This window comes from Hylobates moloch, unplaced genomic scaffold, assembly GCF_009828535.3.
Source record: "Hylobates moloch isolate HMO894 unplaced genomic scaffold, HMol_V3 SCAFFOLD_18, whole genome shotgun sequence".
NCBI classification, from domain to species: Eukaryota; Metazoa; Chordata; class Mammalia; order Primates; family Hylobatidae; genus Hylobates; species Hylobates moloch.
The window spans coordinates 2,419,838-2,491,181 of NW_026652293.1; the positions used below are offsets into that span (position 1 = coordinate 2,419,838).

Genomic DNA, 71,344 nt, shown 5'->3' on the forward strand with positions numbered 1-71,344 from the left:
AAAACAACTGAATAAAATATGGTTGACTCTCCTTCTTCACAGTTTCCATATTTGCAAATTTGCCCACTCAGTGAAACTTACTTGAAACACCGAAATCAATACTCACAGACTTTCGGAGTCATTTGCAGAAGTGCAGAGAAGCAGTAATTTTGAGTTGCTCGAGACCTTCTTGTTTCTGCTGTTATATCATAAACAATCATCCTTTTCACGGTCTGTTTGATGCTGCAGTTTTTTTGCATTGTTGTGTTTTTATTTGGTGAGTTCGCTATTTAAAAAGGCCCCCAAGCTTAGTGCTGAAGTGCTGTCTCGTGTTTCTGAGTGCAAGGAAGCAGTGACAGGCCTGACAGAGAAAATACATATGTTAGATAAGCTTCGTTCAGGTGTGAGTTAGTGCTGTTGGCCGTGAGTTCACTACAAATGAATCAGCAGTATACACAGTTGACTCTTAAACAACACGAGTTTAAACAGCATAGGTCCATTTATATGCAAACTTTTTTCAATAAAAGTTACACCAAGTGTGCCTGCCTCTCCTGCCGCCCCTTCCACCACCTCCACCTCTTCCACCTCTGCCACCACTGAGGCAGCAAGACCAACAACCCCTCTTCTTCCTCCTCCTTCTCAGCTTACTCAAGGTGAAGACAAGGATGAAGACTTTTATGATGATCACTTCTACTTAATGAATAGTAAATATGTTTTCTCTTCCTTATGATTTTCTTAATATAATAACGTTTTCTTTCCTCTAGCTTACTTCACTGTAATAAGAATACAGTATATATAATACGTATATAAAACGAGTGTTAATCAACTGTTTATGTTATCAGTAAGGCTTCCAACTAACAGTGGGCTATTAGTAATTTAAGTTTTGGGGAGTCAAAAATTCTACATGGATTTTGACATGCACAGTGGGGGTTAGTACCCCTAACTCCCTCATTGTTCAAGGGTCAACTGTATTAACTAAGGTGTCTTTAAGCAGAAACACACATAAAACAAGGTTATATATTGCTTGATGGATGGAAATGTTGTAGCCAGTGGCTTGCAAAAACCTAACCTCCATTTCCCCAATAGTTCAGTACTCACTAGCTCAGTGTTCCTGGTGACGTTATAAAGCATAGCTACCCCAAATAATGAGGAAGGACAGTAATTTTATTTATAAGTGCAATAAAGAAGATCAAGTGGGGATAGATTCGAGTATGATTGGAAGGGGGCTGGTGATCCAGGAGGCTCTTTGGGGAGGTGACAATCGAGCTAGACCCGATGACAAGAAGCAGGCAGCCACGTGAGGACCTTTGCAGAGAATTCCAGGGGATGGGGACAGCAGGGCCACCAGCCCTGGGGTGGGAAAGCTATGGTGGGCATGGCTGGGGCAGATTGAGAGCCTGGCTGGACGGTGGAGCAACTGGAAGAGGAAAGCATCACACAAGAGGAGGCAGAGAGTCGGGCACAGTGGCTCACACCTGTAATCCCAGCACTTTGGGAGGCCAAGGCGGGCAGATCACCTGCGGCCAGGAGTTTGAGACCAGCCTGGCTAACACGGTGAAACCCCGTCTCTACTAAAACAAACAAACAAACAAAATATATATATATATATATATATATATATATATACACACACACAAAAATTAGCTGGGTGTGATGGTGCATGTCTGTAATCCCAGCTACTTGGGAGGCTGAGGCAGGAGGATCGCTTGAACCTGGGGGGCAGAGGTTGCAGTGAGCCGAGATGGCGCCACTACACTCCAGCATGGGCAACAGAGTGAGACTCCATCTCAAAAGAATTTAAAAAATAAAAATAAAAGAGGAGGCAGAGAGAAGGCCGCTGAGGGCCACATGAAGACTGTGGCTTTGATTCTTAGTTCCATGAAAGTCACTGGAAAGTTTTCAGTGGAACAACGAAACTGATCTGTGGTGTTCACAGATACCCGGCTGCTGTGTGGGGAATGAGCCAAAGTGACCAGGCTGGAAGTGGAGGTCCCGTTGTGGGGTGACTACACTATCCAGGCTTGAGATGGCATAGCCTCCATCAAGGCTGTGGCACTGGAGACAGATTCAGGTCTATTCTGGAGGAAGAGTTAAGCTTGATTTGCTGATGGAATTAAGATGACTCCTGGGTTTTGAGCTGAAACAGCTGGATGGATTGTGTTGCCATTTGCTGAGATGGGGATGACTAGGGCAGGACAATTATGACCATATTAGGTTTCACACACTTGCTAAATATCTAAGGACATGTATTCATGAATCCATGAATCAAGCTCAGGGGTGTGTCGGAATTGGAGGGAGAAATTGAGAAGCAATTAAACTGGATGAGGTCCCTGAAGGTTGGTGGGCAGTTGGAAACCTCTGCAGGATTCAGACAGAAGTGGGTTGTGGCAAGAGAGGCTGGGAGTGCAGACAGGGTCCAGAGAGGTGGGAGTACAGGCTGAGAGGCAGCTGATGCTCCTGGTTGTGAGAGTTGTAAAAGGGGATCTGAGAAATGTGGAATCTCAGGGCTTAGAAACTGAGGAGGCACCCCCTGCAGCCCTGCTCTGCAGATGCCGGCAGGAACCAGCCTCCCCGTGAGTACCAGGATCTACCACCCAGCCTGGGGCCCATGCAGAGCTCCTCCAGGCCCTCACTCCGTCCCACCTGACATGAAGCACCTGAGCTGGATTAGAGCTGGTTCGTATTTCTAACCAGCTCATTTCCCTATGTAAAAGATATTTTGCTACTGGGCTAGACATCCAGCGAGAGGAAGAAAGGCAGGGGTTGGCCTGAGCAGGACTTGGGTTAGAGAACGTGGGAGTTCAGAGCCTGTTCTCCCCTTAGGTAATGGGGAAAGAGACAGAGGGAGGAGGAAGGACCAGCTGGCAGCCCAGGGCTCTGGCAGTAGCTGTATTGTGCCCAATGAATCAGGAAGGGATGATTCCTCTGCCTTGAAGCAGCATGGCGAGGCGGTCAGTGCACAAGTTCTGAAGCCTGACCACTTGGATTCAAATCTTAGTTCAACCATGTACTAATTGTTGTGCCTTTTCCTCTGTCTGCAGAAGAGCACCAAGCACACAGTGTGCTCATGGGGTGCCTAGAACAATGGCTGGCACATAGCAAACACTCAGTAAACAGACCCTTGAGCTGGTAGTGAGCCCATTTCACATCTGCCTCTGATTGAACATTGACTTCCAAGCTGCAGGTCACTCCTGCACAAATGAAAGGTGGCTGCTGACTGGATTAAGGTGTGGCAACAATGTCATAGGCACAGATCTGTGCTCTGAATCAGGCACAGTAACCGTGAGTTTCACAGAACCTATGTAATCACTGTGCCTGCTATAATAACTTCCTTGATCCCATGACACTGTGCATTTCCCACACTTTTCATTCTATCTTATGTATTAATCTCTCTCCTAGGGCTGCTGTGATGAATTACCACAAACCTGGTGGCTTCAAACAACACTCTTTTTCTTTCACAGATCAGGAGACCTCAAGTCCAAAATCAAGGTGTCAGCAAGGTTGGACCCTTCTGAGGGCTGTCGAGGAGAAACCATCCAGGCCTCTCCTGGCTTCTGGTGCCTGCCAGCAATCCTTGGCTTTCCCCAGCTTGTTACATGTCACTCCAATCTCTGCCTCCATCTGCACATCAGCCCTTTCTCTGAGTCTTTCTGTGCTCTCTCCTTTTCTTCTAAGGACACCAGTCATTGGATTCAGGGCCCACCCTAAAACCAGGATGATTCCCTCTTAGGATCCGAAATTAATTTTATCTGCAAATAACCTATTTCCAAATAAGGTCACACTTTGAGGTGTAAACATGAATTTTAGGAGGACACTATTCAACCCACTCCATCTTTGCGGTGGCCCACTGGAGCAAGAAAGACAAGTACTATTATTGCCTTTGTATAAGTTGGAAAGCCAGGGTCTAGAGAAGAGAAGTTAACTGGCCTATGGTTATATAGTTAGTTGGTGGGAATAGATCCCAGATTTCAATTCCTCCTCCAGGACTGTTTCCCCACCCAAGTTTTTTGTTTGTTTTTTTTTTGTTGTTGTTGTTTGTTTGTTTTGTGAGATGGAGTCTCTCTCTGTCGCCCAGGCTGGAGTACAGTGGCACTGTCATAGCCTACTGCAGCCTCGACCTCCTGGGCTCCAGTGATCCTCCTGCGTTAGCCTCCCAAGTAGCTGGGACTATAGGTGTGAACCATGGTACCCGGCCCTCACCCAAGTTTTACACACACACATACACCTTGTATGTATGTTATGTGCAAGGAAGACAGAAAGACAAGGAGGGGGGGAAAGAGCCGCTATCTTGTCTGTCCAGCTCTCCTCTCTCTTCTTCTGGCGGATCAGCTTTGGCCTTTTCCAATCACGTGGCTCCATGGCAGCCACCATGCTCTAGTAGGGCCCTCTTCCTGGCACAGGGGCTCCCTGCGGCCCAACCCTTGACACCTTTGACTGCATTCAACTTGTCCAGAGATGGGTGTGTGATTCAAGTTGAGGAAAACAGAGCCAATTGGCAATTTAGACCTCAGGGCCTGACAGTGTGAGTCTCAGTTATAAAATTATCAGATCTCGTGAGAACTCACTCATTATCATGAGAACAGCATGGGGAAACTGCCCCCATGATCTAGTCCTTTCCCCAACAAGTGGAGATTACAATTTGGATTACAATTCAAGATGAGATTTGGGTGGGGACACAGAGCCAGACCATATTGTCCCCACACTGGAAACAACCCAAATGTCCATCAGCAGTTAAATGTGTAAACCAATTATGGTATATTAATACAAAGGAATACTACTCGGCTACTAAAGGAATGAACCGTTGATACGTGCAACAACGGATGGATATCAAAATAATTATGCTGAGTAAAAAAACCCGGACTGAAAAAAGTACATAATGCGCTGTTCCATATATATCAGATTCTATAAAAGAAAATCAGTCTATAATTTAAAAGCAGATCAATGGTTACTTGAGAGTGGGGGGAAAGGGCTGGGGTACTGACGGGGAGGAAAGGATTACAAGAGGCTGGAGGGAACATTCAGGGAAGATGTATATGCTCACTACCTGGTAGTGATGGTTTCATGGGTGTATGCATATGTCAAAACTTATCAAAGTGTATACTTTGAATATGTCCAGTTTATTGTATGTCAATTATAATCTCAGTAAAGCTATAAACCGAAAGATAAAAGCTGATGTTGGCAAGGTGCAGTGGCTTAGGCCTGTAATCCCAGCACTTTGGGAGGCCAATGGGGGGGGTGGATCATCTGAGGTCAGGAGTTCAAGACCAGCCTGACCAACATGATGAAACCCTGTCTCTACTAAAAATACAAAAATTAGCTGGGCATGGTGGTGCGTGCCTGTAATCCCAGCTACTCAGGAGGCTGAGGCAGAAGAATCACCTGAACCCGGGAGGCGGAGGTTGCAGTGAGCTGTGATCACACCACTGCACTCCAGCCTGGGCAACAGAGTGAGATTCCATCTCAAAAAAAGAAAAAAAAGAAAAGCCAATGTCTCCAGTGTTCCCAGCATGAGTGCTGTGGCCACCACATTAGGATGGAGGCAGAGGGAGGGGGTGAGGCACTGAGGGGCTTGGGAGGTCTCTCTCCCGGTGGCAGCGTGCCAGCCCACTCACTGGCACATATACATCTGCAGGGCGGGACTGCCGGCAGCGCCTCCCGCCCCTCACCCCTCTCAGCTCCAGGCTCTGTCAATCCCTTCACCTCAGGAGAATGTCCCAGGCTTGCCTGAGGGTTGGCTGGAGGAGGAAATTAGGGGGAAATGAGGTCATGATAGTCCTCAGAATAAGATCCCGAAAGAGTTACTGCCGATGTCAGAAAACATGTGGTTCAACAGATGCTGTAAAGCCCCTTGGAGTCATCTCCTTTCTTTGCTTCATTTACTTTTGCGGCCTGTCTACAGCTGGATCTTCCCTTAGAATGAGGACCCTGCTCAGTTGCCCCCTCCCAGTCATGTGGCGAGCACTGGGAGGAGGGGAGAGTCCAGGCCTCTGGCTGGTATGGTGAGATTCCACGGAATTGGGGTCTACATCTCCCAGATTTTAAAAGATGTGACATTTTTCCTTTTTGTTAGTTTTTGATTTTTTGTTGCTTTTTTTGAGACAGGGTCTTGCTCTGTCACCCAGGCTAGGAGTGCAATGGCACAATCACTGCTCACTACAGCCTCGAACTCCTGGGCTCAAGTGATCCTTTTACCTCAGCCTCCAGAGTAGCTGGGACTACAGGTGCACCACCACCATACCTGGCTATTTTATTCCTTTTAATAAAATTTTTTATTAAATGTAATTACATTTCATAGTTTCATGAGACTTTTTATGAGTATATATTTTTAAATGGTTTGCACAACGTGAATGCACTTAACACTACTGGACCGTACACTTAAAAATGGTTAAGATAGGCCAGGCGCGGTGGCTCACACCTGTATTCCCAGCACTTTGGGAGGCCAAGGCCGGTGGGTCGCCTCAGGTAGGGAGTTCGAGACCAGCCTGACCAACATGGAGAAACCCCGTCTGTACCAGAAATGCAAAATTAGCCGGGCGTGGTGGCACCTGCCTGTAATCTCAGCTACCCAGGAGGCTGAGGCAGGAGAATCGCTTGCACCTGGTAGGCAGAGGTTGCAGTGAGCCAAGATCATGCCATTGCACTCCAGCCTGGGCAACAAGAGTGAAACTCTGTCTCAAAAAAAAAAAAAAAAAAAAAGTTAAGATAGTAAATGTTATGTGTATTTTACCAAAATTAACCATTAAAATTTTTTTAAAGAATGAATTAAGAAAAAATATCTGTGAATATCTGCTTAACTAGAAGGTGAGATAATTTGCAACCATATTCCTAGAAACCCCTGCCGAAGGTCTGGGAGGCAGTTTATTCTGTTTAGAAATTTAGAAATCACCAAATCACCGGGCTCCAGTGCTCATGCCTATAATCCCAGCACTTTGGGAGGCCAAGGTGGGCAGATCACCTTAGGTCAGGAGTTAGAGACCAGCCTGGACAACATTGTGAAACCCCATCTCTACCAAAAATGCAAAAAAAAAAAAAAAATTAACTGGGTGTGGTGATGTGCACCTGTAGTCCCAGCTACCTGGGAGGCTGAGGTGGGAGGATTGCTTGAGCCCAGGAGGTGGAGGTTGCAGTGAGCCAATATTCCACCACTGTACTCCAGCCTGGGTGACAGAGTATGACTCTGTCTCAAAAAAAAAAGAAAAAAGAAAGAAATTTAGAAATCTTTTCTGCACTCAACCTAGTGTGTGTCTAGTACGTGCCAAAAATGAGGTCAGCCTCACTGTTGCCTGGTTAAAGACTCAGGAACATCTGCCTTCTCTTTATAAATGATCACAAATTCAAAATTATTAGAGTCTACATAATTAGGAAAACTCAGCAGTTCTCCTGGGATCCAGATGTTCAAATAAGCATTGATGAACTCCTGTCTCTTGCAGGGTTGATTCCCAAGGACTCGGAATGGACTTCCCTCTTACGACTCCACCTCTATCCCCTTCCTCAGAAAAGTTCATCGTCTAATACACCTGCTTCCTGCCCTTCTCAACATGAAACATAATCGCCAACACAAGGGCAATTAGATGGCCAGGCACCAGGGAAAATGATTCCCTGGGCCAATCCTCACCACAACCCTAGGAGGTAGATATTCTGATTATTCTCATTTTACAGATGACGAAATAGAGGCAAAAAGAAATGAGGTGGCCGGGCGCACTGGCTCATGCCTGTAATCCCAGCACTTTGGGAGGATGAGGTGGGTGGATCACTTGAGGCCAGGAGTTCACTAGCCTGGACAACATGGTGAAACCTCATCTCTGCTAAAAATACAAAAATTAGCCAGGTGTGGTGGTACACACCTGTAGTCCTAGCTACTCGGGAGGCTGAGGTAAGAGGATCGCTTGAGCCTGGGAGGCAGAGGTTGCAATGAGCCGTGACCACACCTCTGCACTCCAGCCTGGGTAACAGAACAAGACTCTGTCTAAAAAAAAAAAAAAAAAAAAATGAGATGAGGTAGAGAGTTTCAGGGTTTTAAAAATGTTTTAATTGTGGAAAAATGCACAGTTTAAAATTTACCACCTTACACTTTTTCTTTTTTGAGACGGAGTCTTGCTCTGTTGCCCAGGCTAGAGTGCAGTGACACGATCTTGGCTCACCGCAACCTCCACCTCCCAGGTTCAAGCAATTCTCCTGCCTCAGCCTCCTGAGTAGCTGGGATTACAGGCAAACACCACAATGCCTGGCTGATGTTTTTGTATTTTTAGTAGAGATGGGGTTTCACCATGTTGGCCAGGCTGACGTCAAGTGATCCACCATCCTCGGCCTCCCAAAGTGCTGGGATTACAGGCGTGAGCCACCTCGTCTGGCACCACCTTATCCATTTCTAAGTGTATAGTTCAGTAGAGTTAAGTACATTCACATTGTTGTGTAAACAACCTCCAGAACTCTGTATCTTCCAAAACTGAAACTCTGTGCCGGTTTAACAACTCCCCGCTCTCCTCTCTCCCAGGCCCTGGCGTCCATGCTACCTTCTGCCTCTGTGAACATGACTACTCTAGGTACCTCATGTAAGTGGAATCACACAATATTTGTCTTTTTATGACCGACTCACATGTCGTCAAGGTTCGTCCGTGTTGGAGACTGTGTCGGAATTTCCCAGAGTTAGAGTTTTGCAAGATGGAAGGAGTTCTGAAGATGGATGGCGGTAATTTGAACAACATTGTAAATGTACTTAATGCCACTGAATGGTGCACTTAAAAATGGCTAAAATGTTAAATTTTATGTTGTGTGTATTTTACCAAAATTTAAAAACAGTAGCAAGCAACAAAAAACAGTCAGGTGATTTGACCAAGGGCACACAGTTAAGTGGCAGATTGAAGCCCAGGTAGTGGGCTCCTGCCTCGAGGCTGTTGTGCTCGGTGCTGTAGGCTGCCTCCCGGGACAGAAGTCACACGGACCCGGAGCCTGGAGCTCCATCACACAGGTGTCTGCCTGACATAGAGTCAGGTTTAGGGGTTTCTTACCAACAGGGATTGGCAGCCCACACCGGGCTCTCAGTGGGACAGAGTGTCAGATCCAACAGGAGGCTGGGGCGCTTGAGTCAGACACAAGGGGCGAAGGCCTGGAGGCCTGAGGGCCACTGAGGGGCCTGAGGCTGCGGTGAGGTGCGGAGAGGAGGGTTTCAGAAGCACGTGTAAGGGTGGGTGCACCAGGAGCTTTGTTTCATGAGGGGCCTGGGTGGGGGCCATGAGAGGGGGTTCCCTCTTCCTTTACCTCTGTGAGAACTCTCAGAGGGGCAAAGCAATAGCAGGAGAGAACTGTCTCTTCCCAAGTGGCATCTGACCCTCCTTCTGTGGATGGGGAATAGGGGAAGAGGGTGGCAGGAACAGGGAGAAGGGAGAGGAATAAGGTAAAAGGATGTTTCTGGAAGCTGAGTGAGCACAGCGGTCAACACACCACAGGCTCCCCTCACCTTCTCATATGTCTTAGACGTGACTGTGCCCCATCAAACTAGGGGATAATTTTCTCCCCCACAATCACACTGTATCTGTTTTTGAGATAAGAGTAGACTTACTTTAAAAAGAAAAACAAGAGGGCCAGGTATGGTGGCTCATGCCTGGGCTGGGATTACCAGCACTTTGGGAGGCTGAGGAGGGTGGATCCCCTCAGGTCAGGAGTTCAAGACCAGCCTGGCCAAAATGGTGAAACCCCGTCTCTACTAAAAATACAAAAATTAGCCGGGCATGGTAGCAGGTGCCTGTAATTTCAGCTACTCGGGAGACTGACACAGGAGAACTTGAACCCGGGAGGCAGAGGTTGCAGTGAGCCAAGGTTGTGCCGTTGCACTCCAGCCTGGGGGACAAGAGTGAGCCTTTGTCTCTAAAAAGAAAAATAAAAAAAAGTCTGTGTTTTTTATAAATGAGTTTAGGTGGCTTTCAAGAATCCAAGTAACAAAAGAAACATAAATAATAAAACAGAAATCAGGATGACCAGAGAAAATTGATATCTGAATGTGAGGTCAAAGGGCATAGATAACTCTTTTTCCCTCTGGTTTGACCCTGGCCTGGCATATCTTTTGCTGGGGTATTAGCTCTTTCACCCCATTTTGTGAGCCCCAGTGGGGAAGCCAGGGGAGCACACTGGGAAATGTACTGGAGCCTTTGCTGGTTGTGTGCAGCGGTGGAGAGGAGGTGGGGTGGGGGAAGGGATCAGAGCCCCTGCAGAGGGAAACCTAAGTCAAGAGCAAGTTGTACACACAGGCCCAGGGCCCATCAGCCTCAAGTAAGGCCATTGCATCCCAAATGTCAAGGGCCTTGACCTCATCCCAGCAGTCAAGGGCCTTGCTGTGGTTTGCACGTGTCCCCTAGAAAATGAAAGCACATGTTGGAAAGTTAATCTCCAATGCAACAGTGTTGGGAGGTGGGGCCTAATGGCAGGTGTTTAGGTCATGAGGGCTCCACCCTCATGAATGGATTTATGCCGATTAAAAAAGAGCTTGAGGCTGTGAGTTTGATTTCCTGCTCTCTCTCCCACAAGTGAGCTCTTGCCCTTCCACTTTCCACCATGGGACGATGCAGCAAGGAGGCCCTCGCCAGACACAGGCCCCTTGACCTTGTATGAGGGGAAAGGGGTCCCAATCCAGACCCCAAGAGAGGGTTCTTGGATCTCGAGCAAGAAAGAATTCAGGGCGAGTCTGCAGTGCAAGGTGAAAGCAAGTCTGTTAAGAAAGGAAAGGAATAAAAGAATGGCCACTCCATAGACAGAGCAGCCCTGAGGGGTGCTGGTTGCCCATTTTTATGGTTATTTCTTGATGATATGCTAAACAAGGGGTGGATTATTCATGCTTCCCCTTTTTAGACCATATAGGGTAACTTGCTGATGTTGCCATGGCATTTGTAAACTGTCGTGGCGCTGGTGGGAGTGTAGCAGTGAGGTCAACCAGAGGTCACTCTTGTCACCATCTTGGTTTTGGTAGGTTTTGGCTGGCTCCTTTACTGCAACCTGTCTTATCAGCAAGGTCTTTATAACCTATACCTTATGCTGACCTCCTATCTCATGCTGTGACTTAGAATGCCTTCACTGTGTGGGAAGGCAGCCCAGAAGGTTTCAGCCTCATTTTACCCAGCTCTTATTTAAAATGGACTTGCTCTGGTTCACATGCCCCTGACATTGACCCCTTCCCTTTTATAAGAGATCCCTTAATCCTAAGGGTTGCAGAGGGACAAAGATCCACCTTTTGTCACTTCTTCAGGCTGAATAGGGGCGATGCATAGGTTAACTCTCCTAGTAAGCAATTTTAATTGTGTACCAGGTGTGGAGTCTAGCCTAGGACACACCAGGCAGAAGTGCAGCTAAGGGCTGTCTCTCCAAGCATAGCTAGGAGAGTTAACCTATTCAAGTTAACTCCACATGTCCCCAGGCCTTACCTTACTGAAGCAAGAAAGTTGTACAGTAAGAGTCATGGTGGCATTTTATGAAGCATTTAGGAGGCCAAACAACCTTTGAATTGTACAACATTTCTTATATAAATTCTCTTCCACAAATCCTTTCACATCTTACACAGACCATCTGAGACATTCTCAGACTTTCTGACTTGCCCTCCTTTTAAACAACCATTCATTTTACTTTAGGACCAGAATTTGCCATACAAGATCCTTTCTTATATAAAATCTCTTTCTTTATAATCTTCTTTGTATAGTTAGGGGCCATGGCTAATTCCACATGTCCCAGGCCTTATCTAGAATCTAATGGCTTTCAGGTAGGTAAACGGAACAATTTTTAAAAGTTAAAGAAGCAGTTTAGGCCGGGCTTGGTAGCTCACGCCTGTAATCCCAGCACTTTGGGAGGCCAAGGCGAGTGGATCACAAGGTTAAGAGATCGAGATCATCCTGGTGGTGCATGCCTATAGTCCCAGCTACTCAGGAGGCTGAGGCAGGAGAATCTCTTGAACCTAAGAGGCAGAGGTTGCAGTGAGCCAAGATCATGCTACTGCACTCCAGCCTAGCGACAGAGCAAGACTCTGTCTAAAAAAAAAAAAAAGAAAGAGTTTATCACCTTAAAGCACTTAGCAACTTAATATCTAACCTGCATAATTTAGACTAAATGTTTTTATCAATAATTTGTTGTTGTTGTTGTTGTTGTTGAGACGGAGTCTTGCTCCATCACCCAAGCTGGAGTGCAGTGGTGCATTCTTGGCTCACTGCAACCTCCGCCTCCTGGGCTCAAGCGATTCTCATGCCTCAGCCTCCTGAGTAGCTGGGATTACAGGTGTGTGCCACCACACCTGGCTAATTTTTGTATTTTTAGTAGAGACGGGGTTTTGCCATGTTGGCCAGGCTGGTCTCGAACTCCTGATCTCAAGTGATCTGCCCACCTTGGCCTCCCAAAGTGCTGGGATTACAGGCATGAGGCACCACGCCTCGCTTATCAATAATTTTTAGAGCTGTTTTTATTTCCCAAAGATTACTAAATTTTTATTTACAGTTTTTATTTTGCTTTCAAAATATTTGATTTAAGTGCTTATTTTTGTTTAAGCCAATTAATTAGAGCTCTTTTATGTAAGCATTACACGAAACACATATATAGCTACACAGAAAGGCAGAAGAAGATTACTACAGTAGTTGTAAGATTTTTCATTTGCCAGTTTTTGTTTCTTAATTGGATTACTGGCTTTATGGTGGAGCCCTCGGAAAAACTGGGCCAGGAAAGGCGTCTCTGATGCTTCCTGCTTTTCCCAAGGGGTCCAGGCTGTTAGAGCTTGAATATTCGCTTTTAATTAAACTGATTTTAACCATAGCACTCCTTAATAAAGTACTTTTAGAATTTCTTATGCCAAACGGCCGATATTTCTGGCTTTTGAATTTTATCAAAGGTAACCTCCCAGGTGCGTAGAGAAAGGAAAATTTAGGACAGTGTGTGGAGGAGAAGAGAATAGACAAGGTCATGAAGATATTAAACCAGAAGAAACTTACTTTCTAGGCTGGGAATTGAATCCAGATCGCCACTGGAATGGGCAAAACCTTCACTACTGAGCTACAGCACAGGGCCGTGTCCAGGCGCTTTCCCAGAAGGAGTCTAGAGTCGTTAATTTTGAGCTTGCAAAGGCTTTTAACTATCTCATACGATTTTTAGAGCTACCTATGATACGAACCCTAAAATTCCTGTTCCCTGGAAGGCAGAGACCAAGAGAAAGTATGGCCACATGGGTAAAATGTCAAGCTCCCAAGGACATAAAACAAGGTGGAGACTTCATCCAATTTTTTTGGTTGTTTCAGGGACCTGCAGCCAAGTTTGTTACTGACCAGCTGGCAGGTCATCTTGAAAAGTGGGCTTACGGGTGTTCTAAGCCCGTGTTTTATCCTGGAGTACCCTTCAACACAGAAAAACGAATTCATAGCGCAAAGTACACCAACTTAAGACTAGCCTTAGAATTCTTTTTCGCATTAATCAAAACTTTGCAGAGGAGATAAACGCCGATTTATTTCATTTTTTTTTTTAACCATTCATTCAATGGTTAAATTCAATCTAACTGGTAAGAAATTCTTACCCTTTTGTCAGCATGGCAGGCTTCTGGGTTCCCTTTCTCTGAGTGGCCCTAGTGATCGAGCTTGCGGCACCATCACCCTGGGGGCCAAGCTGCAAAATAAAGGAAAATTATTGTTTTTCATTCTGGCCATCGCAAAATACGTGTGGATAAAACATAGACATTATCCACTCTGGGTAGCAACCAATATCAAACTGGCAAGGCTAAAATTGGCCCCCAGATAGGCCCCGTCATCTTTAATCCAGCCTCTGGCTTGGAGTTTCAACACGTGGTCTCTGGGCAAGATGGTTGCACTGAGTAACAGGAAAGATAGGAAAGGAAAAGTAGAGAAGGAAAGTATTGGCTGTGGCAGGGTGGGGAAGGTGAAGAGCTTAGGAAGGCCAGAGAAAGACCCACTCATTGCAGCCGACAATGAAAAGCTCAGGTGGCCGCTTGTGGGTAGCAAAGGGATCTTTTCCAGCAGTCCCATCAGCTCTCAAGTTTCCCCGTTTAGGGAGGAAAAAGCTGCCAAAGTCCCACGATCCTGTACATGCCTACCCCTGTCACCCACAGCTATCAGCAAAGAGGGCAAGGCAGATTAATTAGCAGTGACCTGTTTTTAGCTGAGAGGAACTTTACTGAGAGGAGCCTCTAACCCCCTAAATCTTAAAAGGGACTCTAATCCTCCTAAGTTGGGCCTCTAACCCGAGGTCGGCCAAGTGTCCTTGCCTTTTATTAAGAGGGGCCTCTAACCCACTCTGTCTTAGGAGAGACTCTAACCCCTCTAAGTTGGGCCTCTAACCCAATTCCATTCTTTACCCGGGTACCCCACCACTTACCCTAAGTCCTCCAATCAGTGCAGCAGTCTATTTCCTTTGGGTCGGGGGTCCCCTCAGTATTGTCCCTTTTGTGGTCCAAGAGAAAGATGTTATTGGACCACACCACTTACCCCAAGTCAGCCTTTGGGTCGGGGGTTTCTGATGTATAGTTGCTTCTGTGGTCACCAGAAATATGTTACCAGAAGGGGGTATTGATCCAGACCCCAAGAGAGGGTTCTTGGATTTTGCACAAGAAAGAATTCAGGGCGAGTCCACAGTGCAAAGTGAAAGCAAGTTTATTAAGAAAGTAAAGGAATATCACACTCCGGGGACTGTTATGGGGTGGGGGGAGGGGGGAGGGATAGCATTAGGAGATCTACCTAACGCTAAATGTTGAGTTAAATGGTGCAGCACACCAACATGGCCCATGTATACATATGTAACAAACCTGCACATTGTGCACATGCACCCTAAAACTTAAAGTATAATAATAATAAAATAAAATAAAAATAAGTTACTGTAATGAAAGAAGTTTCACTAAAAATTTATTTGATTAAAAAAAAGTAAAGGAATAAAAGAATGGCTACTCCATAGACAGAGCAGCCCTGAGGGGTGCTGGTTGCCCATTTTTATGGTTATTTCTTGATGATATGCTAAACAAGGGGTGGATTATTCATGCCTCCCCTTTTTAGACCATATAGGGTAACTTTCTGACGTTGCCATGGCATTTGTAAACTGTCATGGTGCTGGTAGGAGTGTAGCAGTGAGGACGACCAGAGGTCACTCTCGTTGCCATTTTGGTTTTGGCAGGTTTTGGCTGGCTCTTTTACTGCAACCTGTTTTATCAGCAAGGTCTTTATAACCTGCATTTGTACTGACCTCCTATCTCATCCTGTGACTTAGAATACCTTAACCGTCTAAGAATGCAGCCCAGTTGGTTTCAGCCTCATTTTACCCATCTCCTATTCAAGATGGCGTTATTCTGGTTCACACGCCTCTGACTTCCCAGCCTGCAGAACTGTAAGATCTCTGTTCTTTATAAAGTACCCAGTCTCAGGTATTCTGTTATAGCAGCACAACACAGACTAAGACAGTCTCCAAACTGGTCTGTGTCTCCTCCTTTGGGACAAGATGAACCTGAGAACCTGATATGTTGTCCCAACAACTTGACAACCTTCCAGGGAATTCTTGGAAGGTGCTGAGGAAAACCCATTTCTGTGTCCTCTGACAAGGCTGTGCCTGGGGCCCCAAGTGGGGGAAGCAGGTGTGTCTGTGACTCAGTTGCACCATGCAACCAGCCCTGGAAGTCTTTTTTTTTTTTTTTTTTTTGAGACAGTCTCTATCACACAGGCTGGAGTGCAGTGGCGTGATCTCAGCTCACTACACCCTCCACCTCCCAGGTTCAAGCAATTCTCCTGCCTCAGCCTCCGGAGTAGCTGGAATCACATGTGCACCACCACGCCCAGCTAATTTTTGTATTTTTAGCAGAGACGGGGTTTCACCATGTTGCCCAGGCTGGTCTCAAACTTCTGTCCTCATGTGACCCGCCTGCCTCAGCCTCCCCAAGTGCTGGGATTACAGGCATAAGCCACTGAGCCCTGCAGGCCCTGGAAGTCTTAAAGACACGGAGGATTCCTCCAGTATCACTCAGTTAAAACTTCAGTACAGAGGAGTGGGGCGGACAGAATGTGCATGTTCTGGAAATTAGCTCAGTGCATTTGCAAGCCTCCCTTGGCCTTTCTGACCTGCCTGTGCAGCTGTCCTCTGCAGTGGCACAGCTGAGAGCTTTATTACAGCTTAGAGCAACCTCCTATTTGGGTAAACAAATAGGGATGCTTAAAGGGACAAACTAATCAAGAAGTCAAAGAGGCAAGACACACTCGGCTTTTCTGGCACATGAATCCCTGGAGTGCTGAGGCTCTTCCATGGAAAACTCTATGGCACTCTGCCCTTCACACATACCTATTTAGCACGTCACTCTCCCGTGCCCTCTTCTCCCCACAAAGCCAACACCCTTGTTTAGATCATGCATGAGGCACTGATTTTGAACTGTCTGGTGTTGTGATGACAGTTTGCAAATGTAGCCTGATCGTAGGTTGCAGTTCCTGGAGCAAGTTGAGGCCCAGATTCCTGACAACTCTTGTCCTATAAGCCCTTGGGCTAAGGAGGTGCTGAGCCAGGAAGCATCTCTGGCCTCACCAGTTCTGCCTGGTGGGCAGAGAGCACAGGGCCAGGCAGGCAGCCAGCTCAAGAAAGGGCTACGGTTATACTGAGGTTTGCTTGATAACCTCCTCATGCTCCAATGTTTAGGCTAAGTAGGCCTGTTCTCCATAAGCACACAGGAGAATTATCATTCTAATAAAATAATAACTAGCTAATGTTTATGGAACTTGTACTGGGTCCCAGGCACTTGACATGCATTACCTAATGTAATCTTTGCAATTTTAGGAGTCAGTACTAGAAGTTAGGTGCTATTTTTATCTCCTTATTAAAGATAAGAGAAATGGACCCTGAGCAGTGGCTCATGCATGTAATCCCAGCACTTTGGGAGGCCCAGGCGGGTGGATCATTTAAGGTCAAGAGTTCGAGACCAACTTGGCCAACATGGTGAAACTCTGTCTCTACTAAAAATACAAAAATCAGGTGGGTGTGGTAGCACGCCTGTGATCCCAGCTACTTGGGAGGCTGAAGCAGGAGAATTGCTTGAGTCCAGGAGGCAGAGGTTGCAGTGAGTTGAGATCATCCAACTGCACTCCAGCCTGGGTGACTGGGCAACACAGCAAGACTTTTCTGAGGGACAAAATACAACCCATAACAGAGGTATAGTTAGTAGTTGTGCTTCCAGGCACAATTTACAAACATAGGTCTTTTCCCTTAGTTTCTGGAGGCCTTCTGTTGAATGGCTTTTCGTCTGTTGGGAAGCTGTGTTGGAAGCAGTGGGAAGCTGTGACCTGTGAAGCCTGCTGAGAAGGTGCTCGGAGGCTCCTGTTCTCCATAGCTCTTTACCTTTAGGCTGTGTGAGCAAGGACTGTGTGTCCCAGGCAGCGCATTTACTGTGGGAATTTCTTTTTTATTTTTTTTGAGACGGGGTCTCGCTCTGTCACCCAGGCTGGAGTGCAGCGGCGCACACCCAGGAATTTTTATGCAGCTGTAGCTGTTCCCTGGAGAGGTAGATAAGGACTGAGGGCCTGAGGGGCCAGGTAAAGCCCCCCTGGCTCAGGTCCTGCAGGTCCTGGACACAGCTCTCCTCCGAGGAGGCTGCCTCAGAGAGCCTCGCTTGCTGCACTCGTGGCAAGAGCAAAAGTGGCCAGAGGAATGGCTCCTCCTCCAATTTTGGACTTCCCTTTCTGGACCTGTCTCATCGTGGGTACAAATTATAACATCCCCCCCCCCCCCCCCCCCCCCCCCACCCCCCCACTACCTCTTTCATTTGGCACAGAAAGAAAGGAAGGTCATTTCCGGGAAATGGACCCAGCTGGGCCAGATTGAGCTGCTGCTGTCTGCTGCCTATCTTTCCTCATGCCCTAGGGGCCCTATTTCAGTCCCTTTCACCACCCCCCATCTCTTCCTTCCAAGACAATCACAGTGGGCAGTGTTTATACTTGCACAGGATTGCAGGGAGAAGAGGACACCTCTAATTTGCTCCTCTATTCTAATTTTCTTTCTCATTCAATTAGGCTAAAAAAAACCCTCACTTTTAACACTCTTAACAACAGCTCCTAATGAAAGCAGCAGCCAATAATTACATAAATCATTTATTGGAGAGCTATTTTAGATTCCTCATTTAATGAATGCTGCAGAATTTAGCTGGTTTCAGATTCATCAGAATAGGAGCTTGGCAAAGTCATGAAGATAGAGACCCCCTCCCCGCACACTCTGTTTCGCTGGTGACTGTCCGCCTGTGACCCTCTGCTCACCTCACTCTACCCTGCAGGCTCCCCTCCACCTGCCCCTCCAGACATCTCCTCCTCACTCACCTCTCTGGCTTCCACTGTCATTACCTGTTGGTGACCCCAGATCTCTAATGTCTCCTTCCCAGATCATCTATCCATTGCCTACAGGAGTTTCCAGTTGGAAGGCTGCAGAAATGACAACCTCCTCCCCAGACCTGCTCCTCCCTCCTCCTTATCGCAAGTGACATTATTCACTCGCCTGGTTGCTTGTCCAGACAACTGAAGTTCAGAGAGGTTAAAACACTTGCCCAGAGGCACACAGCTAGTGAGTTATGGTAAAGCAGAGATTTGGACCCAAGTCTGACTGTTCGCAAAGCCCATGCTAGTACCAGCATGCTGTGCCACCTTACTGACGAGGTGAGCGTGTCAGCTCCTTTCCACACCTCATGCTGTTCCAAGCGCTGGCTCTATACAAGGTAATCGATCTGACAAACCAACACTACCCACTTGTGATGTGCCAAGCTGTGTTCCAGGTGTTGGGATCCCGAGTTGCCTAAGACACAGTCTTGCTCTCTAAGACTCAGAGAGAAAAAAAAAAAAATTGATCATGGCCATTTAGTGTCTTCTGTGCTTTGACAGAGGTAAGTACATGTGCTTGTGCTCAGGGAACATGTGTAAGAGCAGCACCACCTACCTCACACCTTGGGGATCAGGGAAGGATCCCCAGGAGGTGAGCTGTGAGTTGGGTTTTGAAGGTCAAGTAGGAGTTAGCCAGAAAACAAGGTCTTGGGTAGATGAGAAAAACACAGTTTCTTTACACCCACACAACATTTCTGACACCAGAGGTCTGGGTTATTTCCCCCAGTGACCAATTCTCCAACACCAACTGGGTGTCCTACAATTTAATTCTGACACTATCAAGCTGCAGTTCCCGTCAGATCCCACATGTTCGGGGCTCAGTCCCACCAGACTGCCCCCATTGCAGATGCCAATGGCAAGTCTGGGTCTCACGTATTTCTGACAAAACAGCTATAAGTTAGCGGTTCCCATGGCCCCCTCCCTTGGGCTCAATAATTTGCTAGAATAGCCCACAGATTCAAGGGCCCACAGATCTCAGAGAAACACTACATTTACCAGTTTATTATAAAGGACACAACTCAGGAACGGTCAGATGGGAGACGGATAGGGCAAGGTAGGGGTGGGGCAGGGGGTGGGGCTTCCTTGTCCTCTCTGGGCACCCACCCTCCAGCACCTCCACGTGTTCTGCAGTCTAGAAGCTCATCAGATCTCACTGTTCAAGAGTTTTCACAGACCTCAAAATCCAGCACCCAAATCCCATTCCCAGAGGCTGAAGGGTGGGTGGGGTAGGTGAGGGTGCGGTTTGAAATAATATATATTGATGATGCTCCAGCAGTTTTAAGCAAAATCTTGAGCCATTTATGTCCAGAATTTTTGATAAACAAAACCAGACAAAACAACCAATCCCACAAAACAAAACTAAACAAAAACCAACCAGCCAAACAACCAAACCAAACCAAACCAAACCAAACCAAACCAAACCAAACCAAGAAACCCTAGGCTTCATTGTTTTGGGATGCACTGTCACACTGAATCATGCCTGTACCTGATGTTCTAGAAGAGTTCTGTTTCCTCTCAGGGTAATCAGTTATGTGATAAAGAGGTGTTAGATACTTGGTGATGATTTAAAATCCAATCTCAATTTGGTCCCACCTTGAGATCTGTTCATTCTTTTTTTTTTTTTTTTTTTAGAGAGATGCTTCATTTTTCTCGCCGGCTGGGCCGTCCTGCGGTGGAATCTTGTTTCACTGCAGCCTGGACCTCCTAGGCTCAAGAGATCCTCCTTTCTCAGCTCTCCTGAGTAGCTGGGACCACAGGCATGTGCCACCCCGTCCAGCTAATTTTGAACTTTTTTTGTAGAGACAGGGTCTCACTATGTTGCCCAGATTGGTCTCAGACTCCTGGGGTCAAGCGATCCTCCTGCCTGGGCCTCTCAAAGTGCTGGGGAGATCTGTTCGTTCTTTTTTTCTTTTCTTTTCTTTTTTCTCCTTTCTTTCTTTTTTCTCCATTCTTTCTTTCTTCTCTTTCTTTCTTTCTTCCCCCTCCCTTCCTTCCTTCCTTCCTTCCTTCCTTCCTTCCTTCCTTCCTTCCTTCTTCCTTCCTTCCTTATTGAGACAGGGTCTTGCTCTGTTGCCCAGGCTGGAGTGCAGTGGTGCGATCTCAGCTCACTGCAATCTCTGCTTTCCAGGTTCAAGCGATTCTTCTGCCTCAACCTCCCCAGTAGCTGGGACTACTGGTCCACACCACCATGCCCGGCAAATTTTTGTATTTTTAGTAGAGACAGGGCTTCACCGTATTGGCCAGGCTGGTCTCGAACTCCTGACTTTGTGATCCGCCCACCTCTGCCTCCCAAAGTGCTGAGATTACAGTCATGAGCCACCACACCCGGTGATCTCTTATTCTTAATGGAAAAATGCTTGGTACTTTATAAGCCAAATGATGACACAATTGGCCCTATTTTAGTCCAACAGGGAAAAAGGCAAAAATTATACATTTCAGCAGACCTGGTACATTTGATAGCTTAAACTGACATAAAAATTGTCTTTTAAAACTAAGATAAAACAAAATGGGGATAGTGATACTTCCTCATGGAGTTGTGGGAAGGGTGGAGTGAGATTCATGTGCAAAGAGTTTGCACAGTGCTGGGCACATCAAGGACACTGATGGGTGAGAGTTCCCAGTGTTGGGACCATTGCTGGGGTGGGAGTGGCCTGTGCCTCCAGCAGGGAAGAAGGGCAGATGAGCCTTCCGGAACGTACTCCTCAGAACCTGGGTCCTAAGTCTGCACGCATGTGCCCTACGTGTGTTCTCTGCCGGGGCATTAGCGGACAGGGACTCTTGTCCACATGAAAGCACTCGGGGGAATCATGGCTTGCTAAAGCCAGAGCACAAGGCGGAGATCACCTGCACCTACCCACCCTACACGGAAAGGACAGCTGAGTCCCGAGAGGGCCGTAGGGTCACAACTTCCTAGGAAGCCGGGGCTGGAGCCAGGCCTCCTGTTGCCCTCTCTGTGGCTGTGCCCCGCTCTGTGCTGCCCAGGCAGCTCCTCAGCCGCAGCGCCTTCAGTCCCATCTGGCCTAGAGGGAAGGGAGTGCGGGTCGCCCGGCCCCTGGAAGCTCACCTCTAAGGCCCCGAGGGCACCAAGGGAGGCTGTGTCCACAAAGGCTCCTAGGAGGAGCTTTCATGACACTTTATGGGAAAAAGTCCCACAGTCCTGCACTGAGCCTTCACCTCACCTGAGCTCTTCTCGAAGTCGAGTCCGAGCGGGCGGGGGGCGGGGGGCAGAAACGGAAGTGCAGAGTGAAGGGCTCCGAGAAAGCACTCCCAGGCCGGCCCCGCGGCACCTTCGGGAACATCCCTGTCCATGAAAAGCTGCAGTCTGCTGTTACTCTTTCAGTAACGGGGTCACTATTTCTATATTCGGACACTGCGCAGTCTCCAGGTCTCCCGAGGGTTTGAGTTCTCCGGAGTCCAGACTCATAATCCACACCTCCCTCCCCCTGAAAAGAAAAGCGAGCGGGCCCAGGTAGGTGAGCGGCGGGGCTGTCCCTTCCGCGCCGGGAGGGAGAGGGCGCCCCCACCTGGTGACAGGCAGCATGGCAGCGAGAGGCCAGGGCTGAACCTCTCCTGGTGGCCTTGTCCCTGGGTGCCCCTCAGAACCACCCGGGGACATCCCCAAATTACAGAAACCTGGACCCTCACCACAGACCCTGAATCAGGAAGTACGAGGTGTGCCCCAGGCATTTTAAAACAACAACAACAACAAGCTCTATAGAGCTTCTGATCAACACCCAAGTTGAGAACTGCAGGGTATTAAGATCAGAGATGAGGTGTCAAAAATAACTTCTAGCTAACAATAGTTAAGGTGCCAACACTTGTGAATCATTTGTCATTATATGTAAATCAGAGGCCCGTGGCAGTGGCTCCCGCCTGAAATACCAGCACTCTGGGAGGCTGAGTCAGGAGGATCACTTGAGCTCTGGAGCCTGAGACCAGTCTGGGCAACGTGGTGAGACCTGTCTCTACTAAAAATAAAAGCGAATTAGCCGGGCCTAGCAACCAGTGCCTGTAGTCCCAGCTACTGGAGAGGCTGAGGTGGGAGGATTGCTTGAGCCTGGAGGTCAAGGCTGCAGTGAGCTGTGATTGCTCCACAGCACTCCAGCCTAGGCAACACTGAGACCTTGTCTCAAAAACAAAACAAAACAAAATATATATATATATGTATATATATATACACATATATATATAAAATATAATGTGTATATATATACATATATATAAAATATAATGTGTATATATATATAGATATAGAAGAGAGAGAGAGATACACACATGATTAGAGCGGATATGAGGCCATTCCTCTAACTCTCTCTTTCCCTTGCATTCTCAGAGAGAAAAGGCCAATGTGGGGGATCTGCCGGGTGCCCTACATGCCTGCAGCCCTCCTGAGCCTTGTTGGAGACTATCACTGATCTCTGCCCCAGTTAGGATGGTTTCAAATTGGTCTAGTCTAGTGCTTTACTGGCTTCCCAAAAGCTGTGGGCTAAGTTCAAATGGGGGACTCCCCTGGAAGTGTGCCTGAAAAGCAGATGTCATCCACACTGTGTTTCTCAGCAGAAAGTCACACCCCCCCCCAGCACAGCTGTTCTCCACTGTGACAAGCATAGGAGCCCCCAGGGACTGTGCTGAAGAGCAGATTCTGATGAGCAGGGCCGGGTGGGGCCTGAAAGTCGTCATCTCTAACAAGCTCCCAGGGGACACTTTGTTGCTCTCCAAGGACCACATGTGAGGGTCTACACCACTTACTGACAACACTGCTCTAGCTATGACCAGCTGGAAGGGCTTCCGAAGAGGGGCTTCATAGCTAAGCTGACCAACCCTCCTGGTTTGCCTGGGGCTGAGAGGTTTGCCCAGACTTGAAACCTGGGATGGTCCCAGGGAGACCAGAGTTCTTGGTTACCCTGTGCACAGCTATGGCCCAATACAATTAGTTTAGGTAAAGTCTTGACATAGACCTCTGAGAAAGGCTCAAGAATGCTTACAAAGAAACAAGCAAGGTGTTCTAAATCAATCTAGTGTAGAAAAAATACTCCTAAAGCACCGAGGGAAGGTAGATTAAATTCAAGGTCATCATGAAACTGAGCTTCTTGAGAGCTGAGTTCTGAGCGGGATGGGACAGAAAAGGGATTAGGGAACGATCTAGGTTGGGATGAAGGAAAGGACTCCCATTGCTATACATGCCGGCTTTGGTTAGTGCTGATTTCATGAAAATCCAGGTTCATCTGAGTTGTCAGAACCTACAAGACTGTTAAAATCATATTCAAGTGTGTGCTGTCATATTTGTATTAAATTCCTGTATCTATTTATTTTAGGCCACTTTCTCTCCCCAAAAGCCATGGCAGTTAACCTGGCCCTAAACCTAAGTTGCCCTGGCCTCCCTGCCCAGGTGGCTTCTAGAGAATGTCACATCATGCAGTGGTTTAATGGCCTTCCCTGGTGACCACAGCCCTGGTCTGGACGTGGTCGTGTCTCTGCCCTGCCATGTGTCATGTGACCTAGGTAGAAAGAGAGTCAGCGTCTACCTGTCTGTGCCTGTCCTCCTGCCCTTACAGGGATGGCTGAGGCATGAGGGCTCTGACCGCCCTGGAGACACACAGAACCTCACCAATATGGAAGAGTCTGGGAAAAACTTGGGGCCACCCTGAGAAGGCACTTCACAACAAAGACAGCACACGGTACTTTTTGGAGGGCAGCCATACTCTGGCCTATGGGTTTGGTTCCTAGAACTCGAAGTATGTGGGTTTCCTGAGTGTATAAAATCCTGAGAGATGGTAATAAACCATATCGATTGGGATGAGGTACAGAGAGCCTTCATTTTTATAAAATATATGAGTCCAGGCATGGTGGCTCACACCTATAATCCCAGCACTCTGGGAGGCCAAGGCAGGAGGATTGCTTGAGCTCATGAGTTTGAGACCAGCCTGGGCAACATAATGAGAGCCTGTCTCTACAAAAATAAAATAAAATAAAATAAAATAAGAAGTTAGCTGGGCATGGTGGTGTGTTCCTGTGATCACAATTATTCAGGAGGCTGAAGTGGGAGGATTGCTTGAGTCTAGGAGTTTGAGGCTGCAGTGAACTATGATTGCACCATTGCACTCCAGCCTGGGCAACAGAGTGAGACCCTGTCTCAATTTAAAAAATATATATATGTATGTATGTATATGTGTGTGTATATATATACATATATATGTATGTATGTGTGTGTGTATATGTATATATGTATATATCCAGCTTTATTTCTTTAGCCGTGGTTAAGATTTGAACTTTGGGCCGGGCGCGGTGGCTCACGCTTGTAATCCCAGCACTTTGGGAGGCCGAGGCGGGCGGATCACGAGGTCAGGAGATCGAGACCATGGTGAAACCCTGTCTCTACTAAAAATACAAAAAATTAGCCAGGCGTGGTGGCGGGCGCCTATAGTCCCAGCTACTCAGAGAGGCTGAGGCAGGAGAATGGCGTGAACCCGGGAGGCAGAGCTTGCAGTGAGCCAAGATCGCACCACTGCACTCCAGCCTGGGCGACAGTGAGACTCCGTCTCAAAAAAAAAAAGATTTGAACTTTGGAATCAGGCAGAACTGTAGGTCCAGCTCTGTAGGTCCAGCTCTGGCATTTTCTCACCCTCTAGAGCCTGGGTTTCCTCATCTGTAAAATAGAGATGATAACAGTGCCTCCTCTTCGGGGCCTCTGGGCCTTGGCCGTCACACAATGCTCCTCCAAGGGCAGCTATGTTATCACTACTCTTATCTCACAGACAGCTGGAAGAGGGTCACCGGGTGGTGGGCACTCTGCAGGAGGCCTCCTTTAAGGGCAGTTGTCATTAGCACACTGTTAGTAATGGGAAGCTCCAAGATGCTGCCAAACCACTTGAAAAGATGTGTTAGAAATCCCCATTTGGTAAAGAACAAAATTCTCAGTTCACAGAGCTTAGTCAACGCTTTTGTTGTTGTTGTTGTTAATAAATGCTTTATTTTTGAAGTTTTAGATTTATAGAAAAGCTGTAAAGATAGTACAGAGAGTTCCCATTTCTCACAGGGGTGCTGCACTGACTCCCTGCTGGCGTGGGCTTGCAGTGGTCCAGTGGTTCAGTTTTGGTCTGGCTTCCTTTTTTCTGTGGTGAGTGTCTAGCCCACAAGCTGAGTTATGGAGATGCTGCAGCTTTTCTGTTTGTAAAAATGACCTCGATCCCCGCCTACACCCGTTTCCTCTGTGTGCAGAAACACACATGTGCACAGGCCCACCCACAGCATGCGGTCATACAGTGTGAGGAGCACACCCACTGAGCTAGGCTCAGGCGGTGCCTGACTGCTACCCCTTGCAGACCCAAGGTCGATCAGCGCCCCTGCAGAGGAAGCACTGTTACCATCTCGTGGCTTCTGGATGGTCCAGAGGGGGCTTTCTTGGAGATAAGTGAGCCAGACCTCCAAGAATCTGTGGGGTGGGTGGGCACATTTGGGTGTTCTCTTTTGCAGATGAGAAGTATTCATGGTGGCCTGAGGCTTGAGGCTTAAACACTGTGAGCCTCACTTTCCTTTTCTGGAAAATGGGAATAAACCAATGCTTCAGTCCTGGGAATGTGGTGAAGAGTGAAGGAGAAGTGTGAGTAGCACCAGGCCTGGCACGGATGAGTGCGGTGCTTTTATCATTCCAGCCATGCCAGGTGGACATGTGGCCTCAGCTCACCAGATTCTCCTGCCCTCTGCCTCTGCCCAGGGTGGAGGGGAGTGAAGAAGATAGTGCCACAGCCCGGCACAGGCCTGAATCATTGTATGCTTGACAGGCTCCAAGGCCTCCTTAAGTTAGGTCTTCGCTCTGTGTACCATGACATTCCTCCAGAAAAACAAAAGTGCAAAGAACATCTTCTAATTTAAAACATGTTTTATGGCCGGGCTTGGTGGCTTATGCTGTAGCAGGATGAGCCGCAGACAAAACTCCTCAGACTCCAAGTTAAAGAAGGAAGGGGTTTATTCGGCCGGAGGCATCAGCAAGACTCCTGTCTCAAGAGCCGAGCTCCCCGAGTGAGCAATTCCTGTCCCTTTTAAGGGCTCACAACTCTAAGGGGGTGCCCATGAGAGGGGCGCGATTGATTGAGCAAGCGGGGGGTACGTGTCGCGGGGCTGCATGCACCGGTAATTACATTGGAACAAAACGGGATAGGGATTTTCACAGTGCTTTTCTATACAATGTCTGTAATCTATAGACAACATAACCGATTAGGTCGGGGTCGACCTTTAACTACCAGGCCCAGGGTGTGGTGCTGGGCTGCCTGCTTGTGGATTTCATTTCTGCCTTTTAGTTTTTACTTTTTCTTTCTTTGGAGGCAGAAATTGGGCATAAGACAATATGAGGGGTGGTCTCCTCCCTTAATGCCCGTAATCCCAGCACTTTGAGAGGCCGAGGCGTGTGGATCATCTGAGGTCAGGAGTTCAAGATCAACCTGGCCAACATGGCAAAACCTCGCCTCTACTAAAAACAAAAAAATTAGCCTGGCGTGGTGGCAGTCACCTGTAATCCCAGCTACTCAGGAGGCTGAGGCAAGAGAATCGCTTAAACCCAGGAGGCAGAGGTTGCAGTGAGCCAAGTTCGCACCACTGCACCCCAGCCTGGGTGAAAGAGTGAGACTGTCTCAAAAAAACAAAAACAAAAACAAAACAAAACAAAACAAAAAACATGTTTTACTCAGGAAGACTGGTTTTTAATGTAATCAGTAGCAAGTACTTTTACAAAGTGATGAGGGCTTTGTGTCACAAATAACTCCCTTCCCCCAAGTACTCTGTGTGGTAGTCTGATTTCACTGTACTTTAGGTTCAAGCCATGTATTTGGGAGAAAGACATACGTGTCATTTCTCATAATATTCACCAAATGAAAAACTTTGAAAGGCTATTCAGGAGTCTACAGTTCACTGGAGGCCATGTGGCAGATCTCCCCCAAGGGGTTTCCAGATGTTTCCTGAAAAAGAAGAGAAGAGAGAGAGAGATCTCTGCATCATGTCTCAGATCTGAGTGAGGCCAGTTCTGGAACTTGTGGCGTATTAGGGAAGAAATTAGGTCTGGAGGGACATGGACCAAGGCCTGTCCTCTCCTCAGCTGCCCCTCGACTGCCTCTCTGCCCTAAATGGGTAGCTGAAGGGGGACGAGAAAGAAGAGAGAGAGAGAGAAAGAGAGAGAGAGAGAGAGAAGACAGGAGCAGCAGCAGGAGAGTGCGGGCACTTGGGAGCAGCTCACATCTGCTTCTTGGTTGGGTAGTGTATTGAAAACCACCCTGAGAAGGCTCATGCCTTGGCCTCGCTCCCCTTGTCTTGGGCTGACAGGACAGCTATACACTCAAATGCCCCTAAATGCAGGTTTGAGGACCCTCCTGGGGCAGGATGCCACATGGGGACAGGCAGAGCAGAAGCCAGGTGACAGAGCCAGGCCAGCTGAGGAAGTGTGCACCCTCAGCAACGCTGGCTGGGCGGCCCTGCTGGAGGCTGTGTAAAATGCCCACCATGGTGCCTCAACAGTCAGTAGAAAGTTTGAGGTGTTAGGTTTCCTCTATGACTTCGTCCCTCCTCCAAAATAATTATACTAAAAACCACAGTAGCTGTTGTGTCTGGGGCATCTAAGCGAGTCAGACACTACATACCTTATTTCACTCACCCTTCATTGAAACCCTGTGAGGCAGGCATTATTTCTCCAATTTTACACGGAGGTACTGGGTCTCAACAGGGGTGTAGGCAACTGCCAGGGGTCTCGCCCAGCTTGTAGGTATAGGGCTGGGCGTCAGCCTCAGGTCCACATGACTCAGGTCAGGAGCTCAGAGCCCCTGTGCCGCCACACAGCCCTTAGCTTGTTGCACTGTTGCAGTGGACAAGGTCTCGGGGATCTGGCAAGGACGGTGAAGTCTGGTCAGAGGGTAGATGCCAGGCCTCACAGCACAGCTATCACAACAGAACCTAAACTGGAAATTGGGTTTTTGCTGTGTTTTTTTTTAAAAATCCACTGCATCTTTGTTGTTGTTGTTATTGTTGTTGTTGTTGTTTGAGATGGAGTCTCGCTCTGTCGCCCACGCTGGAGTGCAGTGGTGCAATCTTGGCTCACTGCAACCTCTGCCCACCGGGTTCAAGCGGTTCTCCTGCCTGAGCCTCCCAAGTAGCTGGGACTACAGTCGCGCACCACCACACCTGGCTAATTTTTGTATTTTTAATACAGATGGGGTTTCACTATGTTGGTCAGGCTGGTCTTGAACTCCTGACCTTGTGATCTGCCCCCCTCAGCATCCAAAAGTACTGGGATTACAGGTGTGAGCCACTGCACCTGGGCAACATCTTAAACTAGGTAAGCCACATAAGCTAGCTTTCAAGATCTTGGATCTTGAGTAGATCCCAGCTGGTCTTCAGTTTGTATCTGCCACTCACCACCCTGAGTCAAATACTTAAGGTCTTTGTGCCTCAAGTTTCTCATTGGTAAATTCCCGTGGGCTGTTGTGAAACAGAATAAGATGATGCTTACCCAGTGTCTGGCCTGATAGCTCAGTAACCAGCCATTCTAAGAACTGGAGGAACAGGCTGCAGCTTTAGGCTTTCCTTTCTGCCCTGGGATGTTGTCCCTGCCAAAAACAGCACTGAGACTGCTGTCCTGGCAGGTTCCACCAAAGGATTAACACCGAATAGCAACAGAAAAGGGCACGGGCTCTTCTTTTTGGACTGAATGCACACTCAAGTTTGTTGCAAGTACCTGAGAGCTCATTACCTGCCTTGGCTGTGGAATAGGCCCATGGCAGTGCTTACGTCTTTCTGTTCTATCCCCTGAAAGTCAAAACAAAAGTTTCTTGTCTTGAGGTAGGAGGTGGGACTCGACTCCAGAGGTGGGGGGGCTTGGATACCAGACTAGATTGAGGACTAGCTAAAACAGAGCTGGGGTGAAAGCAGCTTTGAGTCAGACATGCCCACCACTGAGACATGGCAATTTACTGTAGCCATGGCAACACCTGGGCGTTACCACTCCTTTCTATGGTAATGACCCGATGACCCAAAAGTGCCTACCCCTCCCCTAGAAATTTCTGCATAAACTGCCCTTTAACCTGCATGCAGTTAAAAGTGGGCATAAATACGACTGCAAACCTGCCCTGAGCTGCTACTCCCTGCCTAAGTTAGCCCTCCTCCGCAAGAGCAGTCATGGAGTTGTAACACAGCCTCTTCAATAAAGCTTTCTTTTACCTCTGGCTTGCCCTTGAATTCTTTCCGGGCAAAGCCAGGAACCCAGCAAGCTAAGCTCCACTTTCGGCCTCGCCTGCCCTGTATCACTGACTTCCTTCTGAACCCTCCTCACACTAAGCAAATGCTCAGCCACCTGCCGCCTTTTCTCCACTCCTTTAGCCCTTCCCAAGGTCTGGGCTGGGTTGCATTCAGATTGGTGTGGTCACCACTTTCACGGTGGCACAGCTTGCTTGGGGAACTCACTGATGGCGGATAAGGGGAAGGCGTGGGTTGTGATATGTCCTATAAGGTGCTATGTCATGAGCGTGGAATATGAAATCAGCTGCAGGCTGATGCCATGTGGGTGGTGCCCTCCTATGTGGGGGTGGGAGGCCTCCTGGGCAGGATTCTTGTTCTCCCGGGGCACAGGAACAAGGTGAAAACAGGCAGAAGGGCAGGTCCCACGGCTGCTCTGGAAGGCTGACCAGGCTGTCCACACACACTCTATCAAACCCCCTCGCTATCTTGTCCCACTGTAACTTCTGCTGGCTGGCTTCAGCCCCACTCAACTTGCAGATGCTCTTAGGGAGGTCACTATACTCTCCAAATGGCCAAACCGAGTGTTTGCAACTCTGTCCTTACCTGATTTGCACTTTCTGCAACATCTGGCATCATGGACCACTTCTGCATTCTGGAAACCATTTCTTCTATGGGAACCTGTGTGACAATTTTTCTTCCATATTCTCTCCTGCTCCTCTGGATGCTTCCCTTGATCTCCTTCACTGAGTTTTCTTCCTCCTCTTGCACAGAATAACCTCCAGGGTTCCTTCCTTTCTCCCTTCCCGCTCTGCCACTCTTGGGGCATATTCGTCTCCAAATGTGGCTTCTGTTGTCACCTCCCAGCTGTCTGTCTCTGGCCTAGACCAATCTGTTGAGACCTTGTATCCAACTGCCTGTTGACCAGCTAGCTCCTCATAGGCCTTTGGGGCTCAACATGAACTCAGTATCAGCTTCACCCAAGCTGCTCCTGCCCCAGCATTTCCTCCTGTGGTGAACTACGCTACCATCCATCTGGTCACTCAAGCCAGGAATTTCCCTCCCTGTTTACCTTATGTACAGTTGATCACCATGTCTCATCTAACCCACCTTCCAGGCATTTCTGGACTCCCCTCTTCATTCCCACAGCCATTGCCTCAGTTTAGTCAGTGTCATTTCCCCAGCGTTGCTGCCATAGCCTCCCACGCTGTATTCCTATGCCCCGGGGCATGGTGGCGGGTACCTGTAATCCCAGCTATTCGGGAGACTGAAGCAGGAGGATTGCTTGAACCCAGAAGACGAAGGCTGCAGTGAGCCGAGATGGCACCACTGCACTCCAGCCTGGGTGACAGAGCGAGCAAACAAACAAACACACAAAGAAGACAGAACTAGAAGAGCCTGGGAACCTGGAGCTCAAGCTCACTGCTCCTACCATCACTGTGCTGCCCCCGATGGAAAAGGGAGGCGTGTTCTCTAAAAGCTCCTAAGTCCCTTAGAAACACATTACGGTCCTGTGCAGAGTGGTTCAGGCTGCTGTAATAAAATACTTTAGACTGGGTAATTTATGAATAACGGAAACTTATTGCTCACAGTTCTGGAGGCTGGAAAGTCCAAGGTCAAGGTGCCAGCAGATTCAGTGTCTGATGAGGGCCCGTTTCTCATAGATGGCATACTCTATGTGCCCTCACATGATGGTAGGGCAAACACATGGCAAACAAACTCCCTGGGGCCTTTTGTATTAATATAAGGGCACTAATCACTCCCCCAGAGGCTCCACCTCTTAATACCATTACCTTGGGGGTTAGGTTTCAACATATGAATTTAGGGAGGTCACAAGCATTCAGACTCTAGCAGGCCTCACTGTCCATAATCAGTTTTAACATTTGTCTTATCACATTTAGGTGATGAATATTCTTAGAGATAACAAATATCCTGAATTTACAAATAACAGGAAAAAACATGGAAAATTATGAATGTCTGTCTTTGTCTGAAAGTTTATCCTTATATTGAACAGAAATATGTTTTTCTCTAATTTGTACCCTTGAGTATAAATTTAAAACTATTCCCTTTTAAAATGTGGTGGAGCTCTTAACTAAACACTGTTTGGTTTCAAAGATAACTTTCTTCTCATATTCTTCCATCAGCTGCCTGCCATTTAGCTGAAGCTGTCTCTCACTCTGCATCTTGTCCTGTTTATCTCAAGGGGTAGGTATGTGGCTGTTAGGAACAGTCTGCCTAACACCTCATTCTTTCTTCTAGAACATGGTTATTTGTTGAGCATATAGTATGCCATGCATCTTTTTTTAAAAGCATCTCTTAGCTTCTGATTGTTATAAATAAAGAATCTCTCCTTTTTCCTTTCTGGAAACCTTTTTTAACCACTCAAAAGAATTGCCATAATCCCTGACTTCAAATTGCTTCAAGTAATTGTGGAGATAAGACTTATACACAAATGTCTTGTCTGATTTTAAATCCTACAACATGCAGATCTGGGGATTTCTGTAGGGACAGGCTTCTGCAGGCGGAGTAGTGCTGCCGCGCAGGTGCCAGCTCCTCGTTTATTATGCAGTGATGTACAGCCCTCTAGTGGGTCTTTAATGCAACATAGAAAAATGAAGTTGAGGGCAGTGAAGTATGGCTTTGTTCATTCATCCATTCATTTGATGTACAAGTGCTGGGTGCCTGCTTTGTTCCAGGCACATTTTAGGTGCTGGGAATACTGCAGTAAATCAAACAAACAGCAGCAAAATCAGATACATTAGTTACTGGAGACTAAGAAGATGGAGAGGAGAACAAATTTGGGATGAAGATCAGGAACTTGATTCTTGGCACATTAAGTTTGGGATGCTCATTAATCTTCAAGTAGCTTCTTTTAAAAATTAATTAGGTGCCGGATGCAGTGGCTCACACCTGTATCCCAGCACTTTGGGAGGCTGAGGCGGGTGGCTCACTTGAGGTCAGGAGTTTGAGACCAGCCTGGCCAACATGGTGAAACCCTGTCTCTACTAAAAATACAAAAATTAGCCAGGCATGGTGGTGTGCACCTGTAGTCCCAACTACTCTCTGGGAGGCTGAGGCAGGAGAATCTGTTGAACTCAGGAGGTGGAGGTTGCAGTGAGCCAAGATGGCGCCGCTGCACTCCAGCCTGGGTGACAGAGCGAGACTCCATCTCAAAAAAAAAAAATTAAAATTAAAATTAAATTAAAATTAATCAGGCCAGGCGCAGTGGCTCACTCCTGAAATCTCAGCATTTTGGGAGGCTGAGGGGCTTGAGCCCGGGAGTTCAAGATAAGCCTAGGCAATTTAGTGAGACCTCATCTCTACAAAAAGTTAAAACGAGTGGCTAGGCACGGTAGTGTGCACTGGTGATCCCAGCTACTCAGGAGGCTGAAGTGAGAGGATCACTTTAAGCCCAGGAGGTCGAGACTGCAATGGGCTGTGATTGTGCCACTGCACTCCATCCTGGGCCATAGGGTGATACCCTGTCTCAAAAAATAATAATAATAGTAATCAGTGTCTCTATGGACATGTACAGAGTGCCTGTGGGAGAAAATGCGAGTGCAAATACTCTTTTATTTGAGATTTCACCAAATTTAAATGAAAACTGACAACATGCGCACAGTTAGCAAGGAAAGTGTGAAGACAGTGAATTAGACCATGGCTGTGGGGAGAGCGGTTATAGAGAAGTTCAAGGGTTGGCCCCACTCTTATAGAGTTGCTCATCTTCGTTCTCTGTTTAAATGGAATCATCTCAGTTCTTCGTTTGTTTTCTTCTTAATTCTTGCCACAATTTGTCACAGTGGAGTTTCTCTGTGTACTTAGGTTACATCCATCTCTTCCACCTACAGGACTATATGTCTGTCCTATTCACTGTGGTATCCTCAGCATCTGAGGTGAGCACCTGGCTGAGCCTCTATTTATATTTGTTGGAGGATGAATTTTCCATTTAATAAGGCAGATAAGATAGATGCACATGAGAAGCTAGTAATATGGCCTAGTATAATTCTAAAGGAGTAAAAACACAGTTGATTACTCTTAAGAGTAATTAGAAGATCATAGTGGGTTGAAGTCAATGAGGAAAAATTTCAGAGAAGAAACTGGGCATGAGCTGAGACTTAAAGAATGGATGGAATATGAAGGAAAAAGGAAAGAAGTTATGGGGGAAAGGATGTTCCCTGTAACCTTTCCCTGTTTGACTCCGACATGCTTCTCATCTCCCAGTGTCTCTTTCTATTCTGGTGTCTAGTGGTCTCTGCTGGGCTGTCCTGCCCTCACTCATGATACGGGCTAACTCTGGCCAACCTTTAGGGTTTGTCATGTGAGTGATTCCTATGCTACCCCCCAACCTTTTTTTTTTTTTTTAAATTTGAGACAGGGTCTCGCTCTGTCGAGCAGGCTGGAGTGTAGTAGTGCGATCTTGGCTCACTGCAACCTCTGCCTCCTGAGTTCCCCTGCCTCAGCCACCCACGTAGCTGGGACTACAGGCGTGCCACCACACTCAGTTAATTTTTGTATTTTTAGTAGAGGCGGAGTTTCACCATATTGGCCACACCCAGCTAATTTTTGTATTTTTAGTATTTTTAGTAGAGGCAGGGTTTCACCATATTGGCCACGCTGGTCTTGAACTCCTGACCTCAGGTGATCCGCCTGCCTCGGCCTCCCAAAGGGCTGGGATTACAGGCATGAGACACCACGCCCAGCCTCCTATGCTACTCTTTATTATTGTCTTTGTGGCTCCACTGTCTTTTCTTAAATGAAAAGCCAGCATGTCAATGCCTATCATTATACCTGGGCCATGGCAAGTGCTCAATAAATACTTGCTGAATGAGCATATGTGCCTAGGAGCCACATTCCATACTCTTGGTATGGCTCCTTCCCAGATATTTAGTCTCTGCCTAGAGCTGGGGCATTTGGAAATTGAGTACTTGAGGGACCACTCAAAATCCTTGCATAATTATTAATAAGGGGCTTTCTCAGATTTTTATTTAACAAAGCTTTATTGCATGCCTTCTCTGTTACAGGACTTATGCGGGCTATAAGCAGTTTGGAGTTCAGCTACTGTGAGACCCATGTAAACAAATAATGATAAGTTTTGATTTATGTATAAAGTGGTCAGGCCGGGTGCGGTGGCTCACGCTTGTAATCCCAGAACTTTGGGAGGCCGAGGCGGGCGAATCACGAGGTCAGGAGATCGAGACCATGGTGAAACCCCGTCTCTACTAAAAATACAAAAAATTAGCCGGGCGTGGTGGCGGGCGCCTGTAGTCCCAGCTACTCGGAGAGGCTGAGGCAGGAGAATGGTGTGAACCCGGGAGGCGGAGCTTGCAGTGAGCCGAGATCGCGCCACTGCACTCCAGCCTGGGCGACAGAGCGAGACTCCGTCTCAAAAAAAAAAAAAAAAAAGTGGTCTATGAACACTGTAGATGGAGGATTGACTGTCCAAGTATGCCAGAGAGGCTTCTCAGATTACAGGATAGAAAGTTGGAATTGAATCTTGAAGGATACGTTATGTCCTCTGGGCAGACATGACTGGAGTGGATAAGGGAGTGAGTTGGACAGTATTGTAGACAAATGCAATCACAGGTGCAAAGATGATGGTGGTGGTGAGGAACTGAGAATGTGTGCGTTTAGAGCAAAAGCGGAAGTGGCCAGAGAGAAGGTGCAGGACTGGATTTGGGGCAGGATAGCCAAAGGGCTCTTTTTTTTTTTTTTTTTTTTTTTTTTTGCCTTGAGACGGAGCCTCACTCTGTCGCCCAGGCTGGAGTGCAATGGCGTGATCTCCGCTCACTGCAACCTCTGCCACCCGGGTTCAAGTGATTCTCCTGCCTCAGCCTCCCGAGTAGCTGGGATTACAGGTGCCTGCCATCGCGTCTAATTTTTGTATTTTTAGTAGAGACAGGGTTCACCATGTTGGCCAGGCTGATCTTGAACTCCTGACCTCGCGATCCACCTGCCTCAGCCTCCCAAAGTGCTGGGATTACAGGTGTGAGCCACAGTGCCCGGCCAGGGCTCTGTCTTATACAGTTTCATGTTGCTATAATAGGATGCCACAGACTGGACAATTTATAAACAACAGTTTATTGGCTCACGGTTCTGGAAGCTAGGAAGTCCAAGATCAAGGGGTAGCACCTGGCAGCAGCCTTTTCTCTGGGTCATAACATAGCAGAAGGCGTCACATGGTAAGAGAAACAGCAAGGGCAAGCCAAACTCACTTTTATAACCAACCGACTCTCAAGATAACCCACTCGTGTGATTACATTAATCCATTCGTGAAGGCGTAGCCCTCATAACCCAATCAATTTAAAGGTCTCACCTCTTAACACTTTTGCATTAAGAATAAAGTTTCCAACACATGAACTTTGGGGGATACATTCAAACCACAGCAAGCTCTATGGATATCAATCTGTAAGAGGCACAAAAATAAAAAATGATGCTAATTAACACAGCCACTTGCAGTGCCTTACATAACTTCTGAAACCTAAATTGGTCCTATTCCCCTGAGGTAAGACAGTGCCCTTGAATGTTAATTTAAAAATTCTCCTGGTTGGCAATTCCAATTACCTTATGTTATATTCAGTGCATGTAATAAGTCCCTTATTTCAACATAAAGAGCTTTTAAATTCTTATTAATAGAAAATCAGGTTTCTTTTAATCCTTTGCTGAACAGATATTTAAAGAAAACTGGCCTGTTTATGTATTGCCAAATTATTAGCTTTCTGGTAATGTACGTATTCCTCCAACAAGCCCTGGATGGAGGCCTCTAGGTGCTCCTTCCCTGGTAAACATGGGGCTGTTCATTTGGCTGGGTAAGCTGAGAACGTTGGTTTGTGTGGGTGCCTAAAAGAGAATCTGTGTTCAATGAAGTATTGTCAATAGGGTTAATTATGTGTTTGGCACACATAAACGGGACAAGACATGTAAAGTGCTTGGTCGGAGAGCGACTGCATTTCTTTTTTTTTTTTTTTGGAGACTGGATGTCACTCTGTCGCCCAGGCTGGAGTGCAGTGGTGCAATCTCGGCTCACTGTAACCTCTGCCTCCCGGGTTCAAGCAATTCCTCATGCCTCAGCCTCCCAAGAAGCTGGGATTACAGGCATGCACCCCCAAGCTCGGTTAATTTTTTTTTTTCGTTTTTAGTAGAGACGGGGTTTCGCCATGTTGGCCAGGCTGGTCTTGAACTCTTGGCCTCAAGCAATCCGCCCGCCTCGGCCTTCCAAAGTGCTAGGATTATAGGCGTGAGCCACAGCGCCCGGCCTAATTTTCGTATTTTCAGTAGAGACGAGGTTTGCCATGTTGCCCAGGCTGGTCTGGAACTCCTGGGCTCAAGCGACCCACCCACCTCGGCTTCCCAAAGTGCTAGGGTTACGGGCGAGCGTGAGTCACCGTGCCCAGCCGGGAGTTTGTATTTCTAATTTGTATTTAGCTCTCAGCATGTCCTCAACGTGACCCCACCCAGGTTCAGGGTACTGGAACCTGAGCGAGGAAGGCGTGTGCCAGGGAGAATAGGTAGTGTGAGGGGCCACAGTGCAAAGGTCAGAAGGCATTTGGTGGAAGCGGTGTGCAAAGAAGCCTGAGGGGAGGTCCTTAGATCTCGGTTACCTTGGCGATCTCTACCAGAGGGTTAGAGTTGCCGAGAGGCGCCTGCTGCCGCTTCCTTTCTCCCGCCCTCCCTTTGGTTTAGCTCCGCCCCCTTCTCCCACAGGTTGAAAGCGGACGCCGACGCGGTTGCCTAGTGACACTTTTCCCAAGATGCTTGGGGTATTGTTGTGTTCTTCTTAGCCAATCAGAGAGGCGAAGCGGGCCCACCGCCTGCCAATAGACTGCGAGATCAGGGCCCGCGACGGTTAAACGGGGCCGAAGGCAGGGGTGGCGGGTCAGTGCTGCTCGGGGGCTTCTCCGTCCAGGTCCGTGGAGCTCCTGGTCCCTGGAGCTCCGCACTTGGGGGCTCAACCTGCGTGAGGCAGCGCGATTCTGGGGACTGGCCGGCCATGCCGTCCCGGGCTGAGGATTATGAAGTGTTGTACACCATTGGCACAGGCTCCTATGGCCGCTGCCAGAAGATCCGGAGGAAGAGTGATGGCAAGGTGAGCGTGGGACCTCCCCTGTGCCCGCCCCTGCGTAGGTTTCGTCGCCCCGGGGCGAGCGCCCTGCGCCACCGAAGGGAACCGAGAAGGGCTGAAGAAGTGGGTGCCCGGAAGACTAAGCCGTGTTTCCTGGGTCTGCATCTGACAGCCTGTCCTGGGTCGCTTAAAGGATGGGAGACCGCGTCTTTTGATATATGTATTTCCATCTTTTCCAGTTTCTCTCCCCATTTCTCTCTTTCTCCTGCTTTGGCTTGCTAAGGACCTTCCATTGGTGACACGTAGCTGTTTTTAGAGCTCTAAGAGTGGCCCTCTCAGGCACAAGAAAGGGGCAGGACTACCAGAACCCGAAGCTTTGTATCTGCAGTCAGACTCCCTCAAAATACCCATTATTCGGATGATTGGATTCATATTTTCCAATGTATGTAGGTAGGCCTTTTACAGAAAAGTAACATTGGACATGAAACTGCCTGGCTGCTGATGGAGGGATCTTTACCAAGGTGTCTCATCCTGGGAACACCCTACTGCGGTGGAATGGACTTTGACCAAAGGGACTTTGACCGCCTCCACCCCAATTTTGACTAAAGTACCTTTTTGCCAACTTCCCACTAATCAACTGAGGTTAGGGGTTGGGGGAGGCCTCATGTGCCTCATTCCCCTTTATCTCCCCACAACATCATTTACTGCTTAGAAATTGGAGGAAGATTATGGAAGTAAACTCACAGCTCCTTAAGTTCATTGAACTAAATTAGATAATGACCTTGATTGTAGAATATAATTAAAAGAGAGGTAATTTTTTAAATCTTGGAACTTTCATTCTTTGTTTTGAGCATAATGAGTTCATTTATACCTTGGAAATTCTTATTTCAGATATTAGTTTGGAAAGAACTTGACTATGGCTCCATGACAGAAGCTGAGAAACAGATGCTTGTTTCTGAAGTGAATTTGCTTCGTGAACTGAAACATCCAAACATCGTTCGTTACTATGATCGGATTATTGACCGGACCAACACAACACTGTACATTGTAATGGAATATTGTGAAGGCGGGGATCTGGCTAGTGTAATTACAAAAGGAACCAAGGAAAGGTAAGCAATTTTTTAAAAATGTAAGCTGAAATTGGTCTAGTTTCATTTATTTTAAGCATCTTGTTTTAGGATCAGTAATATGGAAGAGTGTACTTGTATTTGTTTGGTAGGTCCGTAGTACTTTAGAAAATTCCCGGTGAATCAACACCCATATTTTATATCAAAATAACAGTTTACAGGCTGAGTGTGGTGGCTCACACCTGTAATCCCAACACTTTGAGAGGCCGATGTGGGAGGATCACTTGAGCCCAGGATTTCAAGACCAGCCTGGGCAACACAGTGGGACCCTGTTTCTACAAAAATTAGCCAGATATGGTGACATGTGCCTGTAGTCCAAGCTACTTGGGAGGCTGAGGCAAGAGGATTGCTTGAGCCTGGGAGGTCGAGGCTGCAGTGAGTCATGATCGTGCCACTGCATTCCAGCCTGGGTGACAGAGCAAGACCCTGTCTCAAAAAATATAAATAAATAAATAAATAATTTCCCTATTTGTACACTGGATAATTTATATCATCCCATCTTGGCAATGATTTTTTTAGAAGTTATATGCTGTATAACTGCTTTGGTTTCAGGCAATACTTAGATGAAGAGTTTGTTCTTCGTGTGATGACTCAGTTGACTCTGGCCCTGAAGGAATGCCACAGACGAAGTGATGGTGGTCATACTGTATTGCATCGGGATCTGAAACCAGCCAATGTTTTCCTGGATGGCAAGCAAAACGTCAAGCTTGGAGACTTTGGGCTAGCTAGAATATTAAACCACGACACGAGTTTTGCAAAAACATTTGTTGGCACACCTTATTACATGTCTCCTGTAAGTATTTCGGAATTTAGATACTTTTTAAAACATCTTTTATTTTTGTTTTCTTGTTTGTTTGTTTTTGAGACAGAGTCTCACTCTGTCACCCAGGCTTGGAGTGCAGTGGTGCGATCTCGGCTCACTGCAACCTCTGCCTCCCGGGTTCAAAGGATTCTCCTGTATCAGCCTCCCAAGTAGAGTAGCTGGGACTACAGGTGCATGTCACCATGCCCAGTTAATTTTTGTTTGTTTACTAGAAACAGGGTTTCATCATGTTGGCCAGGATGGTCTCGAACTCCTGACCTCAAGCAATCTGCCCACCTCAGCTTCCCAAAATGTTGGGATTACAGGCGTGAGCCACCATGCCCAGCCAAAACATCTTTTAATGTTAAGCATTCTGAAGCAGGGAAATTGAGTTTTCTGTTTGTTTAGTAATATCTAGTAGCCAAGAATTGAAAATACTGTTATATTTTTCCACATGGACCACCAGACCAATAAAGTCTATATCAGATTTTGTGTGCTGCATGAGTTATGTACATTAATGTAGGTATGATGAAGACAGATTCCTAGTCTAAGGTTTGCACCGTTTGCCATCTCTCACTGGGTTCAATTTTTTGAGCATTCATGCAAATTAAAGCATATTCAGTTCAAGCTTTTATGGGATGACTACGATGCATTAAACTCAAGGATTACAAAAATGAAATGGATTTTGTCCCTGCCCTCAAGAGTTGTTTCCCAATGTGTAGGTCCTGTTTATCTGCATCAGACTCACTTGGAGTGTTTGTTTAAAATGCAGAGTTCTGGGTCCCAAACCCAAATCCAAATCCATCAAGTGAATTTCGATCTCTGGGTAGGTTCTTGAACTCTGTTTTTTGTTGTTGTTTTTTTTAAATATTGTACTTTTTATTTTAGACTTTGCATTTTAACAGGCTCTGTAAATGATTCTTGTGCAGGCAGAATCAGAGCTCAGGAAGTTTGCTCACTTCAGATAGCATGTTTTTACAATGTTAACCTTTTGTACATGTTTTTTTTTTTTGTTGCCTTTTCCTGAAATATCTTGCTGAGTCCACTCAACAATTACCTCTATTGCTGGATATTTTGTTTCCAAAATGTTTCACCTTTTTTGAAGTACTGCTCTGCATATCTTTGTGTGAATTATTCTTTCTTCCTTTTTGGTTATTTCCTTGGTGTGTAGCTCATAAAATGAAATTGCTGGGGTAAAAGGTATAAACAGTTTATGGCTGTTATTAGATATTGCCTGATGGCTTTTAAAAAGTTTAAGTCAATTGTGATAGCACTAATGTGTTTGTATATGACATCTGAACAGATAAAGATGAAGAAATATTTATTAGTATTTTAGTAGTTCACCTTTCTAGGATTTTCCAAATATTTATAAATTATGTTAACAGATCTGACTATAGTATAAAACTTTGTAAATTAATGATTTTGGTTTTGACTAAGAATAGCCAGAACAGTACCATTTTCTCACTGTATCAAATTCCAAATAGAATGTTTTTAACATGAAGGACAATTATCCAGAAGTGGTTCTTGGAAAATTTGAAACCCATTCTTTTGTTCCTTTTCCCTCCTGCCCTTGTAATTAGAGTGGTTCAGCTTTCCTAAGGCACTGATTGTCAAAAAGTGGCATCAGACTCACCAGTTGGACTTTAAAACACTAACCAGCCACTAGAGATTGCTTCTATTCCCTCTGTTGAGAATAAGAGCTCTGGTAGGCTGTTGTTACTGTAGATGTGGAAGAAAGGCAGACAATAAAATAGGTAATGATAATATTAGTTACTACTGTGATTTATGCAGTGGACTAAGAAAAAATATAAATGGATAATTCAATTAGCTATTTATGTCTATATCCATTTAAATGTGGACTAGATACATATTTTGACTATTCTTAAATTTCCTCTAGTTCTTTTAAAATGGTGTTTCTTAATTTGTCTTGAGAGTAGAAGTCTCTCATATTCGCCTCTGAATTGTCAGTGCCTAGTCTATACTAAGCACTTTCAGTTGTGAATGAAAAATCAGTGAATGAATTATATATGACAGAGTGTATTGGGACAAGATCATTGCCTTTTTTCCATTATAAATTTCAAGATAAAGTATAAGCTAAAAACTTTGAGGTCCTGTTTTTATCTCAGGAGTAATTTAATGTGTTTTGTAAGTTTCAAAACAAAATAAACTCTTAACACCTTCCACTTTCTTACCCTTTTTCCCTGTGTAGGAACAAATGAATCGCATGTCCTACAACGAGAAATCAGATATCTGGTCATTGGGCTGTTTGCTGTATGAGTTATGTGCATTAATGTAAGTATGATGAAGACAGATTCCTAGTCTAAGGTTTGTACTGTTTGTCACATTTCACTGGGTTCGGTTTTTTGAGCCTCTGTGCTAATGAAAGTATATTCAAGTCTGAAAGAATTGTACCCTGGGTAAAATAAAGGTAGATGAACAGGCTAAAAGAAACTATTCACGAATTAAAACTATAAGCCATGAGGCTGGGTCTGGACTGTTCACGGGTCTTGGCTGGTCAGGCGCTTTCCTGTTAGATTGACACTTAGCTCAAGGGAGAGCACGTATATCAGGCAAGTAAGGTAAAGCTACGGTAAGGATGTGGAAGAAGTGAAACTAGACTGAGGTAGAGGTCTGGGGATCTGTAGAGCAGAGAAGAGCTCCAATTCTTTCCCTTTGTTCTTCTTTTCATTTTTTTTCCCTTTGAAACTATTCTGTAGAGCAGTGATTCTCAACTAGGGATAAGGGAAGCAAATTTGCCTCTTATGGGGCATTCAACGATGTTTGGATAAATGTTTAGTTATCACAGCCGGGGAGTGCTCCTGGCATCTAGAGGGTAGAGGGCAGGGAGGCCACAAAATACCTATAATGCACAGGACAGCCCCCCACAACAAAGAATTATGTCAATAGTGCCAAGGTTGGGAAACTTATTTATAAGAAGAAAATCCCAGAAGTAGAAACTTAAATACAAACTGGAGCTTAAGCTGTGCTTTTGATTTAGTTCCTATTGTATATTTTCATTTTTGCAGTTTGAAAATGTCTTCGTGGTCTTTTTCTTCTTCTTTTTAATCCTAGGCCTCCATTTACAGCTTTTAGCCAGAAAGAACTCGCTGGGAAAATCAGAGAAGGCAAATTCAGGCGAATTCCATACCGTTACTCTGATGAATTGAATGAAATTATTACGAGGATGTTAAACTTAAAGGTAAAGATGATAAGATGATATATTGTCTGTTTCTAGCTGTCAGTTAAGTGTTGGAGCATACATTCTCTCTTGTAGATCAATGGAGACTGAAGAAACATTAAATATACTTTCTTAGCTAAATTTACTGTGTTAACACAAGTGAAAACATATGTAAATTTGGCAAATTGCACATCCTTCCTGGCCCACCTTCTGCGCTTTCTTTATTTCTCCTCCCACTGCCATGCTAACAGATGGTTGGTAGCAAGGAAAGATTGCAAAAAGAATTCAAATTCTCATTCCCCTTGTCCTTGCCTACCTCACAGTGGCAGGTAGGGAGGGAAGGGGCCAGAAATAAGACTTTATTACTCTGCCTCTAGCTCTAATTGAGAGATTAGAGACCAGAAGAAGGGGAGGGGTGATGGAGGGTGGAGGGAGGACAGCTGAAAAGCAGAGGGAAAATCAATAATCAATAAAGAGATTATGTGGAAAAGCTCTGGCTATAGAATAGGGAAGGAGATGGGGATCAGGCTGACATAAGAGAAGGAAAACGCTGTAGGATCACAGACAAGGATACAGATGAATGAAGTGACAGGATTGAGAGTCAGTGAGAGAGTATCTTGCTAAATGTAGTTTAGAGATGCAAGGGCAGTACTTCCCCTAAAACAGACCCTAGCAATGATACCAAGCGCCAGCACAAGATGTGCCAATCTTCAGGGATTGAACCTTCTTAGAAAGGTGAAAAAGGGAAAAGGGAAAAAAGGTAAGTTAACATCTGCATTACCTTGTGGACCCAGAACCTCATGAGTTAAAACCACCAGTGAACTTATTTTTCCAAGTGTTTAAGACCTAGCCATAAAGGAGTCCTTTCTTTTGTCTTGGAAATACATATATGTCCTTTTATTTTAACTGCTGTCTTAGGAGGACTATTCTGTTACGCAATCTGACTATAACACTGAGTATTTTTTTCCCCAGGATTACCATCGACCTTCTGTTGAAGAAATTCTCAAGAACCCTTTAATAGCAGATTTGGTTGCAGACGAGCAAAGAAGAAATCCTGAGAGAAGAGGGCGACAATTAGGAGAGCCAGAAAAATCGCAGGATTCCAGCCCTGTATTGAGTGAGCTGAAACTAAAGGAAATTCAGTTACAGGAGCGAGAGCGAGCTCTCAAAGCAAGAGAAGAAAGATTGGAGCGTAAGTCTGAATGGGGGTCAAAGCAAAGGAGAACTACCAAGTGGGTTATTTTGATGTGTCTGAATATCTCTTTGAGCAGAATATTTTATACATACAGATCTTATTAGAAGCTTTTGAAAAATACTTGAGAAACCAAAATATGTATTGTAGACTTTTAATAATCAGGCTTGCTGGCACCTTCATGTTGGACGTCTTTCTCTGAGATCAGTTGCTAGTTATATATTATTGGGCCTTAACTGTGATGGCCCTAATACGATAGCCTTGTACTTTACTCTAGAGTTACTTTTTTCTTTTTCGTCTCTACTATGAATACCCTAATGTTTTCCCACTGTAAAGGAAGGTCTTAAAATTGCTGCTTTCCATAATAAAAAACCATGACTTTTGTCTTTTGAAATGGCCACTCCAACAGAATTCCAGGTCTAAAACCCTACAGTATGTAGATGAGATATATTCCGGCAATTCTTTTCTTTTTTTTTTAACTTTTTATTTTTGAAAATGAGATGGGGTCTCACTATATTGCCCAGGCTGGTCTTGAACTCCTGAGCTCAAGCAGTCCTCCCACCTTGCCTCCCAAAGTGCTGGGATTACAGGTGTGACCTACCACACCTGGTCTGTTCAGGCAGTTCAATAGAGAATCTAGATACAAGATATTTTAAGTCTATAAATAATACTCCGGTGGGTATTAACATTGACTTATGAGTATTAATTGATTAGGTGCTAATTTAGTTTTGATATTGAAGGTGTGTCTACTCCACCAAGATGAGAGCTACTAGCAAGCATTTAGGGTTATGCAAGGTAGCTACAGAATGAGGTTCTTCATTTTCACATCAGGAGACGAGATGGGGTCGTATTTGTCACCTGTCACCCTCGTGACTTACCTGATTTTACTTCTGCAGCTTTATGCCCAATCTAGGCTTTAAATAATGAAATATTGTATAGTCCTATGAGATATGCTTACTGTATAGGTACAACCTATACTTACTTGGAAACCTCTGTAGAAAATAAGAAAACTTTTTCTTATAACTTTCCCCAGTGTTTCATAATTTCTTTTTTTTTTTTTTTGAGATGGAATTTTACTCTTGTTGCCCAGGCTGAAGTGCAGTGGCACCATCTTGGCTCATTGCAACCTCCACCTCCCGGGTTCAAGCAGTTCTCCTGCCTCAGCCTCCTGAGTAGCTGGGTTTACAGGCGCCTGCCACCATGCCTGGCTAATTTTTGTATTTTTTAGTAGAGATGGGGTTTTGCCATGTTGACCCGGCTGGTCTTGAACTCCTGACCTCAGGTGATCCACCTGCCTCGGCCTCCCAAAGTGTTGGGATTACAGGCCTGAGCCACTGTGCCCAGCCATAATTTCATATAGCAACTGAAATCCGAATACTTTCTGAATTTTGGGCCATGAATAAATAGTAACCTTTGTTATTAATACTAATCCTATGAACTACCGCCTAACTGAATTGTGTTTTTTTTCTTTTATTTGGGTGTGGTCAGTCAACCAGAAGAAGATTTTTGTACTGTGAGGCCAGGTCATGCCCTGAAAATTAGCTGTTGCCTATCTTCAGTGAAGAGCAGAGATAGCTTTAGTTTTTTGTTTTCCCAAATGAGTTACTCCCACAAAAGATGACCAAAGGTTGAAGCTAACTTTGTATTTGTTTAAACAAGTCCTTTCAAGAAAATCTAAGATAACATACAGCCTACTAAAATACTCAATTAAAAACTAACGTAATCAGGTTGACTGTGGCATAGTGAGAATCCTTTCCCCAAACATTGCTTATCACTATCAGTCATGCTAGTAGTGATAAGATTGCCAAATGTAAATTGTTTTTTAGTCAAGGTCACTTGTTAATTTTTGTTTTCTTTGTCCATTCTCTTTTTAAAGAGAAAGAACAGGAGCTTTGTGTTCGTGAGAGACTAGCAGAGGACAAACTGGCTAGAGCAGAAAATCTATTGAAGAACTACAGCTTGCTAAAGGAGCGGAAGTTCCTGGCTCTGGCAAGTAGTCCAGGTATGAGAATCAACTCGATCAACAGAAGCTGGTGCTACAAATGAAGAAATGTGCACCAGTGTTGCTCGCAAAGTGGCTTAGGTAGCCCTATTCATTTACAAAGTCTCAAATTTTAAGATGGATTTCATTGAATATATGCATTTCAGTGGAAACAAAATTCTGTTATAGCAATGATTTATTTCCTGGGTTCATAGACCTGAGGCAATGAGTCATAGAATTTCAGATTTGATTTTCTTTACCTTATCAAACTACATGTTTAGTAATTGATACTTATTTTTATTATTATTATTATTTTTATTTTTTTTTGAGATGGAGTCTCACTCTGTAGCCCAGGCTGGAGTGCAGTGGCATGATCTTGGCTCACTGCAAACTCCACCTCCCGGGTTCACGCCATTCTCCTGCCTCAGCCTCCCGAGTAGCTGGGACTACAGGTGCCCGCCACCAAGCCTGGCTAATTTTTGTATTTTTAGTAGAGATGGGGTTTCACCGTGTTAGCCAGGATGATCTCGATCTCCCGACCTCGTGATCCGCCTCCCTCGGCCTCCCAATGTGCTGGGATTATAGGCACGAGCCACCGCGCCCGGCCGATACTTATTTTTAAACATTAGGGCATTTACAAAACTATTGTGTGTTTCAGAGTTCAGAGAGATAAACTGCATTTCAAGTAAAAATCAACATTTTAATACTGCCATGCCTCATCTTTCATAGAAAGCATGGCTTAAAAGGCATGATAAGCCACCTGCAGAATAGGCTGTCATGTTTGTATCTTTGCTAACACCCTTGCAAGTTGAAAGACACATTTGTCAAAATTTGATTGTTTAATATCTACATATGTTCTCTGCATTTCCTTCTTTATTTAAAGTTTGGTATATAGATATTCAGCTTTCTCAGGGCCCTGCCTTTGTGTGGCATTGTCCCTTCACTCTGCCACATTGAGATGTGGTTATCGTATATACCAGTGAACCATTGTCTAACATTCTCCATTTTATAGAAACCCTCAATCTAATTTAATGGACTCTTTAAGATTATGTAAAATGCAAACTGTGAAACATCTTTTTGCTTGATTTCTTTAAGACACAAACTAACTGTTAAAAGTTGTTGGTTTCAAAAATCGAGCATCTGAATTTTCAATAAAATTTAGAGTTTTTAGAACTCCCTTATTCCATGTAGGACAGCATATATGAAAGCTATTATTCCCATCTTTAATAAATTGAGATGTAATGTGATCAATTTAGTGAGCATTGGCAGCATTTTGTAAATGGAACAGACAAAAAACCCTACTTAAGTTAGATTGATGATCACAATAACTTTGTAGTGAATAAGTGATGGAAAGAAATGAAACTACTGATAGAAGTAAATGACACAAGGATTATATGAAACTTTGGCTTCATCTCTGTTAAAATACCTTCTTTTTTCTTAATATTGCCGTCTACCATTTCAATATGATAAAAATATTTATTTTGGCTTTTCATAGATTCCACACTGTCATCCATAAAGACAAAATAGACTTAAATCATGATTAGGGTGATAAAATGAGGAGAAAATTTTACCTGGATGAATTTCATGCATCAAACCCATTGCAGGGAATTACTTAAGACCCTGTTGGGGATGGCTCTTCAGTTAAAGAGTTTATTTACATTTGCCCTGATAGTCTTTGAGCAAAAGATGAAAATAGCTAAGTAAGGATGATGTGTTTTACTTTATAGGATACACAGATAAGTATGGGAATCTACTTATATGTGAATCATAGCAAATATTTAAAATGAGCCATAGGAATCAAGTATTCACTGGGGCAAGCAGACATTTTAGAGTATTGAGTGCTGAAAGTAGTGAACACATCAGAGCTATAAGATAAGCATCATAGCAGTGGGGAGGGGGTATCATTCTGAACTCAGGACAGTTGGAAATATCCTCTCCCCATCCTTGGGCTATAAAATCCACACATGAGGAAGCCATCACAAGTATATTGAAATCATCACGGCAAGCAGCAGTGACTTTTTTTAAAGCTGTTCTTTTCTTATTTGATGAAATATTCATTCTTCTATTTAATGGAAGAATTTTAAAAATGTTTTTAAAACACTTTCTTTCTTATAAAACTGTCCCATTAAGAGCCAAGTGTGGTGGTGCACCTATAGTCCCAGCTACTCTGGGGGCTCAGGCAGGAAGATCACTTGAGCCGAGGCGTCCAAGGCTGTAGTGCACTACAGCTGCACCTGTGAATAGCCACTGCACTCCAGCCTGGACAACATGGCAAGACCCCATCTCAAACAAAAACAAAAACAAAATAAAACTATCCCATTAGTAAGACAATGTTGACTTACAAATGTAAAGGTATTTGTGGTAATAAGAAGGTGGATAGAGTTGAAACAGTGGAGATAAGGTCTAAAGGCAATCCAGTTTGCTTTGAAGCAGAAGCAATGTATGAAGCGAGAAGTCACAGGACCCTTGGAAGGCAGTGCATCTGTGTGCCAGCCTTTCCTATTTCTTCTGCCTGGAGCACTCTTCATCCAGACAGCCCTGTGGCTTCTTACTTCAGAAATGACTGTATGAGGCTTTGTATCATTACATCCACCACCCAGCATGTCCCTGTTTCCAGGGCTATTTTTCCTAATAGCATGTATTACCATCAAATATTCCCCACTAGTACTTGTTTATTTGTGTTTGGTTTATCTCCTCCTACTAGAATAGGGCCTTTGTTTGGTTCACAGTGGCCCATCCTATGAGCTCAGTAAATATTCGAACATATTTCCTTTAACACAAAGGAAAAATAAGAGGATTCTAGAATCTGTAAGCCTCCAGCCTCCAGTAATTCTGTCAGCAGTTAATAGTGTTGCCACTTTAAGTAAATAGGATTATTATTTATTTTTTCCATGTAAAGAGTAGTTTACAGTTTTTACTACTCTTACTTGATTTACCTTTTCCACACTGAATTTGTTTAGGTTCTTTTGGAAACAGATTTCTGGTCCATTAAGATGCTTTGAACTAAGTGTTCTTGAACATTTAACCAAAACTGTAGGTATTCTCTATTAAAAAAAAAAAACAAAACAAAAAGCAAAAACAAAAACAAAAAAACTCTGCTTCTATACTTTTCTGTAGGTAAGGTGTTCTGCATAGAATGGCACTTATTTTCAAGGATAGAGATAAATAACATTGATTTCCAAAAGTTTTCTCTTGTCCATAATACTCAGTGTGTTTAAGAGTAAAATTGATTGTTGAGAATAAAACTTACGTTCCTTGAATTTTGGCACATTCCAATATTATTTTTTCAATGCTGTGGATTAAAAGGCTGATTTCTACCAGTCCTACACCCCTAACCTCCTATCCCAGAGAAAATGAAACAGGCACCTAGATTTCAAATGTGAGCCATAAGAGCAAATACTTTCAGATAAGTATAAGTATGAAGGAGTTGAACTCTGTTCAAGTAACTCAAAACCCTTTTTCTTTTTCCTTCCAAAGAACTCCTTAATCTTCCATCCTCAGTAATTAAGAAGAAAGTTCATTTCAGTGGGGAAAGTAAAGAGAACGTCATGAGGAGTGAGAATTCTGAGAGTCAGCTCACATCTAAGTCCAAGTGCAAGGACCTGAAGAAAAGGCTTCATGCTGCCCAGCTGCGGGCTCAAGCCCTGTCAGATATTGAGAAAAATTACCAACTGAAAAGCAGACAGATCCTGGGCATGCGCTAGCCAGGTAGAGAGACACAGAGCTGTGTACAGGATGTACTATTACCAGCCTTTAAAGACTGATACTCAAATGCTGTAGTGTTATACTTGGTTCCATGAGCCATGCCTTTCTGTATAGTACACACGATATTTCGGAACTGGTTTTGCTGTTCTTCAGCAACTATTGTACAAAATGTTCACATTTAATTTTTCTTTCTTCTTTTAAGAACATATTATAAAAAGAATACTTTCTTGGTTGGGCTTTTAATCCTGTGTGTGATTACTAGTAGGAACATGAGATGTGACATTCTAAATCTTGGGAGAAAAAATAACGTTAGGAAAAAATATTTATGCAGGAGTAGCACTCACTGAATACTTTTAAATGACTGAGTGGTATGCTTACAATTGTCAAGTCTAGATTTAAATTTTAAGTCTGAGATTTTAAATGTTTTTGAGCTTAGAAAACCTAGTTGGATGCAATTTGGTCATTAATACCGTGACATCTTGCTTATAAATATTCCATTGCTCTGTAGTTCAAATCTGTTAGCTCTGTGAAAATTCATCACTGTGATGTCTGTATTCTTTTTTTTTTTTTCTGTTTAACAGAATATGAGCTGTCTGTCATTTACCTACTTCTTTCCCACTAAATAAAATAATTCTTTAGTTTCCTTGTATTTATGTGTCTTGCATTTGTTGGTCTCTTAGTTGATGGGAGTTGTGTTTATGATTTGTAGGTCTTCATTGTAGGGTACAGAAGGAAACATGGATCTGATGCTCAAGGGAGTGGCATTCCAGTCCTAAACTGTATGGCGCTTTACCTCCCATCTCATTAATCCATGTATGTAAGCCAGTGGTCCTTAACAGGGTGATTTTGCTCCTCAAGGGACGTTTGGCAATGTCTGGGGGCATTTTTGATTGTCATGATTTAGGGTAGGATGCTACTGGCTGCTAGTGGGTACAGGCCAGGGACACTGTAAACATTTTACAATGCACAGGACAGCCTCTGACAACAAAATGTCAATGGGTTTGGATCATAATCCTGAATGACACAATCTCAAATGCTACAATCCTGAAAGACCAAAATCCCTAATGTCTTAAATCCCAAAAGATTAAAATCCCTAACATGTGAACTTCCAAAATCACAATCCTGAAAGATTAAAATCCCAGATGCAAAAATCCTGAAAGCCAAATTCCAAGTCAGGGATTACTGCAGTTTCAGCTGTATACAGGGTAATCGCATCATGTTAGGCAGAACTATTATCTTGTTGTTGTCTTCATTTGGAAATTAAGTATGGTTTAAGAGATGTGGATGGATATCGAGTTGATAAGGGGCGAACTTACTGATTTATGTGTCAACTTGACTGGATTAAGGAATCCCTAGAAATCTGGTAAAGCATTATTTTAGGTGTGTCTGTGAGGGTGTTTCCAGAGGAGGTTAATATGTGAGTCTCAGTAGACTAGGTGGGTAATATCTTTCCTCAATGTTTAGTGTTTTGAAGATCATAAAAGCGACTTTTCAGGTGAAAAGTACAAGAAATCTCTCCTGCCAAATTATTCAGTTATGTACAAATTCTGCTACTTCATCAACAGTGCCACGCTTGCCTTCAAAAAAATGCCCTTTGTCAGAGAATAAAATGCGACAAGCTGAGCAACCTTGTGAACCAAAGACACTTGCTGATATTGAGGTTCCTCCAGTGTTAGAAAACTCATTAACCAAACTGTTCTTGGTTAGGGATTTGACTGTCGAAGAAGATAGACTGCTTATATTTACCACTAAATCTAACAGAAAAACTATCACATGTTTCATTTGGGCTAGTGGACGGCACTTTCAAAACTGTCCCCACTGGTTTTTATCAACTATACATGATTCATGTCCCTGTTGGTTCTAAAGATTCTAGAACTTATCTAGTCATTTAAACAATTATTTGAAGATTTGCTGCACTTTGTAGAAGAAAATAGCTTTCGATTGAATCCCCAAACCATAACAAAAGATTAGGAATTAGGTGTGATCAAAGCTTCTAAAAGTGAATTTCAAAGTGTTACCAATAAAGTTTGTTTTTTTCCATTCAGCCCAATGCATTTGATAGAAAATTAGATGAGTATATAGGCCATGAGATACAGCAATGACAAAAACTTCAGTTTAGAAGCAGGAACCCGCATCCAGGAATAGAGCCCTTTGCTCCTCCCTCAGAATGAATGGAGACCAAAAATCAGATGCTTATGCCCAAGAAAAGCAAGATTTCATTCAGCACTTCTCCCGGATTGTTAGGGTGCTGACTGAGGATGAGATGGGGCATCCAGAGACAGGAGATGCTATCGCCCGGCTCAAGGAGGTCCTGGAGTACAATGCCATTGGAGACAAGGTATCATTGGGGTTTGATGGTGCTTATCATTTTGGGAGCTGGTGAAGTCGAGAAAACAGGATGCTGATAGTCTCCAGCGGGCCCTGATTGTGGGTTGGTGTGTGGAACTGCTGCAAGCTTTCTTCCTGGTGGCAGATGACATCACGGATTCATCCCTCACCCACTGAGGACAGATCTGCTGGTATCAGAAGCTGGGCATGGGTTTGGATGCCGTCAATGATGCTATGCTTCTGGAAGCAGGTATCTACTGCCTGCTGAAGCTGTATTGCTGGGAGCAGCCCTATTACCTGAACCTGATCGAGCTGTTCCTGCAGAGTTCCCATCAGACTGAGACTGGGCAGACCCTGGACCTCATCCCAGCCCCCCAGGGCAATGTGGATCTTGGCAGATTCACGGAAAAGAAGTACAAATTTTTACGTACAAGACGGCTTTCTACTCTTTCTACCTTCCTGTAGCTGCAGCCATGCATATGGCAGGCATTGATGGCGAGAAGGCACACACCAGTGCCAAGAAGATCCTGCTGGAGATGGGAGAGTTCTTTAAGATTCAGGATGATCACTTTGACCTCTTTGGGGACTCCACTGTGACTGACAAAGTTGGCGCTGACATCTAGAACAACAAATGCAGCTGGCTGGTGGTTCAGTGTCTGCAATGGGCCACTCCGAAACAGTACCAGATCCTGAAGGAGAATTATGGGCAGAAGGAGGCCGAGAAGGTGGCCCAGGAGAAGGCACCATATGAGGAGCTAGATCTGCTGGCTGTGTCCTTGCAGTATGAGGATGACAGTTACAGCCACATTATGGGTCTCATTGAACAGTACGCAATGCCCCTGCCCCCAGCCATCTTTCTGGGGCTGGCGTGCAAAATCTACAAGTGGAAAAAGTGACCTAGAGACTGCAAGGGCAGGGACAGGAGGCTCTCAGTAAATTACTGTGTAACCTTGGAAACAAAACAAAAAACTTCAGTTTAAAAATGCACTTTCCAGCTGGGCGTGGTGGCCAAGGAGGGAGGATCACTTGAACTTAGAAATTCCATAACAGCCCGGGCAATGTAGTGAGACACTGTCTCTAGAAATAATTTTTTAAAAAGTTAGCCAGGTGTGGCGTGTGCCTGTGGTCCCAGCTACTTGGAAGGCTGAGGCAGGAGGATTGTCTGAGCCCGGGAGGTGGAGGCTGCAGTGAGCTGTGATCAAGCCACTATACTCCAGCCTGGGAGACAGAGAGAGACCATGTCTCTTAAAGGGCGGGTGGCAGGGGGAAGGGGGTTTCCTTTTGTGCAGTATATATTAAGAGATGGGGAAAAAATGTGTCATTCGCCTGCCTTGGAATTCCTTCCAGATGATGACATTCTAGAAACTTTTAATGAATTAAAGCCACATTTGCCTGAAGATGCCAGCAAAGTTACTGTTTTGAAAATAAATATGTACATGGTAGGATAAGAAAATACACAATGGTGTTGCTGTTTGATCACCAGTATTGTTTCTGTCAAATTTGTGGCCTAATGAGTGCATGCAGAACAGATTTCTGAGTACCCAAAACAACACAGAAGCATGACACAGAAAATAGGGAAATTTAGTAGGGAATGCTCATGTCAGTGTATATGGAATCATAGAGGAATGCCAGGAAGAACAGCAGCATGTAGAAAACGAATGTGAACATATTCTCCAAGTAGAGCCATGCCCTAAAAGAGAAAAAGCAGCTATTCCTCATGATGCAAGACTTTAAAATATAGTTAATGATTGTGGAGGTTGGCCAGCTCTTACGGACTATCTCCATGCAATTGCCCATACTCCATTCCTGTAACACACTTTTTCATATGTCAAATTGTCTTTTTTTTTTTCTGTTTTATGTTTTTTTTTCACTATTTAAAATTGTCAGCATTCTTTTTTACGATTTGCTATGCTATATAATTCATCTTCAAATCATTTCTGATACTGGAGCATAATTTGTGTAGAGACTTAGAAAGTTCTGTTTTTTTTTGCAAATTTAACTCCATGAAAGTACATTGTCACAGCATTGACTGTGTGTAAGCATTGTTCCTGCACGTAAAAACATTGAAGCGTCCTCAGTAAGAGGTGTACTTTTTGTACATCTGCATTTGTGAAAGGTAAAATTGTTGAATATCTTGGCTCTTTCGGTGGCTGCATATGCAGTAGTGACCCATCCTGTTTTTGATAGATCTCATCAAAAGAATCTTAGGTTGTTATGGTATTTCAGATGACCAAAGGCATAAAACTGGGTGCACACATTTACCAACCATGGGGATATGCATTTACACATTTCCCTTCTTGACCTATTTCTTTTTTTTCTTTCCTTTTTTTTTTTTGAGATAGAGTCTCACTTTGTTGCCCAGGCTGGAGTGCAGTGGTGTGATCACAGCTCAATGTAGCCTTGGCCTCGTAGGCTCAAGTAATCCTCCCATTTCAGTCTCCTGTGATGGAGTCTCACTGTGTTGCCCAGGCTGGTCTTGAACTCATGGGCTCAAGCAATCCTCCCACCTTGGCTGGGATTACAGGTATGAGCCATTGCGCCCAGCCCCTTTATGACCTATTTCTTTATGAATATGGCTCGTCTGTTCATTACTGATATAATTACGCAATTTTCATTAGTATATATGAATGTTTATGCTTGCACAAAAATGTATATTATTATTGCCTATTTTATTGCATAAGGTGACCTATGAAGTGTTCTGTGTTTTTATATGTTTCTCAAATAAATTCCCTTTAAAAAATGTAAATACATGTAAATGTAAAAAAGAAAGTAAATAAATATCTTTTAAAGAATTTTTAAATTATTTTTTCCGGAATTACATTTTTGGAATTCTGCTCTTTCAGGATTATGACTTTCAGGTTTTAGACTTTATGGATTTTGACCTTTTGGGACTTCAGGATTATGACATTCGGGATTATGGCATTAAAAATAATTGTATCTCCTGGGACTATGATGCTCCCAGTGTCAATAGTGCCACTTTTGAGAAACCTGATCTAAGCTCAAACTTGTTGGGACATATCTCAGCCTTGAAGGAAAGTTATTAAGGATTTTGATGGATATTTAAATATGTATATATCTGACTTTTAGTATAAATTAGCAGTCTATGCTGTGCCTTTTCCTTTGTGAGATTTTCCTGGCAATGCTAGTCCTTTTAGCTTAATGAAATAAGACCAAGTTTTAAAGGGTTAATAATTAATGAGAGGAAATAGCTCCTTTATATATGTAGGATTATTACACAGCTGGTAGCACAGTTCCATCAAGTACACATGATACGATCCAAACACAATTAGAAACTGATTACCAGACCTTTAATCCGAACAGAATCACCTTGACATGAATGTTGAGTATAACTCCTGGCCAGCTATAAAATTTGCAAGACCCAGTGCAAAATGGTAATGTGGAACTCTTGTTCGAAAAGCAGGAAACGAGTACCCTGAAAGGTACCTACGGCGCTTTTCCCTTTCTTCCAAGGTTTCTCTCTCTCTCTTTCTCTGCTTATTGTGATGTTATTTGCTATTTAATATTCTAAGTAAAGAAAAATTAAAAATTTAAATGATTAGCCTGAATTTTACCATTTATATCGTGAAATGCAGATTTTAAATGCAAATAGCAGAGCATTCAGCTGAGATAGGGAATGAATTTCACAATTCATATTTTGTGACTCTTCTCTGAGGGTGCCTCAAGTTGACCAGAGGAGACAGACACACCAGACCCTCAGGCATCTGGGAACCCCTGACTCTGACACCTGCTCAGTTCCCCTTTCCTCCAGTCACCAGACCTACGCAATGCCAGGCCAGGAGGAGCAGAGCCTGGCATCTTCCTTTTGCACAGGCTAAGGGCCCCAGCCCATGGCAGTTTGGCCACCTCCAGGGATCTTTAAACCTCTAAGCTTGGACTTTATACTTGGATCAGGGTACCTGGATGGCCCTTGCCAAGACGTGGCCACCAGACATGCCATGGGGCTGCCATGGGGGAGAGGGGAAATGGCTTCAGGACAGCCGCCGCCATGCCGTGCCTGGGATGCACTGGAGCCTAAATACTCAACGCTGACCCTTCCCTTGCCTGTGCCCAGGCCCCTTCTGGTCATGGGAAGGGGAGGTTGGGTGGGGCCCAGTGCACTAGAGAGTAGGGAGAGGTCTGAGAATCATCCTGGGAGTCTATGGGGCTGATGGGGGATGGGATCACGCATGAGGAGAGGCCCTGAGCCCCCACGCAGGCTCCCATTGTCCCATTGGACTCCACTTACAAGAGGCAAATTCAAAGACACAAGTAGTAGCCAGGCACAGTGGCTCGTGCTTGTAATCCCAGCACTTTGGGAGGCCAAGGGGGGTGGATCACCCGAGGTCAGGAGTTTGAGACCAGCCTGGCCAACATGGTGAAACCCTGTCTCTACTAAAAATATGAAACAAATTAGCTGGGCGTGATGGTGGATGCCTGTAATCTCAGCTACTCGGGAGGCTGAGGAAGGAGAATCTCTTGAACCCGGAAGGTGGAGGTTGCAGTGAGTCAAGATCACACCACTGCACCCCAGCCTAGGTGACAGAGTGAGACTCCGTCTCAAAAATAACTACATAAATAAATATAAAGATACAAGTATTAAGAATTTCAAGACTTCAACCTCAGAGCACTAGACTCCAGGTGCCAGGCCCTTCCGAATACCAGGTTTTTCTACACGTGGGGTCCTGTGTGGCTGTGCAGGTTACTCGGCTGTGAAACCACCACTTTCTCTAGGAAACTCCTTTCTACCTTAGAAAATAATACGTTTTCTTCTCACTTTGAAACCTGAGGCATGCTGGACAACTTCTCTAATTTTCCCCATCCCAGATTTCACTTTTATTTTCACTCATGGCTTAATTCAACCAACAAGCAGTTATTGAGCACCCACTATGAGCCAGGCACTGTTTAAAGTGCTGAAGATACAGCCATGAAGAAACATTGAAATCCCTGCCCTTACTGCCCCCTTCAAGTGGGGCATGACAGTCAGCAACTAATCAGCCACAGGGCATGTCAGCAATAAGCGTTAAGGCGCAGAGCAAAGTGGGAAAGAGGAGCATGAGTGGGGGCTTGCAATTTCAGAAGAGGTGGTGATGAGGGGTGCAGCAGGAAGAGGAGGAGACTAACCATGGCAGGTTACAGTGGAGGTGGGGGTAGAGGGGAAAAGCAAAGGGAATGGGAGACCTGAGGGGGTCAGGGGAGAGGGAAGGGAAGACAGCAGACCAGTGGTGGGCTAGGGGGCTGGGGAGGGGAGCGGGGGTTTGAGCGAAACTGGGAGAAGCAATACGGCAGGACTTGGAAACTGAGGAGACATTTTAAATCTGATCCTGAATCCCCTCTCCTTGCTCTTAAGCTAACAAAACCTTGTTTCCAGTTCGTCGCTGAAGCTGGGAACGTCTGGGGTATTTGGGCAGTCATGGTAGATTAGAAGGGGGTCCCTTTGATGGGGGCGTGGAAAGTGGGTTCCTCCCAAATGGTGTTTCTCCAGCATCACACTATAAGATCTTTCCAAGATGTTCCGCTGGACACTAGCAGTGTACTTACCATTACACAGTTGACATGTTTAAATAATAATGAGTTCAACCCAGCACAGGGCTACTCACAGGTGCTTGAAAAAGGGTCACTGGATTTGAATGATTAACCAGCTGTCCTGGCCGACAGAACCGCAAGGTGGCGCCATGGCTCTCCTAGAGCCGCAGTCCCACCCTCCCCGACTAGCCTGAGCAATTGGGAGTTACTGCGAGAGTCTAAGCTGGGCATTGGATAAATGCCTTCTCCCGATTACTTCCTTCAATCCTTACAATACCCCTGTGAAGTAGGTATCATTCGAATCACATTTTACACGGGGAAACTGAGACTCAGAGATCACAGCTCCGGAGCTCCGGCTTTTGGCAGTAACCCTCCACTGCCTGCCTCCACGTCAGCAAAAGGATGGCTTTGTTCCCCAAGTCATCCAGTTTCCTACAGTGATGGGTTAAGCGTCATAACCCATGGCTTTGCCCAAGACATTTGAATTGAAGAGGAAGGTGGACGCAGAGCCAGCATGGTTAGGGCCAGTGGCCTTTCCAGACTTGTGTGCCAGGAGAGACGGGTTAGCGTGGGGGAGGCTGGAGAAGGGGTTTTCACGTGACCCCAGTAGGACCCCCCATGTCTCTCTCCCGTCTTTGCTCAGCATCATCTATAGCATGGCTTTGCATTTCCTCAAAAGCCCAGGCCAGATGCCCAGTACCCTCAGGCGGTCCAGTGTCCCCCACCCGCTAGAGCCATCTCATTCAGGACTGCCCTCCCCTGAAAGGTTTTATGTTTCCAGAAGACCCTCCTCCTTCCAGGGCAAAGCCCTTTCAGTTTGGCAAGCTAGTTCCCTCAGTGACTTAGGATAAGGCTGTCCTCCTAGGCTGGACTTGGGCTGAATGCAAAAGGCGATACAAGGCAGCTGTTTAAAAAAGAATGAAGCAAATTTATATGCACCAACAAGAAGAGATTATTGCTCATTGTGACTTGGTGGCTGGGAAAATAAGGATCCCTATTAGACTGATGGATTTCACACCAGGGAGGAGGATAGAACCAGCCCTCCCAGAGGGCTGTGCTTGCTGCTGGCTAGCTGATGAGACACGTGGCTTAATTTACCCCTCGCTCAGCCCCAGCCTCAGCCTCCCTCCCTCTACACAGGGAGGACAGAGGTCAGCTGCTGAGGGCCTCCTCCATGCGAAAGGTTGCATTCCACCCTGCATTCAGAGGGGCACCCTCGCTAACCTCCATGGAGGCACCTTGCTTACGTTTCTGACACCACAGCCACAGCGACAGCTCTGGGGCCCTACAGCTCCCCTCGAGCTGCCGAAATCCCAGACAACCAAGGCTGCTCATCCCTTGATGCCCTACGACCACCCAGCCAGGAAACAAATCCCCCCTCCTCCCACTGCATGGACTCTGAGACAATCTCTGTCCATCTTGATGCAACAGAGTGTTCCATAATCATAGTCACACATTCACAGGAAGTGTTCACAGATGATTCACTCTATTAAAAAACAAAACAAAACAAAACAGTGAAATTATGAAGTGACAACATCGTTGTTAAAAATTCTAACAATATGGAAAGTATATATAGTGAAAATTAAAAGGTAAACATGCCTCACCCATTAGCCTAGTTTCTATCTCTGCTTTCAGAAGTAGCTATTAACCCTTTGGCGTTTGGTGGTCCTTTCCAGACTCTGTGTGTGTGTGTGTGTGTGTGTGTGTGTGTGTGTGTGTGTGTGTGTGTTGCAGGGTGGGGATAGAGTGTCTCTGTGTATGGGGGTCTGTGTGTGTGTCTGAGTGGATGCATCTGAGTATGTGTATTTAAAACACACTTAGGCTGGGTGTAATGGCTCACACCTGTAATCCCAGCACTATGGGAGGCTGAGGTGGGCAGATCACTTGAGCTCAGAAGTTCGAGACCAGCTTAGGCAACATGGTGAAACCCAAAAATGCAAAAAATTAGCTGGGCATGGTGGTGTGTGCCTTTGGTCCCAGCTACTCAGGATGCTGAAGTGGAAGGATTGCCTGAGCCTGGGAGGTAGAGGCTGCAGTGAGCTATGATTGCGCCACTGCATTCCAGCCTGGCGACAGAGTGAGACCTCATCTCAAAAACAACAATAACAGCAACAACAAAAATACACTGGGAAAATGGGATCTGAATATATGCACTATTCTTTAATTTTTTTTCCAATTAAAAAGAATCCTTTCTTGTTGGTTTAGATAAATAAACCTCTCTTTTTCAGACAGGTGCCTTGTGTCATCATTTACCTTCATCCCGAGTTCATTCTAGAAGGCAGCTTACCTTGAGTCTTCAGGGAACTAGCCTGCCTAGATCAGCCAGAAAGGTAGAGAGTCAGCTCCTGCCTCAGGAACTCAGGCCTGGCTGCCAAGGTGGGCACACATCTTTGAAGCCCTTACCTATTCCCACAAAGCAGTTCACCAGCTCCAGTCCCAGAATCACTGGTCCCAGGGCTATCCTTAAGAATCTCGTGCTTAAGGCCAGGCTCGGGGGCTCACGCCTGCAATTCCAGCACTTTGGGAGGCCGAGGCGGGTGGATCACTTGAGGTCAGGAGTTCAAGACCAGCCTGGCCAACATGGTGAAACCCTGTGTCTACTAAAAATACAAAAATTAGCCAGGCGTGGTGGTGCGTGCCTGTAATCCCAGCTACTCGGGAGGCTGAGGCAGGAGAATCACTTGAACCTGGGAGATAGAGGTTGCAGTGAGCCGAGATTGCGCCACTGCACTCCAGCCTGCCCAACAGAGTGAGACTCTGTCTCAAAATAACAACAACAACAACAACAACAACCTTGTGGTTGGTTAACTGGGGGAGTGGTCATAACACAAAGAAGACCCCCATTAGGGTGTGGTCCCAAAGCACATGCTGGGGGGACCCCACAGTGGTTCACTGACAGCCTCAGGGCTTGCCAGAAATCTGACCCACACATCCCCTCCGCTCCCTCTCAGCACCGTGTTGGCCTGCCTGCTGCCAAGACAGGTTCCAGGTGGTCCCTTCTGGGGCCCAAACTCTGAACACAGAGAGCCGAGATACCCTGGCTTGGACACTCACAGTTGCCCTGAGCCTGGCTTTCTTGTTTCACCTCTCTGAGCTTCAGTGTCCTCATCTGTGCAATGGGGATGGTGATAATGGCAAAGATCAAGAGGGAATACGCCATAGTCAGGGACCTAGAACAGTACCTACTTATAAAGTTATTCCACTTGGCTTCAGGAGAGATTTAAAGTGGCTTATACAAATACATGGTTACAATAAAATGCATGCATTAAAAGTAAGGAGGAAGAAGACAAGCTAGGGTGAAGCCAGGGATCAGTCCAGCATGAGAATTAGACATGATCATACACTTACCATTGTTGGACCACAAATCTGTCTCTAAGCTTCCTAGTGGCCAAAACAAAAAAGGGCAAATGGATAGGTATCCCCTAGAGGCTTGTAAAAGAAAGGCAGTTCACTTGCTCAGGTAGTACTGAACCACTCTGGATGCTAAGGTAAGGCTTTTCTCCTTTGCATCCTTAGACAAGGGACAGTGTGGTAGAAGGAGCGTCCTCCTCTGTGACATCTGTGAAGTGTGTGCCACCCCTTCTCACCTCTACCCTCCATGTAGCCTGCTGGCATCACCCCAAGCTCAAGTCAGCAAAAGCTATTGTAGCTGGGAGAGTAGTTTTGAAGTATATTCATGTGTTTCTCTTTCTCCACTCTGTGTATTTGCCTCTCTCCCCAGTGCCATTTTCAAGAAGAATGCCCCGAGGAGGATTGGGATTGTTACAGCAAGAGTGTCAAGAGAAAGAACAAGTCCTTGTGCAGCCAGTCACATCCAAGGCATGGAGGCAAGATAGTAGAGTTTGCAGCATCTGGAAGTCGAGCTTTGACGAGAGAGAGAAGGGTTTCCTAAATTTGCTGAGTTCCACTAACATATCAAGAACCAGGCCTGGCGGACCAGATCCCGGAGTCTGACATAGCTAAGGAGAATACGCCGCCAGGATGTGCTGCAAGCCAGCACCGCTTCTCTGACTTTAATGTGCATGTGAATCACGTGGGCACCTTGTTAACGTACAAGCCCTGGTTCCGCAGGTCCATGGTGGGGCTTGAGAGTCTACATTTCTAATAAGCTCTAGGGATACTGATGCAGCTCATCCGTGGCCCACTGTCTAGTGGCAAAGATGTTAAGGATATCAAGGCTAAAATTGAAAGGGATTAGAGCTCCCCTCCAGGCCCAGGAAATTGCGGGAAGAAGACGGGCTGAGGTTGGGGACCTGGGTGGTCACACTCACGTGGGCTGATCTTCCTACTGCAGGCTAAAGTCCCAGGGTAGAGGACCGGATTGGTGGGGGTTGGGTGGGGTGAGCAGTTGAATAGATTGATAGAAAAGGCAAACACAGAGCATTTTGTGCCATGACCCCCATTTAGAACTTCACTAGCTGGCAGGGCGGGGGTCGGGGGGTTGGGAAAGGGGAGGGTGCTCTGCTGGGGACAGGGGAGTACTTGGTTTGACATTCCCAAAGCCCTTGATGCCACGTAATGTGGGAGGAACTGGAAGAGACCCACTTTCTTGCATGTTCCCATGAGGGTTTCCAATGAGGATCTGGCTGGGGTCATAGGGTCTACGTGGATCTTGGGCTTAATGGGAGCCACAACCATACTTTGAGGGTCAGCAGAGTTTTCGAGAGCAGAGGAGGTGTCCAATGGGTTGTGTAAGACGGAGGTTACACTCACCAAGGATGTCAACAGCAGATATCCCCAGGATTGCCAGAGACACACTGGGCCAGCCCAGCTCATGGACCAGACAGTCACCTAGAGCAGACTGCTGTGCAAAAACCAGCTGGGGACCCATCCCACCACTCCCTTGAGCAATGCCATGACGACTTCCAGAGTTCCTGGTACCACATTACCAACAGGGCCCAGGAGAGGTGAAGTGGCTCATTAGAGTTGAACTTTGGATTCACTGAATATTTACCCCAGACCAATCAATTGATTAGCCTATCAAATGCTTCTCTCACTAATCATGTAGCGATTGTGGCAATATTACATTTGTTACAGGTATCAGAAACAATACCTTTGCTCATCTGGGTAGAGAGGGCCCCCTTTTTTTTTTGTTTTTGTTTTTTAGCAGACATACAAAAGTGATCTATAATGCCGCTTAATAAATAGTCCTTACTGGCTGGGCATGGTGGCTCACGCTTGTAATCCCAGCATTTTGGGAGACCAAGGAGGATGAATCACTTGAGGCCTGGAGTTCAAGACCAGCCTGGCCAACATGGTGAAACCCTGTCTCTACTAAAAACACAAAAATTAGCCAGGCATGGTGGCACACACCTGTAATCCCAGCTACTTGGGAGGCTGAGGCACAAGAATCGCTTGAGCCTGGGAGGCAGAGGTTGCAGTGAGCCGAGTTCGCGCCATTGCACTCCAGCCTGAGTGACAGAGCAAGACTCTGTCTCAAAATTAAATAAATTAATAAATGGTCCTCACTGCTGTTGATGAAAATGCATACCCGGCAGCTTCTGGCTGGGATCAGCAAAGACGCAGGGACACAGGGCTGGGGCCGCAGACCTGGGGAGGCCTGAGGTTCAGCTGGAGGCATCCCCAGAAGCTCCAATTTGAGCAGAAGTTGGGGAGAGAGGAGATACCCACATTGGTAAAGAGGGAGCAGAGAAGGGACATAAGAAGGTTTAGGCAAAGTATGGGGAATGTCCCATTTATTTGTCTGAGAGCTTCTGTTGCATGCCTGCCACAGAGCCAGGAACCCGGGAGTCAGAAAGATATTCCCTGCCTCATCAGCCTTGCTCTCCAAGGAGAGGATGAAAGGACGCTGCACACCTCCTGACCTCCGAACAGGAGCACTGCAGGGAGCTGGTTCTGAGAACAAGGCGTTCAAAATAGTCCTGCCAGTCCCCCTACTGCCCTGCCCTCTGGATAGAGAGTCTGGAGATGGGGATCTGGACGGTTGGAAGACCAAAGCAGTATATCCCTCACCCCATTCAGATATTTCCCGGGGAGAAGGGGGCAGCCATTTGTATTTAGAAAAAGGTTCCCATTGAGGGTTCTCTTTTGCCCCTTTCCCCCAGCTTCCCCCAAGCACACACATGCACACCCACCCACCCCCACACAAACACACATGTGCGTGCAAGCTGATGTGTCCAGGGCCTGAAGTTCACGCTGGGCCATGAGGACAGGGGGCATAATCTACTGGGAGCAGGAAGAAGACAAGTTGGAAGACCTTTAAAGTCTCTTAGAAGGGATCTGGCTTTATTATTACATATTTTTTCAGTTGCAAATTCACTTTCCTCAAGTGCAGCCCCTCATTTTACAATGGGGACCCAGTGGAGGGGAGCAGAGAGGAGGGCTGGCTTGGGCTCACACAGAGCCAGGACTCACTGGGCGCCTGGTGGCCAGGCCTGCTCTCCATAACTCGGAGGCTGCTGGCAGTTCCCCTCCAGCATGCAGGAGAGGATTAATTATTATTTTTTTTTTTGAGACACATTTTCACTCTGTCACCCAGGCTGGAGTGCAGTGGCACAATCTCAGCTCACTGCAACCTCCACCTCCCAAGTTCAAGTGATTCTCCCGTCTCAGCCTCCCGAGTAGCTGAGATTACAGGCAGGAGCCACCACACCCGGCTAATTTTTGTATTATTAGTAGAGGCAGGATTTCACTATGTTGGCCAGGCTAGTCTTGAACTCCTGACCTCAAGTAGTCCCCCTGCTTCAGCCTCCCAAAGTGCTGGGATTACAGGAGTGAGCCACCGCGCCCAGCCTAATTATTAATTTTTATAACAACTCAGAAACGTATCTGTGAACCATGAGCCCCGACACTTCTTTTCCAATATCCAGCCACTTAATCATGGTTTCAGCTGGGTCAGCTAAAACAGTCCCATCAGCTCAGAAGTGGAAAGCAGTGAAGGCCTTTATCAGCCATTCGTGGGGGCGAAGGCCAAGTTCACTGGGAGCAGCTGGTGGTGTGAGAGCCAATAATATTCTCTAAGAATCTCAGAGGCCTTTGCATATCAGAGCTGGGCCTCATGCTATTCCCTTTCCTGGCATGAGTCATTTCTTACCTTTGTGTGACTTAACTACAGTTTTCAAAGCACTTTCACAAGACAGGATACCAGACGATTCCCAAACAACACTATAACTAGACTGGGTAGATATTGTTCTCATGGAGAAAACAATGATTCAGAGAGGGAAGTGACCCATCCAAGGTCACACAGACACAAGGACTTCTGTCCTCTGAACGTGACCCCATCCCTGGGCACCTCCCACTTGGAGGAATCCCTGTCTGGGCCATTGTTTTAACACAGGAATATTAATTTAACCCAAGATCCTTGGGTGTGTTTTGGGGTTGTCCATACATCCTCTGAAAGTGTCAACAGCATTTGGGGCATTTGTCTGAGAGTCCATAGAGTTCATCAGATTCTCTCTGATGCTGAACAGTAAGAACAGCAGCTTCCAAATAAGTGGTCCAAAGTCCTACCGTGCAGCAGTCACCTGCAGCCATGCCCACCTAATGGGGACTCCTTTTATTGGGTTCTGGGGTTTGCGGGGCACAGCCATGGCCCAGAACTTGATCAGGCTAGGGAACTTGCTGCCCAGGAGTGTTTGGCTGCCCTTGAATCTGGAACTGTCCAGGCAGCAGACGCCAAGCCAGGAGAGCTGGGTCTGACCAGACACTGCCTTTGGAGAGCACGGGCAGTTTCCTTCCAAGGGGGTGGATATGACTGAGGCAGGTTCAGACCCGGCCGCACCTCTGAATAGCCCTGCCCTCAACTAAAGTCTCACCTGGCAATGTGCCCTTAATTTCTACTCCTTCATCTGCAAATGAGAAACACTAGTACCCATTTCATAGCTCTCCTATACACTAGGGTGAACTGGCCAGAAAATGTAATGCAAAAAATTCCCACCTACAATAGCAAAGCCAAGGAATGAAGTATACAGGAACTGTGCAAAACTCATAACAAAAAATCTGCTGAATGACACTGAGGGACATTAAATAAAAGGCAAAACACACCACACCGAGAACTCAACACTGTCAAATGCCATTTGCCCAAATGTATAAGTCTTATGCAATTCTAATAAAAATATCTAAGGTTTATTTTTAATGTGACAAAATGAATTCACCTGGAAATAAATTTATGTATGAATACAATCATAAAATTTCTGGGAGAAAAAGAACAGGGTGGTTCTGCATTCCTAGACAGTAAAATACATTTTAAAGCTTCAGTGGTAAACAAAAAACAGTGTGAAATGGAAAAAGGACAGGCAGCTCAGTGGAAAAGAAGAGAAGGCCCAGGAACAGATCCTATGTATAAAAAGAAATTGGTAGTGTATGTTGAATGGGATATTCAAATCAGCGATGGAAAGATTCATTGTTTAATAAATGATGTTGGAATAATACGGAAAAACAAAGCTACTAGCCTGGGCAACATGGCAAAATCCCATCTCTACAAAGTACACACACACAAACACACATATACACACACAAGAAAAGCTAGCCGGGTGTGGGGGGCGCGTGCCTGTGGTTGCAGCTACTTGGGAGGCTGAGGATCACTTGAGCCCAGGGAGGTCAAGACTGCAGTGAGCTGAGATCTCGCCACTGCACTCCAGCCTAGGTGACAGAGTGAGACCCTGTCTTTAAAAAAGAAAAGAAAAGAAAGGAAAGAAAGAGAGAGAGAAAGAAAAGAAAGAAGAAAGAAAGAAAGAAAACAAGAAAGAAAGAAGGAAAGAAGGAAAGGAAGAAAGAAAGAAAGAAAAAGAAAGAAAGAAAGAAAAAGAAAAATAAAGCTAGATCCCTACCTCATCCCAAGTTAGACTTACAATCTTAGTTTCTTCCTATGTAAGACGGAATAAAAATAGTTCCCTGATCATAATAGTAGGGGTGAAGTAAGATTATGCATAAGAATTTCTTAGCCCAATGTCCAGCTCATAGTCCCCACCCAATAAGTATTACCTCATATTATTATTAGTGTTATGATTAGTCCAGATGAATTATAATCTAAACATCTAATGACAAAATCATAACACTACTGAAAATGTAGGCAAATACGTCCCTGATCTCAAGGTGGCAATGGTTTTCATAGAAGCAAAGGAAGAAACTAGCCAAGGCAGGGTGTACCAACAACCTTAAAATGTCCTTATCCTTTGACCCGGCAATTCCAATTTCATGAAGTTTATCCTAAGTATGTTCTCAGGTAAATGTGCAAAGATGTTTGTGCAAAAGTGGCTATCGAATGTTTTTTATAAGAGCAAAAAATAGGAACGACTTAAATGTCAAAAAATGAATGGTTAAAAAAATTTTAGGCTGGGCACAGTGGCTCACACCTGTGATCCCAGCACTTTGGGAGGCTGAGGCGGACAGATCGCTTGAGGTCAGGAGTTCAAGACCAGCCTGGCCAACATGGTGAAACCCCCGTCTCCACTGAAAATACAAAAATTAGCTGGGCGTGGTGGTGGGCACCTGTAATCCCAGCTGCTCAGGAGGCTGAGGCAGGAGAATCACAGAGGTTGCATGAGCCGATATCATGCCAGTGCACGCCAGCCTGGGCGACAGAGTGAGATTCTGTCTCAAAAAACAAACAAAACTTTTGTTCAACCACACAGTGGACTATGCTGCCACTAAAAATAAAAAATAATCTTACCTGCCGGGCACGGTGGCTCATGCCTATAATTCCAGCACTTTGGGAGGCCGAGGCAGATGAATCATTTGAGGCCAGGAGTTCGAGAGCAGCCTGGGCAACATGGTGAAACCCCCATCTCTACTAAAAATACAAAAATTAGCTGGATATGGTGGCATATGCCTGTAGTCCCAGCTACTCAGTAGGCTGAGGCATGAGAATCGCTTCGGCCTAGGAGGTGGAGGTTGCAGTGAGCTGAGACTGCACCACTGCACTCCAGCCTGGGAGACAGAACGACACTGTATCTCAAACAAATAAAAATAAAAAATCTTACTGAACATTAATTGATTGATTGGGAAGAAATACTTAGATAAGTGTGCTAACTATGACTAAAGAAGTATATATTGTATGATATCTTAAATATACCAAAATGTACACCAAGAGGGTTATCTCTGTGTGAGGAAGTAATTTAGTTCTTTTTCTTTATTCTTTCCAAACTCACTGTAATAAACCTGCTTATATTACAATGCTACCAAATTTAATAGGGATTTCTTTTTCTTTGAGACAGGGTCTTGCCTTGTTGCCCAGGCTGGAGTGCTGTGGCATGATCTTGGCTCACTGCAGCCTCGACCTCCCAGGTTTAATCAAACCTCCCACCTCAGCCTCTCAAGTAGCTGGGACTACAGGCACATGCCACTACGCCAGGCTAATTGTTGTGTTTTTGTTTTGTTTTGTTTTTATTTTTTGTAGAGATGGGGTTTTACCATGTTGCTCATGCTGGTCTCAAACCCCTTATCTACCTGTCTCGGCCTTCCAAAGTGCTGGAATTACAGATGTGAGTCAGCCACCATGCCCAGCCTTAATAGGGATTTTAAAAGTTCATTTTACAATTTTTAAAAATTGAGGTCTGGGCTGGGTGGCTCATGCCTGTATCTTAGGGGTTTGGAAGGCTGAGGTGGAAAGATTGCTTGAGGTCAGAAGTTTGAGGCCAAAGCGAGCTATGATCTTGTCACTGCACTCCAGCCTGGGCAACAGAACAAGACCTTGTCTCTAAAAAAAAAAAAAAAAAAAAAAAAAAAAAAGAAGTAAAAATTGGTGTATTTCCAATTTTTTGTGCATTTAAAAGTCAATTATTGAACAGAGATTTTCCAAAAGATACTCCTTTTTTTTGAGTCAGAATCTCGCTGGAGTGCAGTGGCACAATCTCAGCTCACTGTAACCTCTGCCTCCTGGGTTCAAGCAATTCCCCTGCCTAAGCCTCCCAGGTTCAAGCAATTCCCCTGCCTCAGCCTCCCGAGTAACTGGGACTACAAGCGAGTGCCACCACACCCAGTTAATTAATTTATTTATTTTGTATTTTGTATTTTGTATTTTTTTAGTAGAGACGGAATTTCACCATGTTGGCTAGGCTGGTCTTGAACTCCCTACCTCAGGTAATCCACCCGCCTCGGCCTCCCAAAGTGCTAGGATTACAGGTGCGAGCCACCACACCTGGCCTACAAAAGATACTTCTCATCTTTATTTCTCAAACTGGGGTAAATCTGTGGCATCTGCTAATAGGTCATCACAAGAACATGTACACAACTTACTTGACTAATCCTCCCTTAGACGTTACTTTTATATGAAAACAAATCCAAATGAATTATAAGATAAATATGAAATGTTTATGGTTTCTTTTTCCAGATAGAGCAAGAGACCGGGCAGCCATCGCCCCCAGATGGCGGCTGCTTCAGGCAGGTCCCTGTCCATGAGCTCTGCCTTAGCTGCTTTGGAGAGGAGGAGGGGCCTGGTGCAAGCCCATGGCACTGCAGCGACATTTGTCCCCACACCCGGGGAAGTGGCCAGTGGAGCCTTATGTTTTCTTGAAAGTTCAAAGTCTCAGGTGTCACAAGTCCCTTCAGCCAAAGATTCCTCAGGTGGAGCCTTGCTTCCCAGAAGCCTCCAAAACAAACAGCAATAAGTAAATGAGACCCGAGAAGCCGGCAGGCAGCCAGCTTGGGGCAGGATGCAGGGCTGGGGGTGGCAGGAGCGTCGAAGAGGCTGAGGGCTCCCAGCACACCGGCCTGCTGCAGCAGCTCCTTTCCAAGGACCTCATGCTTCCCTCAGCAGCCGGTGCCTCTGGGCAGGACAAGGTGCACAAAATGGGAAGGCAGGCTGCCTGAGTGAAACTTGGCTGGGTCTGGGAGCAGGCTGGGCTGGCAGGAATGCTGTGAAGCTGGCAAATTCTGCGCAGGGTGAGGCAGGGCTCATACCAGCTGCCCGCATAATGCCAAGGCCTAGGGTGCTGACTGTGGGTCATCTCACCAGGGCAATCTGTGTCCCAGGCTGCTGAGGAAACAGACGCCCAGGGGCCGAGCCTTGGCGTGTCTCTCACCTTCTGGGCCTCTGAGCCCACGGATGTTAGCCCACACCAAAGAAAGAGGCTCACCATTCAGGGGCGTGGCAGGGCAGTGAACTTCCCACAAGCTCTCCCTGCTCTCACCATGGGCTACAGCCTTGACCTTAGCTTTGTTTATGAGGGAGATGGTGAGGAAAGGCTTCCAGCAGGGGGGACATGTTGGGGAGGCCACAGGACAGCCAGCATTCATGGAGCTTTTACTCCAGGTCAGACCCTGTAATAGCTGCAGACATGCATTTTCTCACATTTCTCATCACAATTGCTGGATTATCTCCATTTCACAGGTGAGGAAACTGAGGCTTGGAAACAATCAATGGAGATAGAGGAAGGTCACACAGCTAGTGAATTGCTAGCTAGGGGTGGACAGACACACACACATCCACCAGGCCCCTGATCTAGGCGCTTCCATTGCCCCAGCCCTGTGTCATTACGGAGCCCACCTCTAGGGCCAGCCACTGCCACCCTCCAGGCCCTTCTCAGCCCATAGCCCCCCTGTGCTCCCCTGCTTTGCATCCTTGATCAAGTCCCCAGGGATCTGCCCAGTTTCCTGTCTTTGAGAAAGCTGTCACTCCCCTCTGTGGCTAGGACATGGCTGAAGGTGGAGTGCTGACCTCCCCTCCTCTTCCTCCAACACAGGCTCATGGGCCTCTCCTCCCTGCTTCCCTGGGTTGGTTTTCCTCTGGAAAATCAGGTAAGTGTTCATCAAAATAGCAAGCATGAGTTTACAAAGGTTCTAGAACCAAGCTGAGCTCTCATACCCGCTCCCTGTTTGGTGGTCCCTGACTGCCTCTGAGAAGGACATTGGAAGCCCAGGTGGAATCTGAACTCTACATTTATTTCTGAGAGTTTAGAGTTTACTAAGACCCCCACTTTTACCCCCACCCAATTCTTTCCTTCCCCTAGCCCCTTTCTCTGGTCTCTTTTGGTGGCCAGAGGTAGTGAAGGCAGGAGGGCTGACACTTTCTTTGGTGGGCTGTTTGCTTCTCTGTGTTTTCCATTCCATCACGCCCCAGCCTCGCCCTGTTCCCAAGGAAGCCAAAAATGGGGCATTAGATTTGCGTGTTTCAGTCTTCTATCTTCGCATGAGCAATGCCCAGACCCTAATTGACCCTAGAGATGAAAGCTGTCTCAGGATCCACCTGGGAGACCATACCTTAAAAACATGGAAGAGTGGGGCCTACTCATTTTGTTTTCTAAGCTAAGTCAAAGGTTCGAAACAATAAATCTTTCTCTACGCAGGAGGAGCAGTGCTATTAGCTCATGGCTGCTGAGCCCATTGGATTTCACCCACAGCTGTGTGTGGGTCAGCAAGGTGGCAGCTTAGAGATGCAAAAGTGGGAAGGGGTCTGGGCATGGTGGCTCACATCTGTCGTCCCAACACTTTGGGAGGCCAAGGCAGGAGGATCACTTGAGCCCAGGCCTGGGCAACATAGTGAGACCCCATCTCTACAAATTTTTTTTTTTTTTTAACTAAAAACCAAGTGAGAAGGGAAAATATTTCACAGAGTTGTTGAGTGAATTCACTAGACAACACTTATGCCATTCCTGGTACATAGAAAGCACCAAATGCATGTTAGCTGTGATTATGCTGTGGAATCATGACTCTTTGGGGCCCCTGACGCTCACTGAACAATACGAAAATGTTCCATTTTTTGTACGTCACTTTCCTCTTTCTGTCCATAAATTTCCTTCCACCATGTGGCTGCACTGGAGTATCTCTGAATCTGCTGTGATTTGGGGGCTGCCTGATTGTTCATTGCTCAATTAAACTCCTTTAAATTTAATTTGGCTGAAGTTTTTCTTTCAACAATGCAACCGTATGGGTTGACTTGGGGATCAAACCCGGCCCAGGCCTCCCTGGGGAGGTTATGCTGAAGCGGAGTCTCAGGATGAGA

At 45.7% G+C, this 71,344-nt stretch overlaps 1 protein-coding gene, 1 long non-coding RNA gene and 1 pseudogene across 2 annotated transcripts; 2 read left to right on the top strand and 1 right to left on the bottom strand.

The window, feature by feature from the left end:
- Positions 1 to 26,283: 26,283 nt before the first annotated feature.
- Positions 26,284 to 37,253, bottom strand: LOC116457638 (uncharacterized). The gene is made up of 4 exons (XR_004245070.1): positions 37,148 to 37,253; positions 35,863 to 35,952; positions 27,962 to 28,201; positions 26,284 to 27,286 (listed from the first exon to the last, which is right to left on the bottom strand). It is a non-coding gene; the product is annotated as an uncharacterized LOC116457638 (long non-coding RNA).
- Positions 37,254 to 37,394: 141 nt separating this feature from the next.
- Positions 37,395 to 50,242, top strand: NEK2 (NIMA related kinase 2). Its single transcript, XM_032136955.2, has 8 exons — positions 37,395 to 37,632; positions 38,500 to 38,717; positions 39,288 to 39,528; positions 41,747 to 41,829; positions 42,610 to 42,736; positions 43,688 to 43,907; positions 45,784 to 45,909; positions 49,366 to 50,242. Exons 1-8 carry the CDS (start codon positions 37,537 to 37,539, stop codon positions 49,590 to 49,592), a joined length of 1,338 nt encoding a protein of 445 aa, XP_031992846.1. The 5' UTR covers positions 37,395 to 37,536; the 3' UTR covers positions 49,593 to 50,242.
- A 1,482-nt stretch (positions 50,243 to 51,724) lies between these two features.
- Positions 51,725 to 52,817, top strand: LOC116457641 (farnesyl pyrophosphate synthase-like; annotated as a pseudogene).
- The last annotated feature ends 18,527 nt before the right edge of the window (positions 52,818 to 71,344 follow it).

Bases quoted from the DNA above. Each gene is read 5' to 3' on its own strand.
- NEK2 (XM_032136955.2), top strand. From the start codon at position 37,537: ATGCCGTCCCGGGCTGAGGATTATGAAGTGTTGTACACCATTGGCACA. The intron at 42,737-43,687 runs GTAAAGATGATA...TTTTTTCCCCAG, and splicing joins CGAGGATGTTAAACTTAAAG to GATTACCATCGACCTTCTGT. The intron at 43,908-45,783 runs GTAAGTCTGAAT...CTCTTTTTAAAG, and splicing joins AAGAGAAGAAAGATTGGAGC to AGAAAGAACAGGAGCTTTGT.